This window comes from Dipteris shenzhenensis, chromosome 4, assembly GCF_047967505.1.
Source record: "Dipteris shenzhenensis isolate YYH24624 ecotype China chromosome 4, Dip_SZ_1.0, whole genome shotgun sequence".
NCBI lineage: Eukaryota > Viridiplantae > Streptophyta > Polypodiopsida > Gleicheniales > Dipteridaceae > Dipteris > Dipteris shenzhenensis.
In genome coordinates this window covers 25,590,655-25,662,743 of record NC_141599.1, presented here as the reverse complement: position 1 = coordinate 25,662,743, position 72,089 = coordinate 25,590,655, and the positions used below count along the sequence as shown (strand labels likewise).

The 72,089-nt window shown below is 41.3% G+C and overlaps 3 protein-coding genes across 3 annotated transcripts; 2 read left to right on the top strand and 1 right to left on the bottom strand.

Annotated features, from left to right (window-relative positions):
* Window positions 1–18,856: 18,856 nt before the first annotated feature.
* Window positions 18,857–24,989, bottom strand: LOC147902644 (N-acetyltransferase). Its single transcript, XM_087373628.1, has 14 exons — window positions 24,764–24,989; window positions 24,457–24,555; window positions 24,165–24,233; window positions 23,933–24,012; window positions 23,296–23,393; window positions 23,115–23,166; window positions 22,795–22,887; window positions 22,481–22,591; window positions 21,846–22,386; window positions 21,268–21,689; window positions 19,845–19,954; window positions 19,635–19,693; window positions 19,362–19,549; window positions 18,857–19,277 (listed from the first exon to the last, which is right to left on the bottom strand). The coding sequence occupies exons 1-14, from the start codon at window positions 24,822–24,824 to the stop codon at window positions 19,089–19,091; spliced, it is 2,172 nt and encodes a 723-aa protein (XP_087229754.1). The 5' UTR covers window positions 24,825–24,989; the 3' UTR covers window positions 18,857–19,088.
* An 8,578-nt stretch (window positions 24,990–33,567) lies between these two features.
* ABCI11 (non-intrinsic ABC protein 14) lies at window positions 33,568–48,684 on the top strand. Its single transcript, XM_087373283.1, has 9 exons — window positions 33,568–33,863; window positions 33,972–34,051; window positions 34,290–34,341; window positions 34,422–34,543; window positions 45,123–45,237; window positions 47,131–47,217; window positions 47,411–47,459; window positions 47,589–47,673; window positions 47,916–48,684. Exons 1-9 carry the CDS (start codon window positions 33,696–33,698, stop codon window positions 47,992–47,994), a joined length of 837 nt encoding a protein of 278 aa, XP_087229409.1. The 5' UTR covers window positions 33,568–33,695; the 3' UTR covers window positions 47,995–48,684.
* A 17,433-nt stretch (window positions 48,685–66,117) lies between these two features.
* LOC147902642 (chitinase 2-like) lies at window positions 66,118–67,349 on the top strand. The gene is made up of 2 exons (XM_087373908.1): window positions 66,118–66,214; window positions 66,343–67,349. The coding sequence occupies exons 1-2, from the start codon at window positions 66,118–66,120 to the stop codon at window positions 67,347–67,349; spliced, it is 1,104 nt and encodes a 367-aa protein (XP_087230034.1).
* Window positions 67,350–72,089: the final 4,740 nt, after the last annotated feature.

The window sequence follows — 72,089 nt, the reverse complement described above, 5'->3', positions numbered from 1 at the left end:
TGTCAGCTTCTAGCCATGAAAATGACATCCAAAGGTCATGTGATTGACAAGACATCAAGCCCATCTTTGTGTCTTGGAAAATAGCGAAATTATCATGAAATGGAAAAGGTAATTGCATTAACCAACTTGAACATCCAATCTTGTTCTTTAAAATATTATGCAATTACATTCTTCTTATTATGATCTTCTAATAGGATATTTGAATAGGAGGCTGAAGTGAAGTTTCAACATTCAAGAAAGAAGGTCTCTCATAATGAAAGAACGAAATACTTGAGAACTTTTCCAATGTGGTTGAAACAAAAGGTAAGTAATAATACCCTTGATTTTCATTCACATGTAGATTTGCTGGACTAAAGATAGTTCTAACTTTATTTATGTTCTTCCTATAGGTCACCGACTTAGTTCAAAGTGGAAGCTTTGAAGGTGACGACTATTTTACACTTCTTGATTTGGCAGAAGGGCCTAGTCATAAGGTAGTTTCTCATCAACAAATGTGTGTTAAGGGATACCATCTACGGACAAAAAATGGAGATATTGGGAAAGAAACACAAAATTGTGGAGTAACATATTTCAATATGCTAAGCCAAAATAGTATCAAAGATCAAAATCCAACATGAAGCTTTATTCATTTTTTTGGAAAGATTGAGAAGATATTTGGGTCTTTCGCTACCATCTTATTGTACTGTGATTGGTTCGAATCCGATACATGCAAACGAAAGAATGCTACAACAAAAATAGATAAGTATGGAATCCAACTAGTCAACACAACAAGGAAAATGAGCTCTTCAAATCTTGATGACCAACCCTTTGTCATGGCTGCACATGTACAACAAGTTTTTTATGTGCCTTACCTAAAGGAGCAAAATTGGAGTGTTGTGCTTGATCACATTCCAAGAGCAGGGGCAAATAGTGATTCCATTGTTGATTTCTCTATGTCTAGAGATTTCTCATGCCCATCATCATTTCCACATGATATATTAGATACTTATGATAGACCTAGCGAGGGAGAGGAACCAATTTTAGCTGACTTGGTGCATATTGGAGATGATGGTGGTGATGATGATGTAATCGATGAGGATTAAGCAATCATGTCACTTGGGTGATTTATTTAAAACTTGTTACAATTAGAGAGAGAGAGAGGAAGAAGATTTTGTTCATGGATGATCTTGCCTTGTATTTTGACTAATGTTTGGCTTGAAATGATACTTAAGAATTTAGGAGATTTTTGTATAGACTTGTTGAACATTGAAGATAACGGTGATGATGATAACATAATTGATTAGGATCAATCAATTATGTTAGTTGAGACGGTTCTGAAACTTTTCAAAGTTGCATCATATGGAATTCATCTATATGTGTGTGCATATGCACACACACACACACACACACACGCACAGAGAGAGAGAGAGAGAGAGAGAGAGAGAGAGAGATGTATGCTTAATATATAACTTTTAAATGAATAGATGCTACAGTCATGGATAATGTTGCTAGCCATTTGGCAAATGTTTGGGTTGAAAGGATACCAAAAAATTTAGGAAAATCTTGGAATAAGAGAACTAGAAGAGGATCTAGATTTAATCAAGATAAAGAGACACTTTCTTCTTTGATAGCCCACTCATCATCATCATCATCAGAATATGAAAATGACCAATGACATACCATGGAAGGCTATCATTGTCAACATCAACTTAATAATTCGAAGAATAATAATATATCATGTATTTAACATTCCATACTTTCTTTATTTGTTTTATTATTTGGATTGATTTTGATTGATTTCAATATCATGACATTATCTTTGTGTGACTTATTTTTCTTATTTTTGCTATTACTTTTTTCTAGAAAATTTTCCAAATAATTTTCATGATGAAGAAGTTACATCACTGGTAACCAAAAAAGGAAGATATGATGCAATTATAGAAAGAGAAAGATATCTTAAAAGGGCATCTAGAGAGGCGAAGAAAGCAAAAATTATTGAGCTGGGACATTGTATTAAGGTGGATGTAAATGAGGAACAAGTTCCTTGTGGAATACACAAAGATTCATATGCTCAGACAATAACTCAAGCCGTCCGTAGGCATATGGATCTCTCATTGCAATCAATTAAGTTGCACTGATCATTCAAAAGGAGGTAGTGAGAAGATCTGTTGATGTAAGGCTTTACTTTTTCTTGATATCTTTCAATGGTCTTACTTTTAAATATAATTAGTATTTAAATTTTCTTTTATATCGATGAATACTTTTGTGTATATTTTATTCTATTTGCAGGCTCGATATGAATGTAATACTAGTGGCAAATGCTAGAAAACTAAAGTCTCAAAAGCATTAGAGTGAACAAACATGCTGTATGTGAATTTTTTAAGTATTCTATTAAAAACTTGTTTACTTTAACATTGATTTTGTTGAGTTTTTATTAATGTGTTGTTTCTTATGAGTTGATGCTAGGCTTATCGTGTTTACTTACGGGATGGAGATGATGCACAAAAACCCAGGCGGCTACCAGATGATGTATGGGAAAGAATAAAGACACTGGTAAATTCACAGGAATTCAAGGTACACACACACACATTTTATTGCAATTATCATATGTTCTTTCTTTATTATATCTAACTTAACTACATTCTGACATTGTTTTTCAGAGATCTAGTGAAAGAAATTAGAGAAATAGAAAGGCCCAAGAAAACGTTACAAATTTAGGTCGAAAGGGTTATGTTGGAATGAAACAAGAACTTGTAAGTTTAATAGTTTTCTTTCTTTTCATAATTCATGTCTTTATAGTAGTACTCTTTGATAAATCCACATGTATGACAAATATTTTAAGCATGTAGATCTCTCGACTTCAAAGGTCTCCTTCATATCGAGAGGTGTTTTTAAAAGCTCATACCTTGAAAGGATATGGGATGAAAGGAAGAGGAATACTATCTAACTATGCATTGTCTAAAGAGACCAATGGTGTTGTTTCATTAGAGGTACTTCATGTTCTCTTTGTTTAATGAATATAAATTATTAATAAATGAAATATAATATCAATTTGATATATTTCATGTTTTTTATTCTGCAGGATCCTAATCCAAATGACATTGGGGATAATAACATTTCTGGTCCAAGACTGGTTGTACCTACCAAAAAGACTACTTGTGGCAAAATTTTTTTTGCAATCGGTGATTTAGACCAAGCGATACATGAGAAGACTGCTGAGTTGCAAAGAAAACTTCATGCAAAGGATAAGGCTATGGATTCCTTGCAAGAGTAACTTACTGATTTGAGGAAAAGCATTTCTGCTGTAGCTTTGGTAAATTTCATGCCTACTTCATGATAATTTTCACAAAAAATATGATTCATGCTCACACACACACACACACATGCACATGTGCGTGCGTGTATTGTAGATATTGTTTGGAAAGGTTTATGGATCTTTGAGTAGGGTAGAAAGCATTCACATGAAGCATTATTAAGTATCATATTTACTCTATTTTAAAAAGGTTCATCAATCAACAATTGGAGTAGAAAAGAAAGCAACACAAACAAATGACATACGTGTTTTCCAAGCAAGTTGAATTTATTTATTTTTCTTAATTAGTATGGCAATGACCATAATGTTTTTGGATATTTTTCATAAAGATATTTTAACAAATATTCTACTAATGATCTTGGATGTATCTTTGTAGGTTGATGCTTTTCAAAGGGGACGAGAAAAGATCTTACATTCGGACTCAAAAGACGTAGTTGGAATAGGGATAATAATTAGTTTGGATCCTTTATTTAGAGTTCATACTATACCAATAGGAGTTGGTTATGTAGCAGTACAAGTTGATGATGCAATCATTAAGGATGCTTGTATATTTAAAGCAAATGATGAGATTCAGACATTGGGTCAAGCCATAGGCTTGAATGTTGCTTAAAAAACTCTTAATGTAATGTCTTTATAATTTTATATTTTATTTTGTTATGTAAAAATTGTATTATTTATTTCTCAATCAACTATTGAATAATATTAGTTATCAAGTAAAATGTGTATGTTATAAAAGGTAAAAGTTATTCCTTAGAATTTTAGATGACTTCTTCACACTGTGTATTATGAGTACTAATGCACTTAAGAATTTTGATTAATCTTTCACACTTAGACAATAAATTTCATTTATGGATATCAAATGTAAAATTTTAGTCATTTAAGATTCCAATGTCATGCCCATTTTAAAAGCTAGTAGAAGTTTTAAAAAAAATTGCCCATTTTGAATGCTATTGTTTATAAAATAAGAAATGGCAATTGTGATTCCATTTCTTGCCATTTGTAACATAATAACCGGCATTTTGTATGTCACTTTATTTCCATTTTTAACATGAAATCTTGCAAATTTTAAGTCATCTTTTGCCATTTTGAATATAATAAGTGAATTTTTATGTCACCTTTTGCCATTTCTTTCATAGTTGGTCTCAAATGGAATTTTTGGTTGCCATTTTGATTATGGAAATGGAAAAACTATATGGCACTTTTAGTTGCCATTTCATACCTAAAAATGGCAGAATATATGGCACTTTTGGTTGCCATTTTAGACATCAAAATGGCAAAAATATATGGCACTTTTGGTTTGCATGTGGAAATGGCAATACTATATGGCACTTTTGGTTGCCATTTCATACAAAAAAATGGCAAAATATATGGCACTTTTGGTTGCCATTTAAGACATAAAATGGCAAAAATATATGGCACTTTTGGTTGCCATTTTGCATGTGGAAGTGGCAAAACTATATGACACTTTTAGTTGCCATTTAATACATAAAAATGGCAAAATATATGGCACTTTCGGTTGCCATTTTAGACACAAAAATGGCAGAAATATATGGCACTCTTGGTTGTCATTTTGTATGTGGAAATGGCAAAACTATATGGTACTTTTAGTTGCCATTTCATACGTAAAAATGGCAAAATATATGGCACTTTTGGTTGCCATTATGGACATAGAAATGGCAAAAATATATGGCACTTTTGGTTGCCATTTCCAAAAAATGTCACATGTGGAAATGGCGGCAAGAAAGTGCAATTTAATAATGTAGAAATGACACTTTTGGGCTGCCATTTCTACCTAGTTTTGTAGTAGTATGGGGTAGTGCTACCGGGCACACAAATCGTGCCCTCTTGTTTTAATTCTTGCATTTCATTTGTGAAGTCTCTTCTCAATCGAAGTCTCTTTTGTGGTTCCAGTTTCACTAAATTATACTCTTTCTTTGTTTGTTCAAGGACTTTGATGGTGGATTTTAAGGAGACACAACATCAAAAGCTCGTTTCACAGATGCAGTTTTCTTTCAGGAATGTTTCCCTAGAAATCGAGTCAAAATTGTGACACAAACCTCTCCAATCTGGCACCTTCAATCTTCTAGGAGTGGCTAGAATTTTGTGTGAACAAATAGATTCGTTGGTAGCTTTAATCTTTCAAAGCACCTAGAATTTATGTTATCTGTAAACAAATAGATTCGTTAGCTTTTTTAATACATATATGTGGATTTCTGCTTTATGATTTTGTGACATGCTTTATTTCTCTCTCTGTATGGCTTCGACGTGTTTCTTGTTTTGCTTCTAACCATTGCCCTCGCTCCTAGCTCCCTTCTGGATCAAAAGGTCTTGCAGATGGTAAGTCGATCAATTTCAATGGCCAATTCATCCAAAGTTCAAAAAATGGAGACGTCGATTCTGAGGGCATGCTTGTCTTCATGTCCATACTGAGGACATGCTTGTCTTTGTATCCAAGTGGTCAAGAAGTATAGAGTCATGAAATCTGTGCGTGTCTTGGTAGACTCATATCTTGTTGCCTTTTTCATGCTTGAAGGAGGTGTTATTCACTTGACTAAGAACATTGACAGTGCAATTCAGGCCTTTTACCCCAGCATGGGTCATTTTCCACCTTTCAAAATTGTAGGCTAACAAGGATATTTTCTCTTGACTTGCTCTTGTGTTTCTCACTGCAAAGATCATACCAACCCAATCGTAGTAGCCCTCTAGTATATCTCCAGATAGGACTTCATTCACTGGAATGTGCACTAAGCCAACTACAACCGAACCGACAATGGGAAATTCATCTTTCACATTGATGGTCACATGATTAGCTTCATAAGCGCAAAAGATATGGAAGGACCGGTTCCATTGAGGATTCAACGGGGAATGCTTTATGACCCGTGTTCTTGTGACTCTAGCCATGCCAAAATCTATAGTGAGATAAAGGTTGCTCAATCCTTTTCCTACATGTAAGAAATCTTCAATCTCCTCAATAATTTGCCGATTATGAAAAGGCAGTGCCAGTCGTAAGTAAATGTCATCAAGCCCTGCCTTACGATAAACCTTCTGTTGTCAGAGAGAAGGTTTTCTTCGTCTACATCTAGTTCAATGTTGGAATGCATTGTATTGCACTTCCATCGAGACGAGACCGTAAGTTAGGCTTACCTCGAAGGGAATGGTAGATTTCAATCCATCTATATCTCGTTTCGGGGAATGGTAGATTTCAATCCATCTATATCTCCTTTCGGTGAATGGGTAGCCATGGCTTAAGACCAGGTGTGGGGTTAGGAAGGTGAAGTGGATGAGCTTCACACCAAACCCTTGTTGTTTCCAAAAATGCAAGATGGCCAACCTGGTCCGATGATACTACTATCTTCTTTCACTGGTGGAGCGTCTACAAAATTAGCATTCTTGTTAACATGGAAAAATGAGTACTATCTAGGACAAGTCTGAAAGATAGCATTGAGCTCTGGCTACTTGACGATAGCTTGAGGAATGGGAGTTCCTTGTCCAGGTTATCAAGGGAATGTAGAAATAGATGGCGAGGAAGACAATGCCGCAAATAGTGAGCTATCGAACCAGCCTCTGTGTAAACGGGATAGGAAAGTTGCACCACACTACATCGTCAAGTTTAGGAGAAGGCATCACAATCCAATAGGTGGCATACTCACTGTGCATCCCTGTGCAACACTAGTTACAACAGAGCAACTGTTGAAGAAGACTAGAGCTACTCACTAGTGCATGTTTGCCCATGTGAGCTTCTACTCCTTGAGAGTAGCAGTCAATTTCTCCACTGTAGAAATTGATGGAGTCAAATTTCTTCCTGCGGAGACCAAGAAATCCGATCTTGTCCATGGGACGACTCTTGGATTCACCGAAAATGGACTCTAAGTAGCAGTTCTAGTCAAGAGTCGTCTGAGGGTGTTTGTCCAGTCTAGGTTGGTAGGAATTTCTCGCATCCCCGACTCGTCATTGTATATGTTAGCTTTCTTGATTCAAACGACTTACACAATCTCGATATGATTCATCAAGCGCGGCGGGGAGGAACTACATCAGGGAATAGATTTAAAGCTTGTCCGATGCAGTTGACATTGTTATTGTTGTAATTGCTATTGCTATTGCTAATGCTTCTCTTCTCTATCTCTATCTCTATCTCTATCTCTCTCTTCTCTATCTCTTCTCTATCTCTTATCTCTATCTCTATCTCTATCTCTATATCTCTTCTCTTCTCTTCTCTTCTCTATAATATAGCTTAAGGAGAGGGTGCCACTGTAGGAAGGAGAGAAACTTGCCTCTCACCTCTTAGCCCCTCCACATGGCATAGCCTCCCGTTCCCATTTTCTCCCTTGGTTCTCCAAACCAGTCCTCGCCTATGTGGAGAATAAGAAGATTCTCTCCGTGTCCATGTGGCGCATCCTTCTTCCACAGCATGCGTATGGGAATATTTTTTATTTTTAAAAAAAGCAATAGCCCACCTGAGACCGAAAACCACGCCAACCTTCTGAGCGCCAACCTTCTGAGTTTGAAGATGGCACTTCCTGAAACAAGTTCTGTTTGCAGAGATTGCTTGGCTGTGGACGTACGTTCCCTTCACCCTTCTCTTTCAGTATTATAATCCGTGAATTTGTGGATTTGTCATTCTGTGATCATTGTGTTGTGAATTTCAGATTTTGCATCAGCGCGAGGAGGCCAAGGGACAGATTGTGCAAGGCAGCTTCGCATCAGCGGCTTCCGGTTAGTAAGTTCTTCGAAATGCTTGGTTTACTAGAGAGAGAGAGCGCGCGCGCGCGCGAAACCCATGCTCTACCCCACGTTTTCCTTCTTCAATTCATGCGCTGTCTTTGGATGAAGACGCTCTGCATGATAGCTTCTTCCACTCCTCAGTCAGCTGCACTCTATCACTGTTTACGTCCCCACAACACTACGGATATAGAGACGATGACAAAGCTACAAGAAGACGTGTGGAGAGAGTGGCGTGGCACTGGGCAGAGCTCTACGAAGGGCAGCAGGATGGAGCAAACAGGATGCTAGAAGACGAAAGGATACCAGCAGTGCGAGGAAGAGATCGGATTCAGCAGCAAGGTTGAAAAGAGAGTCACGGGATAGAAGGTGGGATACATGATGGGGTGGTGATTAGATTAGGTTCTCATGTACACGAGCCTACAAACCAAAAAACGGAGGACTTGAGCATAGGCCATGCCGTCAAGTGCTCTAAAACGCACCGAACCCAAAAACGTAGGACTTTTAACACTTAAACTTTTTGAATGTAGTAAAAATTCCATCAGTACATTGATCTCTGTCATCAGTTCGTGAGCAGATGCAAAGAACAACAATATGACTAGTTACATGCCTCAAGGATTGATACTCCCTATGATGAAGAAAAGAGACTCGAGCCGAGGCCATGAATCTTGACGCACAAGCTGAAAAAAAAGGTCCTTGCTATTCATTAATCTGGATTTGGATTCTTAAGTAATTACGGGACTTGGGTCCGGACGAGAACAAGATTCAGCCTCGAAGCTGAGGGGGTGGGGGGTGGGGTGGAGGTGTAAGGGGGCCATGAGATGGAGGGGGAGGGGGTTGGAGGGAGAGCAAGTGGGAGAAGTAGTCCGGGAGCAGGGTGCGAGAACAAGGTGGTGGCGCAAGCGGAGTGGGGTTTCGTCACCAATTCAAACTTGACGGATGGAAAACTTTGACAAAAATTCAAAGGGAGGAGGAGATGGTCACCTACAATGCTCTCCCAAGTCTTTCTCGATGTAACAAGATTGTTGAGGGCGAATGGATGGTGGGTGGATGGCTAGGTTATCGCTGCGAGAAGGGCTCGAAATAACTCGCCAATGAGGATGGGAGTAGGGTGGTGGTCGATAGAGAGGGAGGGGAAGGAGGGCTCGAAATGGGGAAGAGGATGGAGGCTAGATGTGGAAGAAGAAGAATGAGGGGGTGGAGTGGGTTTTTATAGGAATGGTTTAGGATTAGGGTCAAACCCTAAACTCTTCCAAGGCCATAACTTTTCATGGTTAGTCGGATTGCTCTTTTGTAAAAAGGTGAAATGTTTGAAATTGTGAGCTCTACGCATTGGTGTCCATTACATAGCTTGATTTTTTCTTCAAGTGGTTTCTTTTTAAGAAATAAAGAAAATTTGTTAAGGTAGTAACCCAAGGTTGATGCTTGGGGTTGATATGTTTGGCTAGAGTTGGGAAATTTTTTTACTCTCCTTACCCTTAGGTGCTATGTTCGTGAAAGTTCGTAGTAGTTTGTTTTTTACACATACTTACGTATGTTTACTCGTTACTTGAGACGCTAGTCTCTTCGACAACAACGGCGCCAAATGTTGGCTCTTTCCCACGGCTTCCGTAGGAAGAGCAGGGTATTCTCAATATGCAGGGTTACGAGGCTTTTTGTTACCTACATATATATATGTGTCGTTGGTTGTAGTATAAGTGTAGCAAGTGTAGCTTAGAACCTCGGGTCGTATTCCTATGAGAGACATAGGCTTAAGTGTGGTAAGCAAACATAGTGCATGCATGTGTGAAAAGGACGTGCATCATCATGATTGGAGTAATGAAGGCTTTCGCCTTCATCAAGGGTTGAGCAGGGGTTGAAGGGTTTAGGAGGAGTTTGAGGGTTAGAGGGAGGTTCAGGGTTCAAAAGGAGATTCCAAGGTTTAGAAGGAGGTTCCAGGGTTTAGAAGAGGTTCAGAGGAGGATCCAAGGTTCAGGGTAGAGTACAAGGCGGAGAACTCGTCTCCCTCGTAGATCATGGAGGTCAAGGGTTGAGGGACTAAGGGTTTAGGGGGAGCATATGAGTGGGAGAGGAAGAAGGTGTAAGAGCAGAAGGGAGGAGGAGAGGGTGGAGAAGGGAGGAGGAGGAGGGACGAGAAGGAAGGAGGAGAGGGTGGAGAAGGGAGGAGAAGGGAGGAGGAGAGGGAGAGGATGGGTTGCAAGGTTGGAGGAGAGGGGAGGAGGAGTTGCAAGGTTAGGACATGCTTTTGGGCGTGGAGTGCAAGGAAGCATGGACACTTGGAGACAATTGCTTGAAATACCAAAGTAGAACTCAACACAATGCCCCAAAGAGTGTGGGCTTCATTCCATTATGGGGCATTTATACAAGTTGGAGAGCTGCTCTCTCTGCATGTAGGAATTGTAAGACATTCTCTATCTACATGTAGAACTTGCATCTAGGATGCATATATAGAAGTTGCATGTTGCATGTAGGAGTTGCATGTAGAAGTTGCATGTAGAACATGCATGTAGGAGTTGCATGTAGAACATGCATGTAGGAGTTGCATGTAGGAGTTGCATGTACAAACTTCATGTAAGAATCATCTGTAGAACTTGCATCATGTAGAACATGCATTTTGAGGATTCCTAAGAGAGATTATTCCTAGTCTTATGCAAGTACAAGCGGAGCTTTGCTGCTACTCTATACACACATTCTGTGCTACCTAAGTCCATGTTGGCACAGAGACAACATACTCACTAAAGTGGTACAATGGTGAGTGGAGATCACATGGATCTCACATTAAGAGACACATGAGCACAAGGGTCTCATGAGATGGTTCACATGGAGCATGCTCACTTTCTTTATGGAGTTGGATGTAATCAAGTGTGTGGATGTAAGTACAACCAAGTGTGTGGCTAGTACATCATTGGGTGGAACTCTTGGCTCCTATTTAAAGGGCCTAAGAGAGTTGCTAGATAGACTGAAATACAATGGACCTTTGTATAGCTATGGTCTCACTTGTGCCCTCATCTCTTTTATCTCCTCCATTGACTTTAGACATGTGGATTCTCTCTCGTTCCTAGCATCTTGCCTCTACTCTTTCTCTAGCTCTTGATGATCAACACTCTTCCATTGTGTACATCAAGCTATTCTATGACATACTGGAGCATTGAGAGCTAAATGGCACTTTGAACCATGTGATATTGAAAACACAACTTTGAATTGTCTAGAGTTCATTTTCATATAATCTACGATAATTGGCAATATTTGAGTACCTCTTGCACTGGTTGCGTTGCCTTTGTGAGTTTTGCACAACTTCATGATCAAACATATTATGTTTTTCATCAACCCTCTCTATGTGGAAGTGATGTCCATGTGGCCACATTACATTGAATGTTACATACTAAAGAGAAAAGCCAAAATAATAGTTTGGTACTTTAAACATATTCACTTATTGCCAATGAAGGTTAAAAGAATACATATTATTGTCAATCCAACAACAATAAAACACATAGCATGTACATGAAGATCACAACCAAATTGCAACTTCTGATCCGCTTCTTGTGTTGATCCCTCCATTTTAAATGGATTCTATAAGTCATCTTCCGACCATATTATTGTGATTATTTTGATAATGCAATTAGCATGGTTGCTTCTTCAAAAATATAGTTTATCTTCCTCTCATTCACTTTTGGCTTTTCATATCAATCAATCCATTTCTTTGTCCCTCCTATCTCTACAAAGTTACAAAGATGTAATATGTTCACTTCCACTCTAAAGAGGCATTCATACCATGTTTTGGCTCCTTCATGTCCCTAATGATGTCACGTGTGTTTGTAGATAGTGCACTAACTTATGGAGTGCTAAAAAGGAAAGGGGTTAGAAAGCGTAACTACCTAACTAGTATTGTATATGTTCCTTCTCCTCAACCAATCTAGTACACAATCAATCATCTGTAGGCTTTTTAATTGTGCCATCTCTCTCCTTTTGCACTCGAGCCCCTCTCCTACCTCGACCTTTGTGAGAAGTCTTCCTTGTTTGTGCCTTCCACTCTAGCTTCTTCTCTCCTTGATCTTTGAATAGCTCTTTGGATATTATGTATTGTGGATAATGACGTTCAAGGAAAGTTTGGTGGAGTACTGTATGTAAACCCTATATCACGTGCGTTCATGGCCTATTTTTTAAATCCCTTATTTATGAATGTTGTATGATTAAAAGAAACAAATCTCTAACCTTTTTTCAAAAATTTTTTAATGATACCCCTTTGTAAGTATATTCCTATTAAAAACATGATTAAAAAATGTCCTATTGAATGCACATGATAGGTACATTTTTCTATGTGACCCCCTTGAGTTAAAAAGCTCTGGAGCTATGGTGAGGGAGATATGAGGTCTCAAAGCTCATGGGTGATATGTGAGTGAGAGAATAACGTTTTCTATGTGTGTGTGTGCGTGTGTGTGTGCACGCGCATGCGTGTGTATGAGAGAGAGAGAGAGAGAGAGAGAGAGAGAGAGAGAGAGAGAGAGAGAGGTTGAAGGTTTAAGGGTCTCAACTAGTGTAGTACTTGCACGTGCCTTGCAAAGTATTTGATCATTTTCTCTCCCTTGCATTGTGTGTACTTGGATATTTGCTTGTGGTTCTCTCCAAGCTCCATTGTAGCTTTCTTAGTACATAAGACTTGGTATTTGCACCCATCCTCTCCGCAACCATTCAATATGTCCATGCCATGATGTGGAAGATAAAGCCCCCACAAGATTGTGTAATGTGGTGTCTAAACAAGTAACATGTAGGAAGCGCCTACCACGTCAGCAAAAGCGATAGATAATGCACACTTGTCATTGCCACATTGGCATTACCATGTCATACTACCACATTAGTATGGCATATACAACAAGCATATACAATCACACTTGAGTAGTGCTATCTAAGCATCTTGCATCTAACACGGCCACACATGCACACCTCATGTTTTACCCTATGCTTTAATTTTCCATTGCATTTGTAATTATTTGGTGATTAGCCTAGTAGATGGCTAGGCTAGCTAAGTGCTTATATTAGTTTAGTTATTGAAGACCATAAAATACAATTTTAGAAACCAAAATGGGCATCTAGTTATTAAAACCTTGGCTACCCTGGCAAACACATTGCTAGTTGCTAGATGATACCGCAAAAAAACCTCAAAGGTTTGAGGGGGATGCTAGCAAAGGGTTGAAAACTCAATATATGGTGGCCCTTGTTTCTCAATGAGATGGAATGCTGCATAAAAATAAGCATTTTTTGTGATGCTAGGTTCAAGGGGACATGTAGGGAGAGCTACTGATATGGCAAACAATGCTTCCTAGGTTGCATTGGTGTACATAGGGAGGTACTCTAAAGGGCTCATGTCAAATTCATCCAAAATGGCATCGTGTTATTCAAAAGTTTTTTGTTTCTCAACCACTCTTGGGTCATAACCACTATGTCTCTTTTTGATGAATTCTTCCTACATGAGAAGGCCCAAAGCTACCGTAGTTTCCCACATAAAGCTGTGGAGATTTTGCATTCATCATCAAACCTTATTAGTTTATGAACAATAAAAATTTTTGATCCAACCATGCATGATGAGCACCTAATTTGGATGGAGGATGATTTGCCCTAGACTCCATCATAATTGACTCATTTAAGGCCCATATGAATCCACATGTCCACCTCCCTTAGGACTTTCATCTAGAGGGGTAAGTGCCCTTGGAAGGCTAGGTGGGAAAAATCCTTAACCCGTCAGTTACTTGTGCCAGATAGCCAAGCTCCAAGGACTTCCCTTCTTAGAAATCCCTTTGTGAGACCATTCCTGTGTACATCATAGTCATGGGTCAAGCGTGTAGCCATTGTGAGTGTTTGACTTGTACATTCGAGACCAAAAAGAGTTTGCACATTGCTATCAAAGCATGTTCAACATTACAGCTGACATGATGTCAGATCCACACTTGAGTTGTCTCCATTACTTGAATTTTTTTTATGAAGCCTCCATTGTTTGTGACTTTCACCTTTGTTGGCTTAAAATTGAGGAAGAGAAGGTAAGGAAAGGCCTTGATCAGGCCTTGATCAGCAGATCTTGTTAAGTGTTGGGATATCTCAAGGTGTATGCCTCAGGCACACCTTGGTTTCTATGTGTGAGTGCTAGAGGCACAGTTAGGTGCCCATAAGCACAGTTAGGTGGTGGAAGAGCCACATAGGATGATTGAGAGAATCTAGGAGCAGATTGAGGAGATGATTGTGTCATACCCTTGCTGCTACATGCTCTCCCACCCACTCGAGCTTCTAAATGCATCCCCCTTCTCTTCATGGCTAGAACCAAGAAAAAGGCCAAAATGCTCCAATCCCAAGCAAGTAGTAGGTCCTCCAAGTGAGACAAGGACCAATACCACCCCCCTCCACCACATTCAAACAATAGATTCCTTACCAAAAGGGAACACTCACTAAAGAAGACATTCAACAAGAGGAGATTACAAAGAAGAAACATGCACTAAATGAGCATCTACATCGTGAGGAGGAGCAATGAAAGCAGAGAGCAAGTATACCACAAGCACCCCCCCTACACCCTAATCCCCATGCCAACCCCTACCAAGAGTCCTTCCATGGTAGGTTGTAGAGAATAAAGGTCCCCTCCATGCACATCCTAGAGGTCCTCCCCTAGTGAGATGGAGGAGACTTGCCTAGTATGGTGGCTCTTTGAGAGATCTAAAAGTTCCAAAAAGACTATTGACCTCCTCATGCTAAAGGCCATCTTCATAGATATGGTATACAAAGTAATACAAGGTCTCAACAATGGTGGCATGGCTAGGTGGTATAGGAAAGAAGGGATTGTGGAAGCCCCTTGGTGTATAGTTGCAAATGCCTTACTTTCTTTGTAGCAAGCATCACATTCCTATTTATAGTAACCTAGCTAGCTGCCATCCATAGAAATCAAGTCACTACGAGCAAGCTGCAAACACCAAGGATATGCAATTTGTACTATGCCTTAGGTGATCCGAAGATGCTTAAAGTTGGTCAATGTGTAGAAGGATTAGCTGTAAATTTCTTTTTGCTAGCATGGATTGCCAATATTGTATGTCATTTCTTGGAATATAATAACAATTCCTTTTTTTATCATTTGAAATTCATGTCTTTATCTTAGTCATCTTTGCAATCATTGGCGAACTCAAATTTATTAGACATGCACCTTGAGATATGGAAATAATCTTCAATAACAAAGAAAGAAAATATTTCAAAACTATAGTCTTTATTAAACCCTTCATTGTACACCGTTGGAGCATGATCACATTGATCAACCCTTTAGGGAAAACTACTCTAGCCTAGGCTTATTCTGGCTTGGTCCTATACCCTCCTTAGCTCATCTAAGAAGAGAAGGTTGAGTAATATTTAATTGTATGAGGATCCATAACTCTGGCTAGCCTGCGATGGCTAAGAGGCATCAAAGGGGTCTTATAAGAATAGAGCAATGCTATGCTTGACCAAAACTACATGATCGACATTCTAATGGATAAGCTTCATCTTTAACTTCATGATCTCTAGCTTTTCATCTAGATAAAATTGCCAATGGAAGACCAAGAAAAGAGGAACAACTTTACCAAGGTAATGCCTAATAGAAAACCTACCTCCCTAACTAAATGGTCTTCTTCCACCCTTATGCATATAAAAGTCATCTGGCCATAGCACATCTTGGAATCAATCACCACCTCATAGTAAACTCTAGCTTAGAATTTGTCAAATGTACTTGGACATTTAGTCAAATATACAAACCCTAATTTGGATATCGATTAATTTATTTTGTGATTTATTTTCACCAAAGTATGCTCTGAGGTGATTATATGTTGTGAATGAGATTCTAGACTAAAAAGAGGCCTTTAATCCTAAATTTTAAAACCATGTGACTAGAGGATACCTTTTGCAAAAACTACCCTCTAGCATTAGCCAAGAATCTACTATATCACTCCAAGACAAAGCACATTGATGTCAAAGAGCACTTCATCAAAGAACGAGTGTTACTTCGTGACATTAGATTGCAACATTGTGACAACAAGGAGAATGTTGCAAATATCTTTACCAAACCACTGTGGAAAGAGCTTTTCGAGAAACACTGACAAGCTCTTGGCTAAGGAAGGACATTCCTATTAAATAGGTATGATGGAATGTAATCTTCACATTCCCCATAGTCATTATCTTGAGGAAATGCCTACTTCAAGATCTTGATCTCGAGGAAAGGTATCGAGGATTATGATAACGTGCTCTTATTAAGCATAGCACTAACACAAAGAGTACAAGGGTTGGAAACCCTAATCCTAACCCTAAATTGGTATGTATATATTCATTTTTCCAACTAATATAGTGTGCAATTAGTCATTTGAGGTGTACTCTCTAGATATGTTGTCTCATCTCCACTCTTCACCTCTCCCTCTTCATATTTGTTCAAGTTGAACAAAGAAGGATTCTTTGCAAGCAAAGATTCTTTTGACAATAACGACAAGAAAAAGAAAATTTGTTGTTATTGTGGTCAACTTGGACATCTTGCGCAAGATTGCAAGAAGAAGAAGGTGGATCAACAGAAAGAGGAGGAGCCTAAGAAAGAAGAGTCTACATCAACGACATCAAATTTAGTAAGAGGTGAGCTGTTCTTAGTGATTACACCTAATAGCCATGAGACAATGCCATTGATCTAGGTATGACCGACATAGAGAATAACAAAGGATCCAAAGCCTTTTGTGAAGGTGAAGGACAACACCTGTTACTTAGATCTTGATGAGAAGAAGGTTATAGTGGAGTAGGGTCTAACAACATGTGGAGCAATGAAACACTCTAGTAAACGCCCACAAGTCAAAAGGAGGTTGTTTCTATTGTACTTTGAGGAGACACCTAACTTGCTCCAAAGGCAAGAAAAATAAAGGACAAGGTATGGTTTCTCTATGTGCATTAACATGGATTTTGAATGCGATTTTTGGGCGCAATGTTTGTCTAGGTGGGGGTTGAAGGCCTTCCACACATGCAAAGGGAGACCAAGATTTATGCTGTCCAAACTCCAAGTCCATCACAATGCTTCCCCATCGCTAAAAACCATGCAGAGGCCCAACCAACTCAAAATGACACAACTCCAAGGGCTTGAAGAAAACGTCCTCAAACAACATACAAGAAGAAGATTGAGGACAGCCCAAGACACCCTTGCGCATGCTGCAGCACTTTGACATTCAATTCAAAATTAAAGTGGTTACCTTCAACGTGTGCGTCATTACTAGAACAGCACGACATCGTTGTTGCGCAAAACGCATCCATTATGCGTTGCATTCGTTCGCTTTGCTTGAGCCAGCTATGGAAATAAAAAATCCCAAAATTCTACTCAGGGCATGGACGATAAAACAAGACATGAAATAGGGTGGAAGAAAGGCTTGTAGCAATAAGGCTACCCTTCGTACAGATCTGGAAGTTGACATATGAAGGCCAATACGGTTGGCATGGTAGTGTTGTCAACGTGTTCGCAGCAAACACCGACAAAGCACAACGTGTCCTGCCACAATTCTTGCAGGATAACGCAATAGTATTGGTAGCAATCAAAAGAAGGCTACAATACAAACAACGTGTCCTGCCATGATTCTTACAGGATAACGCAATAGTATTGGTAGCAATCAAAAGAAGGCTACAATACAAATAACTACATGAGCGGGCTTGTTCGTCCAACGGCAACAATGTGTGCAATGCAAGAATTGCTTCTAACGCTGCTCTACGAACAAAATAACGTCAAACTAAACCATCTTTGGGTGGAGCACATCACGGGCATGCAAAATGACGAACAGAATGTCGAAAGCAACTCCATTCTCAAAAGACCAACAGAACTACGCCAACGACATTCAAACAGATACTCTGGTGCATGGCATTTACACAAGCAAGCAAGTTGTCGCCTTTCAAGACAAACCAATCATCATCACTCCATCCCAGGGGTTCCCCCCACTGAGCATACTTAAGGACAACCACTACGAGGAAATGGCATTCCCAACATTGTTCTATGGTCACCTACGTGTGCATATAGTATCCATGAACGTACAAGCTACCAAGAGATTGCGAAGTGGGAATTGACAAACAGAGATAGATATAGTATCCATGACCGTACAAGCTACCAAGAGATTGCGAAGTGGGAATTGACAAACAGAGATAGACGTTTTGCGACATGCATAGAGAATAGGGTGTCAAGGACATTCTGGAAAAGGTGAAGTTGTTGCATGCCAAGGCATGGATAGTCGAAAGACAAAGATGCCAAGGCATTGTCCATGATCATTCAGCAAACTCAGTTGTTCCTCAAAGCCAGAATGCAAAGACGCCAAAATCAATTATTCACCATGAGAATGGAGGGGGGCCAAGTAATGACCAGAGGTGGACTATGGTCAATTAGCTATGGTTCTAGGAATGCCTCCAAGGAGTTTCAAATGTTTTGTGACAACCGTGAGAATCGAAGAGTGGACCAAGCCACTTGCATTTGAAGAGCTTGGATCCTTGTTACTGCAAGGGAGAAGCTTGGGCCCTTGCATTTGAAGAGTTTGGGCTGCAGGGGAGCTGTATGAAAGCCAAAGTGACAAGGCCTTTCTGGCATAGTTCACAGTTACCTCTTTCTTTTTCTTCTTCGTCTTTTTTTTTATTTGCATGTTCACTCAGGTCCATCCAATTACTTTTTCTCCTTTTCTTTTTATATGTTCACTCAGACCCATCCCCATTCAAAGGAATTGGATCAAATTCCTCCAAGCTGGCTTAGGAGTGGACCGTCTAGCCTAACATCCTCCCCTAGCATGCAACACAGCCAGATCAAAACCTGAAATCATGTACTTCAAAGTATAATTGGTCCTGAAATACAATATAGATGGCTGCCACTTTACAACTACTACATCATGAAATATGACATCATGTTTGCTCTCATCGGTATTTATCTTATTTGAAATGGTAATCCAATGAATAGTTCCAGATGTAATTCATCTGCTGAAGTACAAAGAGCAGATGTTAGCATTGAACATTTACAAAGTAAATTCGACTGCCTGCAATTGGCCTTAATATAAAAGCCTCATTCTAGCAAAGCGATCCACATTCAGAGCGATTCTGTAAATTGTGTAGTAGTCAGATCCACTTCTTGTCTCATGATACACCACATAAGCCACTCACTTGAGTAAGTTCGCAGCCCTGCTTTTGCTGCTATTAGGGCTTCTGAAATATCATCCTCACAGGCAATTACTATGGTACATGAAGGATCCTTGATTTCCAGTATGCTTGAAATAACCTACACAATATGCCATTTGTAAATCAAGATCAAACATAACACAGAGCAGAACTTTGATCTTGAACAAGGATGTGTTCAACATACCATGCCCCCTGCAGACAAAAGGATGGCTGAAATGGTCTCAAGTGGGGGTTGCACATGCTTTGTGGGATAAACGCATAGCCCTTCAAGTAAGCCATGGGGCCTTTGCTTAGCCCTTTGGATGGCATCACCTATTGGAATTTTGTATTTAAGCTCAAAAGCCTTGTCCTTCAAAACAAAAGGTCCCTCCTCTGGAGAGAAGCAAATTAGCTCTGTGCACTGATGCCTGCAATTGTCTAGAAAAAATAGACTCTAAATGGATCAAAAATCCCTTACCTACAAACTTGTTTTCTTTTACACTTGCTTTCAGCCAAGTAGGTGACATAACCCAAGCTCTGCACAAGGGAAAAACAGAGACCAACCTTACACAAAGACATCGATGAAAGGACATCCAACTTTATGGCATCTGTCTCTAGCCCAAAGAATCATAGCATGTAACCATTCTAAAATGTGCTTGATGCATCAATTTTTTGGAAATGGTCATACCCTGCACTCAAAGAAATGCAAAATTTCAATGTTCGGCGTGCTTCACCCGTCACAACATGCGTGCATTCGTTGCCATCATTTGTGACAGTTCCTCCAAGTCTTTCCACAAGCTGAGTAAATTAAGGGACAAGTTAGAGCCACTAATAAATGGGGACTCGCATTAGCAAACGAGCCAGGAATCCACATTATGAGTGGGCATTTTTCCCACTGATAAGACTTATTAAATAGCATGCCAAGTATTTTTGCACAGTAACTTTAAAAGAGTAAGGTCACTGCATTGTCATTCTCAAATTCTCTTTCCAGCTTGTAAAAGCCACCCAAGAAATGAAACACTCAAGTACAGATGTCAGCTGCAACTGAATTGGTGCCCTGCGTACTTATGTGTGCGTCCATGCATGCATGTGGGTGTGGGTGTGGGTGTGGTTGTGCATGTGCATGCGTGCGTGCGTGCATGCGTGCGTGCGTGCGTGCATGTGTGTGTGTGTGTGTGTGTGTGTGTGTGTGTGTGTGTGTGTGAGAGAGAGAGAGAGTTTTTACATCAGGTACAGACCAGGAGCCAAAGCGCCTCATCAAATGCCAATCAAGGATCGAGCAGACACCCACAACACTCAGTAGAGCCTCAACCACTAAGACTCACCCTGGTTTTACAAAACCTGGTGGGGAAGGATGGCTTATGCGTGAAATAGAGAGTTTTCAGAATACAAACCGGGAGCCAAAATGACTCATCAGACATTGATCAAGGATCAAAAACACACACAACACCACAACCAGAGCCTCAACCACCAAGACCCATGCAGGTTTACAAAACTCGGTGGGGAAGGATGGCTTATACGTGGAGATAAGAGTTTTTACATCATGGTACAAATCAGGAGCCAAACACACACACACACACACACACAGGGGAAAGAGAGGAAGAGAGAGAGAGAGAGAGAGAGAGAGAGCAGGTTGGGGCATGTTGGCAAGAGAAACAAGAAATGCAAGGGGCAAAAAATATCAGATTTGATGTCTTTTCAAAAACCTTTTTTTCTTAGAACGCTTTGAACTTCAAGGTCAAGGGTTCTGCAATCAAAGAATGAGTTACCTCCTTAGGTTACTTTGGCCTTTACAGAGATCTTTGAGAAGCCTTTGCTTTTTGTTTTTGTTCACTCAAACAGAAGGATCCCCCCTCCCTTTGGCCCCTCAAAGGTAAACATTGAGACTATCCAATCAGAAGCTATAAAAGCAAGCACTTTTTGTTTTTGTTCACTCAAACAGAAGGAACCCCCTCCCCCCTTCTCCTCCCTTTGGCCCCTCAAAGGTAAACATTGAGACTCTCCAATCAGAAGCTATAAAAGCAAGCACTCAGTACAGTAACAAGGCCACCTGCAGATAACCAATATAAGAATAATAATAATGGATTCAGGCACAACTCAACCACCCTGACCTTTGTGAGTTGTAGTCGCCTGCTATCATCAGCCATGTTCATAAACATAATCGCATGTCTTCTTTTTACATGCGGGAAATCCTTCATGGCACCAACTTGAAGATTCTGCTTAACTTGAGTGTCCATCTCCGTTAGACGTCGTATTGGGGAAACCTTTGTAGGTGACTCTGCAATTACAGCATCTGCTTCTGGCAGGTCTATTAGGTCTCCAGACCGAGGAACCTTCCCATAGTTTAAGCCTTTACTGCCTCCCTGCTGCTTTTCATGCCTTGCAAGCATACCCGATTGCCCTGTCTGAGATGTACAAGGCCTTCCTCTTTTCCTGCCCCTTTGTACTGATGTATTGCAAAGGTTCTCTTTATCTTGCTCTGATATGCCTAGGGTTGCACAGTCTCTAGCATTAATCTCCTCAGAGGACCGTTCTGCAAATCCAAAGCCTGATCGTCTTCAGAGCAAGAAACCAAACCAGCTAAAAAGCACAAATAATCATTGATTCCCACCTTACTTTCCACATCAACATACAAGCTGTCAAGCAAATCTTTCACATCACAATGGGATTGCTGAGAAGCTTTGCCTACCTGTCCCCGTCTTTGGCTGACATTGTGGAGCAAGAGTCAAGGAGACAACTGGCTCTCCAGGCACGTTCTCATCAACATTCTCATTGGTGACCTTGATACTTCTTTCTGCATTTTCACTGGCCACATGTGAAAGAGCCTCATCTATGTTTAAAGGCATCATGCCTTTTACACCTGAAAGTCTCAAAGTTCCCTTATCTTGTGCTGCAAGTTTTATGGTTTCTTGAATGCTGGGTTTCAATTCCATGCCAGTAGGTGTGGTAATTGCTGCCGCTGGAGAGGACTTCAAGACAAGTGGATTTACTGAGCCAAAAGTTTGTAGGCCAGCAGTCTCACAGAAACCTCTAGCCATACAGGACTGGGCCCTAGGTGGAGTGATGGCAAAGCCATTGTCACAACCTGGCATAGAAACTGACTTACCATACATGTGGGACACCAGAAGTGTGGCATTACCCGGAATGCTCATTGCTCGCCGAATGTCAGGCTTAATAGGTAGCTTGCGAGGCTTTCCATGCCCATCTACTTCTGCAACTTTAACAAAGCCCTAGGACAATGAAGAAATGTCAGATTGTAAAAGTAGAGGCATGTAGGGACAAGTTCACCATGTTAATAAGAAACCGTGTATACAAAATGGGTACCTGCTTTAGCCAGAATGTTTCTGATTCTTGATCACCCCAACAAAATATGGTGAGGACACCAATGTCTTGGAGCCTCCTCTGCAGCTCATTAAATAGGAATGAACCTACCCCCTGAAAGCAGGATAAACAAAAGAAGCATATGAACTGTTAAAAGATCACGTCAATATTGATCTTCTCAGGTAAGACAAGTAATTTCTAACTTCTTGTCTTAAAGGTCACCAGACCTTGACATAAGATTGTATAGAGCAACAGCCTCGGAAATAAGGTTAAAATGAAAAAAAGATTGCCACACAAAACATAGAATTTTCCTGTACCTTGTGCTGATAACACTTGCTGACGGCAGTAAGAGGGATCTCAGCGTAGGAAGTCTCAGGAGGTAAAATCTGATAACTCATTGCAGCTAGCACCTAGATAGGCAAACGAACATAAATGCATGTCATTTTTGCTTGTTTTAATTAGTCGGAGTTTGAAACCCCTTCAGAAAAAAGGGCTGACGTTGCATTTGTGCACGTTAAACAGAGGAAGAGCTGGGGCCAGGTTGTCTGATAAATCAAACAGAATACAAATGGGTGATGCTTTCAACAATGTCTATTCAAATATTCACACCTTATCTAAAAACAAATGAGGCATTTACCCCATAGCTGTCGAAACCCATACTTCGCTTTAAAAGCAATGTGCAATACTTCCTGCATGAAGCAAGGGGGCTTAGACATGAAACATTAAAAACGCAAATAAAACTTTAATCATCTCATTGTGTGCATGAGGGCACAGCAAGGCACGACTTAAAATGGCCTAGTTAAAGACATGATACGAACCCACTCGTGACGCATCTTTCAAGAAAGGGTGATTCTTTCCCAGTATTTGCAGCAAAAGTCATCTCAGGAAGTTCCGTGCTGTATAGCCTTAAGACTTCCTAAAATAGTTCCAATGACGAATAAAAGCAAGTAAAGTTAGTCATCGACTAGAACGTCCAACCAATAAAAGAGATCTAGAATAACTTCATTCATCTGGGTCTGCACGGTGTAGCTCATATTACTTTGCACAACTTAATCGCCAAATCAGGTTTTGCATACACAATCATAGAGTCTCATGATTCTTGCAGCTAGTTTATTATCGAATTGTCAAGGCTGGAACAAAATCTTGCTCATATGTTCTGTAAATGCAGGGTCACCCTGTTATCTCTTGAACTACGTTCCCAAGGTTCCCAATATTAACAGGCTTCCCTTCACATACGTGAAATATTCTAAAACGAGTAGGTTTTCTATGCTTAGAAGGGAATTCATGAAACTGTGGGATGTCTTGCCGTCATGAAATTTGATGGAAAAACACGCACAACATTTTGCTGCTCTACTCCTTTATCAGCCTGCATGGATAGAAGTGTCAGAGCTCAAATGCAACCATTATCTCCCTCGCCCACAGCAGAAAGAACCATCCAGGAAAGAGGAACCTCACCTTTAAGAGCAGGTGCCCTTGAACATCTAGAGATTTGGGATTCAGAAGCTCAATGGACAACCCCTTCAGCAACTTTGGGCCTTCGAGAAAACAAAAGACACGTTGAAATCAGTCAATCTAGACTAAATTGCTACTGTTCTCCTGGATTAAAGAACCTGAAAGCCAAGTCAAGGAACTACTATTCTAAAAATATGCCCTACATAGTAATATTGCTAGTGCAGTGTAGAATTACCCTGACTATCTTGCATGAAAATTTCATTGTTCCTAATACTCCGGGTGATGTACCTCTTCGATTCAGTCCCTGGTCAGAGACAGCATGAGAACTTGATTTAAACCACTTGCATCAATTGTGTAGTGCGATACACAATGCATTGACTGATAAGAAGAAATCCCATTGTCTTATATTTTAAATGCATGATGTTGGTATTATGTATCCGGCAAGCAGTCCATAACTTCCTGATGTAGATTTGTCCAGCAAAAGCTCTTAAAAATTAGAGCAATAATATATGAGATGGATACAAGACCTGCGATTGTCACACAACCATTGTGCGGGATTTTGATTGATATAAAGTCCTTTCCCTGATCATACAAAAGATCCTTCGGGATATCCACCCTACAGTCACCTGAGAGACAGATAATTTTGCAATGAGACACTCGCTACTTGTTCATCTTGGGAAGACGATTTAGATTGCTCTTTTAACTTTCCTATCTGGGCAAGTCGGTCCAACCCGTATCAATGCGAGAGTCAAAAGGAAAAGATTCGACAACAAAACAGTATGAAGGGAATATGCAGCTCATTCTCCGGAGAAGGCATAAGGAGTGGCAACGTACATATGGAAAGGCATGTAGTGGGTGATGGATGAGCATCTACGCGGGTGGTTTTGGGCCGCATGAGTGAGGAAGAAGGGCAATAACCAATCGGGCGTTGCTCTGTTCTTCAAAGTGATGAGGATGCACGGTTACGTTCGCTTCTACGAGCGTTGTTAGCGACTGACGAGTTGTGCAGATTACGGTGAAGATCGGGGCTGCTTGTTGTTGTGAGAGCTTTGGCTTTGGAGATTCTTGAGGGAGACGGCACCAAAGCTATTTGAAATTTTGAACTTTGGCGCTAGTATCGTGGCCTTTCAAGTGCCACTTGGCACATTGCCACTGGTCATTCATTGAGACTATCCACTCGAGACAGGTCTCCAAACCACCCCATCGCTTGCCCACGATTGACCGGCAACCTGTTTTTTTGCTAGCCCCTTCTCCAGAGCAAGCACCCCGCAAGGATTTCCAGAAAACACCAGCCATACATGTACCAAGTTGGACATTCGTAGTTTTGCAAACCAGAGCCTTCAGGTGAACAGGCTCCAAGAGCACATTCCCGTCGTGCAGCAACGAACAAAATGGTTGATTGTTTGCCGTACATTCGAGAACTTTGTGTCGAAAACATCGCTACCTCTTTAGTGCGGTAGCTAATTCCCTCAGTTTCAAGCTCGTTTGCAGTAGCACAATACAAGCAACAAATTGGCTCAATCTCACCAAAATTCAATCCCTCCCTATTTTCACATCTAACTTCACCCGAACCCCCAATGTTAACAAGAGCTTCTCCATAGCCAATGAGGAAGGCGAAGTTCTTGGAAAATGGTAGAATTAGAGTGTACAATTCCCCTACGTGGGAATGTGCTCTAAATGATGGGACTCATTTCCCTTCAATCCATGGAGGAGATCCCCCATCCAATCAGCACTCATTCACCTCGAACCATCATCACATGCCCCCAAAAGTCACTGTTAATGCCCCTGCAAGTCACGATCAATGGCTTTGACGACCTAGAAAGGCCTCAACAAAGCCTTTATCAATGCCTTTCCTTAACTCCTTTCCTTCGGAGTCTAAGGGTAATAGAGGTGAAAGTTTGTCAATTTTTTGCAAGTGGTGGAGACAACTCGAGCATGGATTCAACACCATGTCAGTTTTAGTGCTTTGGAAGCAATGTGCAAATCAATCTCATTTTTTGCTCTAAAATTCTCAAATCCAACTTCACTATGGCTACACATGTGATCCATGACTATGATGTAGAGGGGAAGGGTCCCATTAAGGGATCTCCAAGAAGGAAAGTCTTTGGATCTTCACCATTTAGCGAGCACCAACAAGTCAAGGACTCTTCCACCTAGCCTTGCAAGGTGGTCTACAGAAAGTCATAGGGGAGGTGGACATATGGATTCATATGGGCCTTAGATGAGTCAATCTATAATGGAGACTAGGGCAAAGGATCCTCCAATCCAAATTAGGTGCTCAACTCGAACCGTCATTGCATGCCTCCCACAAGTCACTATACCAATGCCTCAACATCTTGAAGCTCACTTTTCACTTGAGTAGTTGTTTTCTAGTGGCAAGAATTGGCATAATTGTTGCTCAAACTCAGCTAAAACCTCCACCCCATGGCTTTAACAACCTAGAAAGACCTTAATGTTGGGAAGCTGAAAGGAAAGCAAAGAATGGACACAAACTCAGAATACTTGCATTACTTGCTTGTAGAATGAAGAAGAGTGAGGTCCTTAAGTAGGCACCTCATACATGCTCACTGACATCACTGATGACTTCAGAGCTCCACAATCATCTCCTCAATCTGCTCCTAGATTCTCTCAATCATCCTATGTGGCTCTTCCACCACCTAACTGTGCTTATGGGCACCTAACTGTGCCTCTAGCACTCACACATAGAAACCAAGGTGTGCCTGAGGCATACACCTTGAGATATCCCAACAAACCCCCCCTCAAGGGAATGCCTCAGGCTATGTCAAGGATACATCTAGTCTCATAGTTTCTCATGCCATCTCATGGTGGTCAAGGATAAACCTATGGCTAGGTTCTCATGCTAGCAAGGGTTCCCATGGGTGTAAGGTAAACAAAAAAGGGATACAAAAAGACCTTCCAATGGTTATCTCCCCTGCATGTACATGCACACAATGTCTGCAGGAGGTACCATGGAGCAAAACATACACATGGCCTACATCATAAGGTGACCAGAGGTGTTTACAAAACACACAAAACACAATAGTTTATTTTCATTCATTTTGGAGGACTATCTAGGCTGAGTACCTTGACATAAAGAGAGAGATCTGGAGCATACATAGAGATGTTTTAAAATGCATAATCTTCAAAGGATGCCTCATCTTGTGGAGGCTCATTAACTGAAAGTAGATTTGCATTTTCTGTCTTTGCTTTGGCTCTGCAAAACTTCTCATTATGGTTGTTCTTGCCACAGTGCTTGCATGGATTAATTTTGAAGCAGTCCTTTGAAAGGTGATTTGTCTTTCCACAATGATTGCAAGGGGTATACTTGCCCTTCTGGACTTTTACAGCATAAGCAGTGTCATTGCCTTTCCTGAGCTCCATATGCCTTTCTTCTTCTTGGAGGGCAGAGATAATACCTTCAAGATTAGGATTAGGAAGATTTTTCAGAGTGGTAACTATGTGATCATAATCTTCAGGCATACTCTTAAGTAACACTGCCATAGCATCATCTGGAGTAATAGGAGAGTTGATAGAAGCTAATTGAGTCATAAGACTCCGCATATAGTTGACATGAGCTGCTAAAGTAGTACCACTAGCCATCTTCAATTCAAAGAAATAGATTTTAAGTGATAGTTTAGAGATGTGAGAGCTAGCACCAAAAATCATGTCAAGCTTCTGCCAAGCTTCCGAAGGAGACTCCAAGTCAGAGATATGGTGAATATAATCATCTCCTAAAGCAAGAGCAATGATACCGTATGCTTTTTCTTCTCTAGCTGGATCCCTTGCCGGTCGTGTCAGAGTTGAGGATTCTCCAGCATTGGAGGCCGTAGAAGAAGCGGTAGGAGTAGGTTTGACAAGTCCCCATAAGTTCTCCCTCATCAATGCAAATTTCACCTTCATCTGCCATGTGTGGAAGCCCTTTCCATTGAACTTCTCTAGATTAAATAGGGTAGCCATGAGAGGGTCTAACCCAGATATTGGGCAGTGTCTATCTCTCTTACAAGGCAAAAATAACTGAAAGACTTCCAAAATATGAGCACTTGATGTAGCAAAGACTAGTGACCAATATTCAATCAATGATGCTTCTTCTTACATGCTTCATAGAAGTGGGTGAAATAAATACTTTCCAATCAAAACCAGGTCTAGTAATTCAAAACAAAACTGAAGCCACACTTGTACTGAAGTTATTGAAAGATTCAAAAAACCAGAAATGCTAGAGTAGCATTTTATGTAGCATCATCTTCAAAAGCTTGTCAAAACTGTCAAAACCAAAAGACTGAACTTGGAGGGCTTGTAGCTTACTCTTCAGAGCAAAGGAAAAGGGGGTTTCTGAGGCAAAAGAGAGCTGATATACCACAGAAGGTCCTCTGGGAAGTAGAGGCGAAAAAACGTGTCAGGTCGCCATATCTTTCCCCTTCAAAAACGACTGGTTTTTCACTGTTTTCTCCTTGAATATGCAGCCATTGCTGCTCATATTTCAGCACAGGATAGCTCTAGGTATGGACTAACTCCCCCTGAAAGGAATTAGAGAAAGATGAAGTGAGCTAGGAGAAAACGCAGAAGAGACAGTCGACGACTTTCGTGTAATGGCGACGAAACGGGCGCGCCTTTCTTCAATTCCTCTCAGCCAGAAGTTCGCCCTTTTGAGATGGATCTTCAGCAGGAAGGACGTGGGAAATGGCTGAGAACCGGAGGAGAACAAGCTTAAGCAAGAAGAGGGAGAGATGGTGAAGAAGAAGATGATGATGTGGCAGAAATGGGCTCAAGGAGGATCAAAGTGCTCTGATACCATGTTGGGAAACTGAAAGGAAAGCAAAGAATGGACACAAACTCATAATACTTGCATTACTTGCTTGTAGAATGAAGAAGAGTGAGGTCCTTAAGTAGGCACCTCATACATGCTCACTGACATCACTGATGACTTCAGATGACCCAATTGAGACCTTGCCAAGCCTTATCGACGTTGGTTGGTTTCGGAAGTGGGGCCCTAAATGTTTGCTCCCATAGAAAGGCATGCTTTTTTAAAGCTCTTACATATAAGTTGATATGCATGAGTACTTATTCTTGTAGTATAACATACTCCCCATGTTCTTATGCTTGTAGTATCACATACTCCTTGTGCATTAGGTGTATTGAATTGTTCCACAACTTTGTGCATCGACTTAGACATTATCTCTAATTTTATACTTTCGAATTTGGAATGTTGTGTAGTAGATTCTAACTTTTTTTTCATTAACACTTCTCCCATAGCACCAAAGTGTTCAGCATGGACAAATACGAGTTCTAAAATAGTATTAGAAGCTCTTGCTTGATACTTCCAGTACCACTTTTCTTGGATGCAATTTTCTCTTACAATGTCTTGGACCCATCAGGGTATATTTAATAAATTCTTATGTTTTTTTCAACCCTTCAACCTCATAATTCAGAGATGTATTTTGCATCTATAAGTGAACTACATTACAACAGTAATCTCTCAATTGAGTAGCTTTGAATTTTTAGTTGTAATTCTTAATTTTTGTCTCTATGCCAACATTTTGTGTTTTGTACTTGGCTATTTGAACACTTGTAGCTTGTATAGATGATACCAAATGTTGAGTCCAAGCGTGTAACATTATAATTTTTCTATATATTTTGCAAATTAGAGCTTGATATTGTGTGTGAAGGCTACTTGCTCCTTGATCATTTAACCTTTGACAATATCCTACTATAAAGTTGGTCAACCCATGGAATTGTGGAGCTTGACAAGAACATGGATCTACTAGATATGTCTTCCCATCTAACCGCATGTCCATACATGTTTTCCTGTATTTTAGAGGCTTAGTAAATCACTTTTACTTGCTAAATAGGAGTCATTCTTCTTTAGAAACCGTGCATTCTCTACATCAATTTGAAAATGGGTGTCCACCTTTTTCTTATTCCAAGGGACCTCCATGGTTTCATACACTTTCCACCTTATATAATATAACATTCAACATCAACAAACTATAAACAAACATGACATGTTTCACAATAGTATCTAATTAAGCAAAAATTAAAGCCCAATTACATACAAAAATCTATTGATTGAAATTTAAACATTCAAAAACACATATACTTGGCAGCAAATAATTGAAAGTGCCAATATAAATAATATTAAAAGCTCTTGATTGTCCAATGATGGTTAACCAAATCAAACATGCTAAAATAAAATTTAAATATAAAAAACATCAACACATATAACATGGTAAAAGGCAACAAACAAAACTAATATCACATACAAAGGAAACAAATAACAAACAAAATAAAATTGCATATAGGAAATGTAGTAGCACAGTTGAATTAGTAAATTACAAAGAAACACCACATATTACATTTATTATTGAATCTAAAACAACAAAACTAATATGGCATACAAGGACAACACATAAATAACAAGTAAAATGAGCTTGCATTTGGAAAATTTAGTAGTACACTTGTGACATAGTAACTACAATAAAATAACACAAATTATAGCTGAAAACCACAAACATTTTAAACTATTGAATCCAAACAAATCAAAATTTGTGAATAAACCATACCAAATTCTTGGAATAGGGACCTTTGAAGGGAAATGCGATCCAATAACTTGTCCTCCTTGTATTCCAAGATAAACCCATGCTTCCAAGCATCTCAAAATATTTATCAAGTGATCTTTTGTAGAAAACTAAAGATAGCAAGAGTGCAAATGTTTGAAACTATCTCATTGCTTTATAAAAGTTCCAAATGACTATGCTTTTATACTTATACCAATTTCCATAAATTTCCTTGAAGTTTTTTTTTTCCAAACTTCCAAATAAAGTACTGTAAATATATTCGCAAATAATATCACATGCTAAGAAAACACAAAAATACAAAATAAAATAAACGTGTAGTTAGAAAATTTAGTAGCATACTTGACTTGTCAAACTCCTTAAACATTGCCATTCCATTAGTAAATTGTGTCAGACATGTGGAGGTCAACTATTGATGAGGAGATTGTAAACGTGAGATGAAAGAAAATACAGGTCACGTGGAGGTGAATTCCCCTTCTTATTGGATTTCGAGCAAGTTACTTCCATGGTCACTTGCACTAAAGCCTTCATGAGGCAACTAGCCTTTGAACCAAGCGATGACATAGCCAACTATCATAATAGATGGTGGAAGAAGGACACTGCTTGATTGGATAGCATATGATTTTGGCTAGAGATCTTGAATAAGAAAATGTTGGCCAAAACTTGTATACTTGATAAGTTCATAGCTTAGGAAGGCCAACCCCCTCGCCTCACCTCCATTCGGGCGCTCCTACCACCCTCCCCCCTTTTTGCTGGTCATGGTTTTTAAAACGGGGTCTCTAAGGGTGGGTACACAACACTTGGTACTTGCCCATGGGAGAGAAGGGGTGGGCAGTGTGTTCAACTCACTACGTGGACATGTTATCTAGATGGGGTACGGTTCAAAACCCCTTGTCAATGCATTTTATGGATGGGCGGGAGGTTGAGGCAGCTCATGCTCATGGGCATCTGCATTTTTTGCGGATCAAGTCAAAATCACACACTTGGTGGCCACATTAGGCACATCCCTTTTGCCCACGCTTGGGTGGTTAGTTTGTTTGCGGCCTAATCAATGACATTAGGTGATGAGAGTGAGCCATTGATCACCAGAAATGGCGATGTCACCCACGACTTGCACTAGGAGTTCATAGATGTGAACCCGATACGAGGGATTGAGGTTAGAGGCCAGTTATGCAAAGGCTCTTGCTTGGTGAATTTGTGACGTTGTGGAGCTCTTGACATGACATGGAATGTACCAGCTTGAGAACTACTTCGCCTGCACTTTCCCCTCCTCCGAATGGCGCCACCAAGAACTGGGAATTCACTGTGGGGTGACGTTGTGGAGCTTTTGACATGACATGGAATGTACCAGCTTGAGAACTACTTTGCCTGCACCTTCCTCCTCCAAATGGCTCCATTAAGAACTGGGAATTCGTTGTGGGGTCCATCCTGTATCACCGACACTTTTGCAAGAATATGTGGTTTAAATTGGCAGTCGCCCATGTGATTCTAAGTGTGAAGAGCCATTGGCTGGATTTCTACCACATCACCTTCATCTCAATTTTGGTTTGGCTGTGTTTGCATCAGAGAATTCATATGTCATGCAGAAGTGATTTGGAGAAGCACGGGGTTGGCACGAGTGTCCTCTTAGGTGGAGTGCACACGAGACAAGAAATGCACCGTTGGTGGCTGGCTCAAACTTTGAAGTAGACTTGGAGCACCATTGATGCTCAAATTGGCACCTCCATTCTTGAGGGTGCAAATTTGAGCATCTGTGCGCCATTCCAATCTGAACTTGCCATCTGGTTGTGAGCATTGCCGTCAATATTCCTCTAGAAATCGAGAGCTAACAACCTGCTCTGTCTAACCAATGAAAAAATGGCCACCTACACTCTGCAGCGCACACACAAAGCTTCTTGAAAGCTCACACAGGGCTCCGTCAGATCCATGAATGACAGGCTGATTTGGTTCATGCGAAATAATACATCCGGGGCGCGACAGTGGAACGAAGGGCGTTTTAGTGAGACAAGGTGTGCAATTGACTCATAGAAGAAATGAAATTGAATTGGAGTAGGCTCTCCCCCTAGCAACTACCTATTGTTGGCACTATTCAAGTGGAAAGACTAATGCCCACGGTCTCGGATACAAGGTGAAGTTAAACATTTATCGAGTATGTCCCCCCATGCATTGATAAATGTATATATGCATATACATTTATTTTTTTCCATGAAAAAGACTTCTATTAAGTTTGAAAAAACCCGCGTGAGCAAGCTCAAAATAGAAGTACATCATGCTATGCATGAGGAAACCCCCCTGAAATAGGGAACAGAAAACTCAGAATGAGGTGGAAAGAAACCAAGGTTGAGGTTGAAAGTGCCACCTCAACCCTACTGTAGTCTCTAAGAAAAAGGGGGAACCCTTCCATTCCCTAAGGAATATAACCCTCCTGGCTAAGGTTGCTCGGGAAGAACCCTGCATGCTCGCCCAATTGGCCATCAGTGTGTGAACGGTGTCAGCCCAAATACTGGCCAAGGTGTGCGAGGGATGGACTTAAGATCCGTCTAAGGCCTCTGTGCATCTAGCCCTCCAAATATGCCAAGCAATGATGCTAGCCAGTATCTCCCAAGTTGTATCCCCATTAGCATGTATTGGTCTATAGTGGGAGATATGCACATCCTCAAGAGAGCAAGCCTCAACTAGGTGACGTTGAATCGATATGGCCCAAGAAGCATCTTGCCACTCATAGAAGATCTGAGGCCTTGATAGAGAGAGCCAAGCCACTGATCCCCACGCCACGAAGAAATGAGAAGGAGCAAAAGTACTGAGGACCCTGGCAATTCCCATCCAAATGGCTCTCGCATGCCTACAATCCCAAAGGCAATGATGAATCGACTCATGAGCAGCAGACGAGCACCTAGGACAAGTGGGGTCTTAGACCTCCACCTGTTCACTGCAATCCCTGCATGAATAGAAAGCCAGAAAAATAGAGTGAACTTTCTATTTACTCGGGATCTTCAAAGCCTCCGCGAGAAGATCCTTTGCAAAAGAGCAAAACCTGATAACTCTCCCAATGAGGGGCCCTAGAAGGTCTCCAACCTTCGTGGTGGCATGTAAGGAGAAAAAGGAAGGCTCGTCTCTTTATCAATGTATCATGAGGAAAGACTAATACCCACGGTCTCGGATACAAAGTAGAAGCTAAACATCTGTAGAGTCTTGAGATGGATGGTGCCTTGTCGACCTCCCCTTGCTCACCACCTTGCCATCATCTTCCCTTCTCTGTTCCGAGTCCTCTTCCCACCCGGCTCGTCATCCCCAGAAGGCTCCCTCGTCTCATTTGCTGCAGCACCTCCCCCCCAGCATCCGACCTTTCTCCAGAATTTTTGCAGGTTTGACCCAATCATGCCCTCCCCTCCACGTACCTCTTTGATTTTTCTTGGGCTCCTCGAAATTTTGGCTAGCTTTCTCCAGCTTGAATTGGGCCTTCTTTTTTGAAGGTTCGAGGAGTAACTTACCGTCCCCCCGGTACAGACGTGAATCTGCTCGATCGAGTGACTTTGTCTTTACCTGAGAAGAGGTCAGAATATTTAATGTGATTCACGTTTTTTAGACCCATGTTCCACAACTTGAACCTACAAGACCATTTGATTTTCAATCGTCCCGACGTATTCCGGCAGTCTTAGCCTGATTTTTTATTGTCTCTACCTGAGAAGAGGGCAGAATGTTCAACGTGATTTGAGTTTATTAGACCGATGCTTAACAACTTGAACCTACAATGCGATTTGATTTTGAGTCTGCTCAAACTTTTCGGACAGTTTGGGCCTGATTTTTGGACGCAGTGGAAGCGGGAAGACGACCCTTCTGCAGGCAAACTTCTTTGCAGTTAACATGTCGCATTGTGCTGGAGGACATAGGCTTCTCCTTGATCATGCTTATTGCACTGACAGGTTCTCGCGGGCTTAGCAAATCCAACCGAAGGTTCGATAACAACAAAAAAGCAAGCGGGCCTTGGAGCTGAGCAAGGATTATCCCGTGCAAAGACGGGCATTGTGTTTCAATTTCCTGAAAGGTAGATAATTTGATCGAAAGTAGCCGTTTTAAACAGATTCCAATTCGGACGTTGTGTGTGGCATACATTAAAAGTGAGGCTACCTCTACGTCTGATCAAGGATCACATCAACTAACTTTATGCATCTTGAAATTGTGATTGCATTCTCCCGCTCTTCCATTCACAAGGCCTATTGACAACTTGTTTTTTTTTTCAGCTCTCAATTGCTATAGATCGAAGGCTTAAGAGTTACATATTGCTTGTCATTCCTTTTAAGTACATTTTTTTTTGGAATCATGTAAGGGCCATAATATCGATGAGCAAGCTTTGTGTTGGTATTACCCTTTAGTGAAGCATAACGATCTTTGTGGGACGCAAATGCACATAATTCTCTTCCTTGAAAACGAAGTGTCTCCTACGCTCGTCTGTTTAATTCTTCTGCTTTGCTTCGGAATCTTGCATATTTTTTTTAGCCAATTCCAACTCCCGTTCTTGCTGATTTTTCACAACCATGTGTGCAATTGAGGAAGGCATTCCCACTTTGCACCCATACATTAAAGGGCTCATTCAATACAGAGATGCTTAGTGCTGTTGTCAGCAAGTGCAAGCCATTTATCTCATGACCTTTGGATTCATGGTGAAAATGCCTTACGCATTCCTCTACCGATTTGTTCACTCTTTCAGACTGACCATCAATCTCAAGATGGTATGCAGTGTTAGGGGTGAGTAAAGTACCCATTATTGTGAAAATTTCCTTCAAAAAGTGACCCATAAATTTAACATCTTTATCAATGACAATCTCTTGAAGAAATGTATGATGCTTAAATATCTGCACGGAACTGCCAAGCAACCTGTGATGCTGAATATTGGGTCTTGGTATGTATGAAAGGCTTGTTTTTTCAGCCTGTCCACCACACATAGATGCTGTCCCATCCTTTATTGGTAGAAGGAAGCCCCGATCAAGGGCAAGTGCCGAGATGGCCGATGAGGTGCTAGCTCTGTCCTCCTCCTGCTGCCCCTCCATTGCCTCCCCCTTCACTCTTCCCCCTATGTCTCCTCCTTCGCCTCCCCTCTCGCCCTCTGCCTCTCCCCCCTGCACCCCTTCCATCTCCTCTCTCCCACCTCTACGTCTGCATTCCCTTCTCGCTCACCCCTTGGCTGTTCACGTGGCTTGTGGGGCGCCCCCTTGTGGCTATTCGTGCGCCCTCTGGGGTTGCTTATGCAGCTTACAGCTGTGTGTCCCTAGGGGGCTACGTGCGCAGGTCGTGGCTGGGCCTAGGCAACGGCTTGGCAGTCCAACAGTGTGGCCGCCCGCGCAGTCGCTGTGGCTAGCTGGATGCCAAGGGCACCCGGGCTCTTGGGCTTGAGCTTGCCTTCACCAGCCCGAGCTGGTGGGAGGCCTCTCAGACAGGTGGCGGCCTCTTCCAGGATGCCTTCCCCTTGCAAAGGGATTGTGACCCTAACCTTGAGCTGTTCACTTCTCCCAAGGGGTTTCCCGTTCATCACAGGGCTTCTCGGTGTTTGAAGAAGCCTAAGAAGGTGTTTGTTCCTTCCTTTGTGGAGCGGTGAAGGTATTTTCTTTTTTTCCCTCCTCTTCCTCTTTGTAGCAGGTGGTTTTTTGCATTATCTTGGAGCAGAAGTTTCTTGGTGGTGACCTCGGTCTGGCCTGAGGGACTCTCATGGCAACAGTCTCGAATCACACTACCGTCAAGGTGCTTCTCTCTCAGGAAGATAAGCAACAGGTGATCAAAGCGGTTCAGTCATTGTAGGATAAAGCAGTGGTAGGCAGGATCGTAGGCCTTACTCCTGCAAGGCGACAGGTTCGTGAGTGGATCCTTGCGAGCTTAGCATTGGAAGGTGACCATATCCAGAGCATCACCATCAATGGTAGGGGAGTCCTCCTTCAGCTGCGCACTACGGAGTCCACCTTGTCTCTTGTGGAGCAAAGCCTAATCTTCCTCGGCCCACACTTGGTATATCTTTTTCCTTGGTACCATGGTTTTACGATGAAGGACATGGACTACACTTAGATCAGTCCGTAGAGGTCTTCCCCAAAAGGGGGCTCGCATCTTGGATGAGCTTCTATAGGATGAAGAGGTGCAGCAGGCAATTTCAGAGATTTGGCTGCAGCCATAAGGAGGGCTTAGCGAGGGTTGAGCTGCCCGATGCCATGCAGAGGAGCAGCACAGAGCTATAGTCACAGGCCCTTAGGTGGAGACACGCTCTCCATGAGCGGGAGAGAGCCTTATGAGACGGGACTTAGCTTCCATTGAGAGACTCAGAGAGCAAGATCCAGGTTCACGGTGGCTCAACAATCACTATGAGAGTGCGAGGCTAGAGCTATAGGCTGCAGAGGTGCGGTGAGTAGAGTTCTCGTACCATTCCTCTTGTGCCAATTGGTGCAGTAGGGGACATGACGACCAGGCAGTTCTTTCAGACCGTGGGACCCCGATTAATAGGGACCAAGCTCTAGAGATTGCGGGATGAGCATGGTTGGATGTGATCGGACCTCTAGGAGATCCTTGAGATGACTACGAATTTTTACCGACAGCTTTTCCAGTCAGAGGTGGAGACTCCTTTGTCCTCTTAAGCAGGGAGGTAGTTTGGTACCAGGTCCCTTCGGTGGTCCTGTTGATAGTGATTAGACAGCTAGAGATACCGTTCACGGATGAGGAGCTATGGGAGGCCCTCAAGGCCCTCCCTCCCTAGAAGGCCCTTGGGAGGATGGTCTAACTCTAGCCTTCTTTCGGAGTTTTTGGGAGTTTATCGTCATTGTGTTGAGGCAGGTTCGTCAAGAGATCTTTGACTCCGGCTCACTCCCTTAGTCTCCAAGACGGGGCTGGATTTGCTTGATCCCGAAGGGGGGGGACATGTCCGATATCGGCTAGTGGAGGCCGATCACTCTTCTGGATACCGCATACAAGATCCTAGCCAAGGTCTTGAGCTTGTGGTACGTCCCCATCTCATTCACGATACACATGCATGCCTTGTTCAGGAATGCAGCATCCTGGAGAACATTTTCACCTTCTGGGAGGCTATAGACTGGGCCAAGGAGGAGTCACAACCCCTTTCTTCCTTCTCTTGGACTTCGAAAGGCTTATGATAGGGTGGAGTGGTCCTTTCTAGAGGGCACTATGCGCCGTTTGGATTTCTCAGACCGGTAGATTTGGGGGATTTCAGCCCTATATGCAGCGAGCTCTAGCCAAATGCTCATCAGTGGCCACACTGGCGAGGCCTTCTCTCTCTCCCGGTTGGTACAATAGGGCAGCCCCTTGGTTCCCTTCCTTTTGCTCTTTGTAGGCGAGCTGCTTGGCTATTTCCTATTTTCCGAGGTCGCAGGATTGACATGGATGAGACTTCCGATCTGGTAGGAGTAGGAGCTCTTGGAGTTTGCAGATGGCACGGCACTGTATGTGGAGTGGTCAGCATCGAGCCTCAAGTCAGTCACAGGAGCTTGGCCATGGCCTCTGGGGCTTGGATCAACTTGACCAAATTGATCGGTTTCTTCACAGGGATGGAGGAGGTCCAAAAGGTTTGAGATTGGGGTGCCGCCTTTGGTTTTCAGTGGATCCCACAAGGGCGGACAGCGAGATATTTGGGGTGTTAGGTGGGGATTGACATTATAGCAGAGCAGCACATCGCCCCGGTTCTAGAGTGTGCTTGGGCGAAAGCTTTTATATTGGAGCTTGGCTAAACTCTCTCTAGCAAGGAGGTCTCTCGTAGCCAACCAAGTTCGCTTAGCCACGGCTTGGTACATCACTTACTGCTGGTGCTTTCATAGGGGCTGCATGGGACAACTCAGGCACGTGGTGTGCAAATTCTTGTGGGCTGGTTCGGATGGGACAAGGAACACCAGGGCCAGGGTTGCTTGGCAAATTGTCATCATCCGACAGACTTGAGGTGGCTTGGGCTTCATTGATTTGAAGATGCAGAGCAGCAGAGCCCTTTTGAGCAAGCTACTGGTTCGCGGACTTACCCTAGGTACAGAGCCCTGGAAGCTCCTACTACAGAGGGGGCTTCTCAAGAATTTCCCACGCACAGGAGGTCAGTGGCAACAGTCACATCGGTGGCTCTTTTCGGAGGCCCCTCTCACTGGGAGAGGATCTCCATTGATGCGGAGCCTTCTTAGTGTTTGGCAGAGACTGGCAAGGGACTCATATGGGCCCCAGCTAGGTGCAGAGAGGAGTTTGAGCGCTGGCCCCTGATTTGGCATGTGAAGGTACTTAGGCCCCAAGCCTCTTCATAATCTTCTTCACCCCTCTCTTCTCCCTTTTCCATCCATCCCCTTCTCTACCTTCTTTCCCATCCATTCTCTCTTCCAGCTTGACTCTCTTCTCACTTCGACATGTCTACTCTGGCTGAGATGGCGAAGAGCAAGGCAAAAATTCCGGTTTTTCCCACCTTCTTGATCGACCGTCAATTGGATGGCCTCAACTATGGTGTTTGGCAGGTCATGATGGAGTTCGTGCTACAGTCGTATGATTTGGTAGATTTCATCTTGGTGGGAGTTGACATGCTTGATCCCCTTGCATCCAACCTAGGGATCCTGCGGCAGCAGCATGAGGCTGAGACCTTGTCTCAGCAATGGAGTTGTGACAATGCGAGGGTAAGGTCGTTCATATTTTAAACTGTACACCTTAGGTGATTAATCATGTGAAGCATATGACGGCGGCCAAAAGTATAGGGGAGCATTTGGTGTCCTTGTACAATCGAACCTCTCCCATGAAGAGGGTCGCTTTGGAAGTCCAGACGAGATTGTTGGATCCCAAGAAGTCTTCATCAATGCATGAGCACATCAACAAGTTTCATGAACTTCAACGGACATCTTTCGAGGATGCAACTATCCCAACTATCTTCTCAGGGGACATATCTTCTGAGGACATGGCCATAACATTGCTATCCCAACTATCTTCTCAGTACGCTGCATCCTATTTGTCCTTGGTAACCAGGGGAAGGATGAATACGTTGACTTGGGAGGACGTGGTCTCGATGGTGCTCGACCAGGAGGAGAGATTGTAGATCGTACCCATGACAGTCATTCTAAAGCTTTGTCAGCTGAGCAGAAAGAAAGATCACTATTGCTGCAGTGTCCTTAGAGGATCAGTGAGGGCTTGTGAGCAATTGGATGCCCATTGAATCTGGAGCACATAGATTCATCGATCTGGGAGGAGTATAGCAGTTTGGACCTCAGAGGGGGCTGAGATACAGGTGCCCATGCAGGGAAGCAGACCTTGCATTGATGGCAGTATCAATTATTTCAAGAGGGGATTCTTTTGTTTTTCTTAGAGCTTAGACCTTCTCAATCTACCGTAGGATTCGAGGTTGATATATACGATAAACATGAACAACCTGAATATAGCGGTTTACACATTATAAAAATGCCTCGCATTGACTCAAACATTTCTGATTTGGCAAAATATGGAGTCATTTCTTCCCAATTCCATAGATTTTCCCGCCTTTGTACAACTAAGGAGCCTTTTATCACTCAATGTAGTAACTTACTAATTCACAAGAGGTATAATCCAAGAAAAATGATGAAAAAAGTACGCACAATCTTAGATATGAAGTCTTTTATCTATGGTGTATCGGCCTTAGGTGTGTCTAGAATGATTGAACATAAGCTGAAACAAAAAAGCAGGGAGCTGAATAGCCCGTTTTTCTTTTAGTTTCAATTGATTGACTATGCATGCGCTTTCTAAGTTAGGAATGTAATTTTGCATCTTTGTAGGAAGCGGTACATAAGTGTAAAAGGTCCATTTAGTTTTTTATGTTTTAAAAGAGAGAGAGAGAGAGAGAGAGATCTTATTCCTGTTTTTTGGAAGATTTTGTTTCTTGATTTGCTTGTTTATTTTTCCTTAGTGATCTTCTTCCTTCTTTATTGCTTGTTTTCTCTCTTTTGTTTATTTGACGTATTTTAGTAAGCACTCGACCGTCTTTAGAAACCGAGTATAGCTGCTTATGCTTGGGCATTGATGACGACATAAGTGTTGCTTTGCTTGCTAAGTATGTCTTCCTTTTGTTTTTCAAAAAAGTTTTTGTTACCTCTTTTTTCTTCTCTTTCGTTTCCTCTTTTATTTTCTGTGTAGATTTTTGGACTTAAGTGCCCTCCTTGGTCTGATATAATTTCATATATATATATATATATATATATATATAGAGAGAGAGAGAGAGAGAGAGAGAGAGAGAGAGAGTCTAGTAACGTCCACTGGAGACCAAAAGGTCTATGGGACAGCAAGAAACCCTCTAGTACATCTGCTTTAGGGAGGGCACATGGCAGCTCCCAAGGAGTGCAAAAAGCAACCCATATTATTTAGAGTACCTACATGATAATCTGGAAGATGTCATAGTTGCTAGTCCCTGCTATGCATGATGGAGTTTATGGTTTTCAACCTTGTGAGTGACTATCATGAGATTGAAACTCCACTATGTTGTGTTTTTAGAGGATGAGTTTGGGAATTTTCTTGGATTCATCTAGGTATGTGCTTCTGCCGTATTAGCGGACATGCAAATTTCACCTTGTGAAGTTTTCATCCAAGTTGCGGCCTACTGGTATTGTGATAATTCTTTCTATCTCAAATGGTGCGTTGCCCTATCAGCTAGATTTAGATTTAGATGCTTGTTGGGGAGAGACTAAAATGAAAACGTTTGGACTTCACAAGTAGTTGTAGCTTGAATGAAGAGATTTTGGACTACCTTTTGATTAGCCTTCTCCTTTAGTGCTAGCCTTCATCATGGCTGAGTCTGCCCTTCACCTCCGGAGTTCCGACAGAAACTTAGTACGAAGACTTTGTATAAATGGATGCTCAAGTATGTGTGGGTGTGTGGATTTGTATGTGTGAGAGCATATTTTTATACTATGGTCTACACCCACTGTTGGGTGCTGATGACGTAAGTGGGGATGTCATAGTAGCTAGTCCCTGCTATGCATGATGGAGTTTATGGTTTTCAACCTTGTGAGTGACTATCATGAGATTGAAACTGCACTATGTTGTGTTTATAGAGGATGAGTTTGGGAATGTTCTTGGATTCATCTAGGTATATGATAATCTGGAAGAGTAAACAGCCATACATCAGTTTAAGACCAAGAGTCTTTTGTTTTTGATTTAAACTCTCTGATTAATGTTACGCCTTCACGGTAAACTGCCCATTTTCCATCCTTTTTGGCAGCCCTGACTTAAGCTAATTCAGTTGCCTTAATCTTGAGTTGTGAGCTTGTGTAAGCTCCTCTGCTATCCATACTTTGGTGTCCTTCAACTTGTAAGATTGTTGAAGAAGCTTGATTTGCATATCTTGACTTCAGAGTAAGGATTGCATGCCCTCTATAGTGCAAAATAGAAGCTGGCCTGGAGTCGTCATCATCCTGCTCATCATCATTCACCCATTCAATGTTGGGCAAGCTTGCTTTGATCTTTGTCAATATTTCACTACTATATATATATATATAGAGAGAGAGAGAGAGAGAGAGAGAGAGAAAGAAAGAGCGAAATTTTATTGAAGACTTCGGAAGACTGATGGGTCTATGAGACTGAAAGAAAACCTGATACAAATCACAGTAAGGGTGAAGCTACTGAAATGAGCATCGTCACCCGTGCTGAATCCTAAGTCTGATCATACATAATTAAATACATCTGGATGTAACAATAAAAAGAAAAGGACTGGAGCGGAGCGGAATCCTCCGTATGTCATGTCGCCCTGGCTGGTGCATAGCCGATGATGGGAAGTTGGCACCCGTCAAGGGGTGCCGTGCGTCTCGGTCTCTTGGACGAGGCTCGACGCAAGACCAAAGCCACAGTGACTCCCGTGGGACGTATCTCGGGTCTAAACGATGACGGGAGATCCCCCAGAGTCATGTCCCCTCGATGTCTCGTGTGTCGTGTTGTGGTCGTTGGGTCGGGGTCTTTGTCACGTCTGCGGCTAGAGACTGGATGATCAATGTCACTTGATGGGAAGAACTCTGTGATCCTGCTCTGAGAGGTGTTTGATGATGTGGCCAAGCCCCATCGCCTGAGTAAGTACTCTCTGTGTCGGACCCCCTTGTGAATGAAGGCCGCGAGGCATCTTTGATTTAGGTAGGCGAGGAATTTGGAAAGGAGCCCGGAGCTGTCTCTGAAGAGGTAGTGGTAGTGACCACGAGGGGCCAAAAATGACCCATGGGACCATCTCAATACAATGTAAAGAAAGTCTTCTGAAAAAGAGGGGTCAGGAATCTATGAGTTCCTGACGACATGTAAAAAGACGGGTGACAAAAGATTCCAACACTGCTGGAGAGGCAGTGGAGAGAACTGATGTCAACTGAGCGGAGTCTTCCAGTATCTGTTGGTAGTCCTCCCTGATATGTGCATATCAGGGGCACTGTAAAGCTACATGTGCCTCCGTCTCAACTAACTGCAAGTCGCACAGAGTACAAACTCTGGTGTGTTTGGGCTGATGCATCCAAGCTCCCTTCTCTATAACAAGCGTATGAGATCTGGTGCGAAACTTGGCTATATTCCTGCAATAGAGAAGGGGAATAGGTGTGCTAATGTAGGGCTGAGCAGAGGGCTCCATGGACATGTATGTAGACCAACATGAAGGGTTTATGTTGTCTTGATAATACTCCATCTTTGTCCTCTTTTCATTTGTCAACTAGTGGGTCTGCAAAGTGCTCAGAAGGGACATTTGAATTTCTTGCATGGTGACCTTTCCAGGCGGCATGGTCAAGTATGCATCTACTTTCCATCAGCTGAACCATTTTCCTTATGTTTGTTGCCCACCCTGTACAAATGATCTTACTTTTGTGATTCTTTTGAAGCTTTGTGCTGGCAGTCCATGCTCTATAAGGTAGTCTATCTGGTGGCATTTGCTGCACCTCTAGCAAATATTGCATAACTCTGATCAATGCATGAAATTCGATCGGCCTCCTACCTGTTTCCAATAGAAGCACTGAGTATGGGGTAGTGGGTTTGACACCAAGGTGCCTGCATAGAAATGCTTTCTGCATTTTTTTCAATCTCATTCCATGTAGATGCTGAAATACTGCCTCCCCATACTTCCACTCCATATAACACTGTCTGCACTACATATGCATCAAACAATACATTTCGAAATTTCCAATTCCTGGTGTCAGTGTGCTTGCAGTCATTCTCAAACTGGTAGTGTTTCCCTCAACCAGTATCCATTCTTCTGTGTATGCATTGCCACCATCTGTGATCCGCTGGGATGTCAATCGCCAAATACTTGGAGGCACTGACATATTCAATAATCTGTCCATCAAAAGTGATTGAGAGAGAGAGAGAGAGAGAGAGAGAGAGAGAGAAGGGAACTACACAAATGTGCTATTGCTATTTGAGAGTAGGATGCATGATTGGAAAGAACAATTATTGTTTGACTTCATCCCACTGGTGTGACTACGTTCATCAGGGCGTCCCGGAAAGCCGCTGAAGCTCTCTTCCCTTGCGTACTAGTCGGAACAATCCCAAGGAAAGAAGCTAACTCTGGAGAAATGATGTTATCAGTGGAACCTGGATCAAAAAGAAATAGGAAAGGTTTGTCACCAACCCAACCCCACGCCTTCAGGAGCTGTTTTTGGGGTCCCTCATCACCTTCAATCTCTTCCAAAACAGCCTTTACTTTTGCTGGCCTTTTACCTTCTGTAGGTTGTCCCGGTTTCTGGTCTTTTCCCTTACGTAAGGGGCATTCTAAGAATTTATGAGCGCCATCACATCTGATACACAAGCCCTCTTTCTTGTATTTGTCAATAGTCTCCCGATCTAGCTGCTTCTTGCTGGACTGATTTCATCCAAACTTCTTCTTGCCGGAATAGAATCCTGGTTGGCCTTATCTATAAGATTATGCAAGGATTGAATCAACAGTTCTTGTTCATGCATTGTGTTTTGTGAAATAAAAATGTGTTGGCAAACTTGGGCATTTATGCCTCTGTGCTCTGCACTTTTACGTAACGACACCAATCAGTGGCAATAAAACTGAAATGATATTGTTATAACTGGTCTTTTGCTTAATGAAATGGGCTATGCGAATTTGATGATAAGGTCACTGTAAGTTTGGGGGACTCAGCAGGCGAATGCATTTCCAGCACTGATGCATTGATTGAATTGGATGGAATGCTTACATGGAGTAAAGATAGTTGAAGTATCTCAAGGGTCCTTTTTGTGATTTGATCTATTTTTTAAAAATATCTCTAGTTCATTAGCCGAGGTGCTCTAAAGATGTGAATCATGTTAATCTGGCAGTAGCATGAAGTAACTTAATTTTTGGAGGGCTGGAGAGCCTTTTAGTTTTTTTTTTGGGGTTCTCAGATCCAGTTTATGTTAAGATGAGGAATGCTTAATGATATAGTGTCTTCTTCTTTTAATATTATTGTGACATCTGTTCTGTGCTAATTGTGATTCAGTAAGTTTCAAGTGATTGGATTTCCAGATGCTGTTGACTGACAACTTTTTCTTTATCAGATTTCTGTCTGAATACATTCTGCTTGCACTCAGAGTCAAATAAATTTGAGGGGAGATACTTGAATGCCTTGTGAGAAACCATTCTTGTCACATTCATATATTGCTTTGGTTTGCCTTTTTTTTTTTTGGGGGGGGGGGGGTTGTTTTTGTAGGTATTTTTTAGCTGATACAGTTTTGGAGGAGTTGACCTTTGGATGGCCCACCCGGTCTCAAGATCCTTACATAGCACAGCAGCTTTTTCTCCGTCTCCATCAGGTGTCGTCTGCGGTATGATGATCCCTCAACCTTTTGTGTATTGGAGATAGCCTTGTGTTAAAAAAATGCCTATTCCTAATCACGGTGATCAAGGTTATGTATGTATTTACATTCACTATTATTATAACCTGGAGAGCATTTGTACACTAGGAGGAGGAGGTTATAGGTGGCATTTCAGTTGCTGAGTAGAGCGTGCTATAGCACAGGTAGACCCTCCATGGGAGAGCACCTGCACTTCGGCAGTATCTGGCTTCCATTGAGGGGGTCAGGGAGTAGAAGCCTTACTTACAGTGGTTAGCAGATAGATAGACTTGACTTAGATGCGATGGATATTAAACAAGCAGAATTCTCGTCTCACTCCTCTTGAGCCCCCTTGGCTGTAGTAGTGGTGACAGGATGACATGGTAGTTTTTGCAGACTACAGCCCTCAGGTCAGCAGGGACTCAGCTCTAGTGTTTGACAGATGATGGGGGCCAGCTCCAGTTAGACCTGAAGGAGATCTTGGATAGGACTACTACCAGTGGGCTGTTCTATAGGGCTCTGGGTCTCCCTGATTTGGCTGACCAGATCAGCAACCCCGAGTCCAATTCAGCTGACTATTTCTGCTGCCAGCAGACCAGGTCTGGTCCTCTGTCGACCTGATAGACCCTATCTTCTGCCTATCTATGCACCTGCTGTATCCTACTGCTTTGTGCAGTCTGCTGCTGGTCCTGGCCCATTCTGCGATGTGGCATGCATCCATTGGCCCATCTCCCTTGCAGATCTGCTGCCCCAGCATCTGTACTGCCAACCAGATGCAGACCTTAACTTCTCCCGACCAGTACTGGTCCTTTGCAGCCCTCACCAGTCTCTGCCGAACACTACTAAGTCCCATTGCTAGCTCCAACCCAGGCCCATTCAGAGCTGTCCTGCTCCAGCCCAATAGACACTTGGCTGGGCTATATTCAGGCCCATAATCAGCCCAGACTAAGGGCTCACTATTAGCCATATCTGTTGACCAGGGTGGCCTCATTGGCTGCCCTAAACCAAACTCAAGAAGGACTATCTGTTGCTGCCCAGTGGCAGCATGTCTGCTGCCCAAGTGGCAGTCTCCACTACTACTCTTCATGTGCCCACATATTACTACAGGTATCAAGCCCCATTGCACTCGGCATATGGGGGCTAACAGGTTGTTATTGAACCCTATTCATCCAACGAATTCCTGAGAGAGGCCTCTATGAATATAGCTCTATCATCCGCAAGCTCATTCTCAAGAAATTCCTTGTTATTCCTGATGTGAAGATGGCAGTAATCTGTGTTTGCAAGTGGAGGAAGTGACTCATTGCCTCAGCTACGAGGAGATAAAGAAAGCCGGAAGCCCTGACCGATGGATCTAAAAATATGAAATTTATCTCCTCTGCTGCCCTGAGTGAGAACATGGCTTTGAGCTAGGGTGTCTGTTTGAAGAAAAAATTAGCATTGTCATTTGTCATATCTGTGACAATTAACTCCTGGTCTTAGTCTTGATTGCTGCACCTTGATGTTCATACTACATGTTTATTTTAGTAGATATGTTGCATCTGCCACAGGGACTCTTGTTTGTCCTTGTATTCGCCTTTTCAAACTTGACAATGAATTCTGTCAGTGTATTTTCAAACTTGACAATGAATTCTGTCAGTGTGTGTGCTGCAGTATGGACTCTACAGAATCTTTACTAATATTTTTCAAGTTGTGCCACTGCACGAGAGAGTTTGCATGGAAATCATTCGCAATGTTGTTTCTTTTATATTGCCCTGTTTTGCTATGGAAGAGGGAAGTTGCGTGTTTTCAGACCATAGTCAATTATAGCATTCTTCACCATAAGATAAGGCTGCTGGGAAGTCATTCTTATTGTTAGTTTTCTGTTCATGTCGGTGCATGTGAAAGGTTGGTCTTACTGGAATTGCATGGAATGCAAATCCTCGTTCTCTCAGTGATGGCTACAAGCGGCGCCTTGCATTGGCTGCACAGCTAGTAAGTGTTGCTGAATCAGTAAGCCACACGACTTTCATTTGTCTTCTTTTTCTTGTGTATTCGCGTCTCGGAGTTGCTCGTTGAATCTTCAAAGATTGTCATTGTAAGATTTTTCCCACCATGATGAAAGCCACTTGTGTGAGAGGAGATGAATTGAATGTAGTGGGTGCCTTTATTAACCAGAATTGTACAGGTGCGCAAGCCAGATCTTTTGCTACTAGATGAGCCTCTTGCTGGGTTAGGTAACTTGTCTTTTAAAAGCAGACTTCAATGTTGGCCTCATAATCTTTTATTTTATGATTGTTATTGCAAGGGTGTACTTTCCATTTCTTTTTTGGTTTTGAGTGTTTGATAGTCATTACTATTGGCAGACTGGAGAGCAAGATTAGATGTTGTGAAGATACTTGCCAGCCTAAAGCAAGAGATAACCTTGGTGGTTGTCAGTCATGATCTAAAGTATGAAAGTCTGCTTTTATGTCCATTATAAATTTCACATGCAGTTTTTAAAAGTCTTGAGCAGTTTCTTTTCCTTGAATCAAATTTTTTATCTACAACAACTGCTGTATGTATGTATTTAGTCATGATCCCTGCTGTTTTGTTTCAGAAAATGATCAGTGTGCCTAGCTCCACCTTAGCTTCTTGGGCATCATCTTGTCTATACAAAACTTCAAGGCTGATCTGGGAACTAATTTTTGCAGGGAATTGGCGCCACTGGTGGATAGGGCTTGGCGTATGGACCCTGGTGGTCGCTTGACTGAGGAATCCATCATGTCATAACAGCTGCCTTGTGAAGGAGAGGAATGCAACATGATTACAAAACTGGTAAACATCATGCTGGTTGAACAATAAATCAAGGAAAATTAAAAACCTCATTTCCAAGAGCTGGGAGGGAGGTAACCTCACTGGACTGGAGTTTGAATAGATTAAATTTTGTATATTAGTCATTACTGTGTATAAAATTTGTAGAAGTTAAAGGACAAATTGAGACTTCTAGTCTACATGTACAGTCTGTTTAACTTTCTTTGCTGCAGTGAAGACATGAAAATGTGTAATACAAAAGTGATCAGTCTATGGTAGCTGCCCCATAGGCTCTACCCACAAGGACATGTCAGCCGTTGTCTGAGGAAAAAGCCATGCTGTAATCTCTAGCTACATATTCCATACTTTTTTGGCCTGTCGACAACAAATCGCTGAGATATTGGATAGGAGTGGTTGTCATAATGGCCTTAAAAAGTAAATATTGAGGTTTTGTACCTTTTGTGCAAGGGAAGGACGACTCATTGAAGCAGAACTGCTGGAGACAAGGCCATAGATCCTTTGGGCTATAATATGTGATGCTTGCTTAACTGACAAAGCCTTGGCAAGGAAGAACCAATTGAAGTGCTTAGAAATTTAAATAGCCTCTTACCTTTAGGAGTGAATCCCATGGTTGAATAATGATCTCTAAAATTGAGCATTCAAGTTTCACATCTTTTTCCAAGGAAGATTTGTTTGTTGAAGTTGGGTAGCCTAAAAAGTAGAGCAGCTACTTGTACTATTAGACTTGTTAGGATCCTTTGATTTTTCTCTGTTAATTATTGATGAAAGGGGGGATCTATTAGAGATGTGCTATTGCAGAAGCGCATTTCAAGATATTTTAATTCCAACAATAATTATTTTAAACTTCACGCAGACCAGACAAGGTTTAGATAGAGAAATGATAACATTGGATGTGTGATCACCCCTTCTAAGATAAACTTTGGAATATTCAATGAAACTTGGTTATATTACGATGTTAATCCCAAAAAATTCGGTCTCAACAAATAAATTTAGAATCTCCTACACGTTAATATCTTTTGCCACCGATTCCTTCAGTGATAGGGTGAGTGAAGGTAAGTATCCAAAACAACGTAGAACAGCTCCAAAACATTCTTGGTAATTCAAGATGTGTGATCACCCCTTCTAAGATAAACTTTGGAATATTCAATGAAACTTGGTTATATTACGATGTTAATCCCAAAAAATTTGGTCTCAACAAGTAAATTTAGAATCTCCTACACATGTTAATATCTTTTGCAACCGATTACTTGAGCAATAGGGTGAGTGAAGGTAGTATCCAAAACAAGGTAGAACAGCTCCAAAACATTCTTGGTAATTCAATAGTAAATATCTCCTTCAACCACACCACCTAGTGAAATTTTTGTCTAACTACTTGAAATATAGAACTTTTTCACAATCACTTGGCTTGGTACAATAGCATCAATCAAAGCATTGGAAAGGTTGCATTGTCGGGTTTTTGAAGACAAAAAGGTTCTCAAGGTGAGGGTTCAACACGTGTATATGGCTTGAGACATGAACTAGAATCTTGAGAATCAAGCTTGCTTTCCTTCACATTGTATGTATATTTATGCATCATAACAATTGTTTTTTACTTTTACATTAAGTAGGCAACGTAGTGCCATCAATTGAAAATTCAAGTTCTTCTTTAGCCACATGTTGCTCTTTTTAGAGCTTGATGGCTATTTTTTTCGTTTGCTTATTATACACACCTACCTAGCTATGTCGTCTTCCATAGCCTTAGATTCATTATTTTAGGCACGTAGCTTGTTACGGACTGCGACAGCCCAAGACTCCAATGAATAAACATTCTTAAAGAAACACTTTTGCTCCTTAGAAATTGTTCGAAAAGAACTGTGACACTTTGTTTTTATTCCAAGAGGGTCATTTCATTCCATGTTACACAAACGAGATGGGAGCATCAATCATATCACACTTTGACTTTCAGTCTGGGCAAAGTTACTCGAGCAGTTTACTTTCTATGGATTGATTGGCCAACCTCTTCCAACTTACAATTGAAGACGTCCTCACTCGAAGGAGAATGGATCGAGTGAATAGAATGCTTATGCATGACCAATAGGAGCTAATGTAATGGATCATTCTAAGTTAGGCTTTCCCAACAGCGCAGTACAATAGAGTTTGGGAGATCGAGAGCTCCAACCATTGGAAAACACATGATGCATTGGTGGATTCCTTGCAAATTAAACTTGTTCCATTTTGCTGGTGCGTCTACTAACCAAGTACATGGGCAGAGTACTTCTAAGTGCAATGATCTTTGCAAATCTTTGGCAGCAATGGAAGACATTCTATTTTTGCTATGGATCATTTAACTTAGTGAATGAAGCCATCCTTGTCCCCAGAAACAATGCGTCTTCCATTTTGTCAAAGCATGCTCCTCACGCATGATTCAGCGCACATGTAAGCAAGATTCTACTTTCAAATCACGCATGACTTGATTTCAGATTCCACCATCACAGTCTTGTTGTGGTCCATCACAATATCAAGCCATTGCTCAATTGGACGGAAATACATACATCTAGCCTTTTAGGATGGGGTCTGCTTTCCAAAAAAGAAAAAATCACCTATGATTTGTTTGTAGTGATAACAACACACCTAATTCAGCTGCAAATCGTCTTCCTCTTTATCATTCATCTCCTATAGCCATAGCTTGCGAGCTCATTGGAGCTACCAAGTGGAACACATTCGAGATCCCTTTGTCGCATGCCAACTTAGGCTTGCAGAATATTGATCTTGGGCTTGTGCGACGAACAAACCGGACGGCTTTGCTTGCTCAAGGAACCCACAAACGAGCTTACCAAGAACAGACATCATGGAGGCACAATAAGATGGAAAGAATTTCATACATACAAACTCTGGCGTCCCAATCGTTTGCCAATTCTTGTCCAAAATACGAACAAACATTTATACTCACATGTTCCCAAAACTAAGAGCAATTTCCTCACATTGACGCTTCATTTTATGTTGTTCAAGTAGTTGTGTTGTAATAATAACTAGGTTTATGCCTTTGCTTTGTTATGTAGTTCATTTGATGATGTGGACTGAATACTTAGAGTATGCAGAGTTCTTTTTTACAGTTGTTCTAATGTAATTAGGGGTGTGTGGGGTACTCGTTTTGATAAAAATCTCTCTCTCTCTCTCTCTCTCTCTCTCTCTCTCTCTCTCTCTCATTGTTTCATCTTTAAGTTTCTAAATGTATCGGACTTTACCAGCCCATATTTTATTTTCCATAAATGTACTTTAGTCTTGCAAATACAAGTTCGTTCTTCCTTCATCCGAATTGCGAGTTTCATCCAAGGCTGAAAGGAATTCATTCTTATTGTTAGTTTTTTGTTCATGTCATTGCATGTGAAAGGTTGGTCTTACTGGAATTGCATGGAATGCAAATCCTTGTTCTCTTAGTGATGGCTACAAGCGCCACCTTACATTGGTTACATAGCTAGTAAGTGTTGCTAAATCAATAAGCCACACGACTTTCATTTGTCTTCTTTTTCTTGCATATTCGTGTCTTGGAGTTGCTCGTTGAATCTTCAAAGATTGTCATTGTAGATTTTTTTCCACCATGATGAAAGCCACTTGTGTGAGAGGAGATGAATTGAATGTAGTGGGTACCTTTCTTAACCAAGAATTGTGGGTTTCAAGAATTAAATCTTCAGTAGAGGGTCCCATTACGGGGCAAATCATGAGCCTTAATTCAAAATTTGTTTGGTGCTTCTCTTTCTACACATGATTTCTTGCTCGCCAAAATTTTATGTGTATAGTATATCAATAAAACGGGAAAGCCTCTCCTGTATCTCGTTTTGGAATACCTTCAGTACCGAGTACATTGATTCATCTTGACTTCTATTTTGTCTAAAATGACATAATTTTATGTACCTATGCAAGTGCCAACTCTCCCCTAATCAAATGTGGTTATATGATATATCCAAAGTGCCATGTGCAAAATGCAAATTTGTATGTGTTATGCATATACTATGAATGCAAATTATTTTGTGTTTGAGTGCAACATGCTATAAAACCAAGGAAGGGCACGTTCTTTGGTCTTATCACTTTTGGAGAGAAAGCATGCCAACTTTCCCCCCGAACAAATATGTGGTTGTTTATGTGCTATGTGTCGAGTGAAAAATACTTTCCAATTATCTAGCACATCTACTGTCATTTTTAATATTGAATTTCAAGATGACTTTTGCAAAGTGCTATGTGTGGAATGCAAATTGCTATGTGCGCAAGGAAGGGCATGCTCTTTGGTCTTAGAATGCAATCTTCTTTCTCAATCCAGCTGCGTGCCCAAATCTAGTTTTTGCTTTTGGCACATCATGTGTCCATTGTAGTAAATTTGAGAGGGGTGTGTGCGCGCGTGTATATTTGTGTGTGTGTGTGAGAGAGAGAGAGAGAGAGAGAGAGAGAGAGAGAGAGAGAGTCCTAGTATCTTGTTGCTCTCTAAGTTTCCAGTCAAGACAGAGGGTCCACATACCAAATAAATAAGGTGGGGGGAAAGAGTTCTCCATGAGATGCTTGGTGGGTGTGTAAGTGCCTCACATAGCAAAGCTGGCTCTCAAAAAAGAGAGAGAGAGAGAGAGAGAGAGAGAGAGAGAGAGAGAGAGAGAGAGAGAGAGAGAGGTGGTCATACTGACATGTGTGGGGGATAGAGTGAGAGAGTAGGAGGGGTGTATGAGAAAAAAAATAAAATTATGTATATATATATATATATATAGATAGATAGATAGATAGATAGATAGATAGAGAGAGGGAGAGAGAGAGAGAGAGAGAGAGAGAGAGAGAGAGAGAGAGAGAGAGAGAGAGAGAGAGAGAGAGAGAGAGAGAGAGAGAGAGAGAGAGAGAGAGAGAGAGAGAGATTGGCACATTGACATCTTTTGGATCCTTGTTGGGTACTATGGAGACATTTTCTTCCATTAAAGTTGGAAGCCAATCCTTGGAGGGTCTCATAGAAACTTTTCAAGATTTCTAGTCAGACATTGAGTAGTATTGTTTTCAATGTGGAGTCTTGTCTCCTTCACAAAGTCTAGGATTCTTGTCTCCTTCACAACTTCTCAGATTTATGATTATGATACATGCTACCAAGTACTTGAGAAAGAAGGTAAACCTTCCTCCAAGTCCTGTTTCTAACTTTGATAGTCTAGAATGTGGTCCCTTCCCGATCCTTTCATTATGGATTCGTTTAGGATGAAGATGAGGTTAGATATTCAATTACCATAGAAATTAGTTTCGTTGCAAAATATGTGGATGTGAGTTGGTTCATGCCCTTCATTACACTTGTCCATTTCACAAAACAAAGACCATGTGAGTCTTTGTGAGCACATTCGTCGTTATGGAGGATAGAGGAGTTTCGTGATAATCTTCTACATTAACATGTGATGTCAGAGAGGGTTTTCAAAAGGAAGATCATTTTAGATGTGCAGTTAGTAAATAAGAAGGTATGAAGTTGTGCATGGAATTTGTTATATGAGATACGCTTATAGACATTGAAAATATAATCATGGCACATGGATTCCTATGAATTGTGATGTAGTGGACACAATACAGATAGAGATACATATGCCAAAATATGAAAATACAATGGCTTGAGGTTACAAATAATTGTAGCTTGAAGCATATTTTGAGAATATGTTGCTATCACCTTTAACAAGAATTATTCTTTATATTGAATGAAAACGAAGTAAAAAGGCGACTTGAAGCAACATCAATGCTCGATAAATGGAAGCCTCCTTGTATCTTGGCTATTCATATTTGATTGAAAAAATCAAATATATTTTCAAGTGTGACATGAACAGTGAATGCATAACTTAACAATTTCTAGATTTATTGCCTTGAGTTATTATTATTTTTTTGTATGTTGAAATGTAAATTACTCTTGGAAAAGTTTGTCATGCCAAAAGATAGAAAATATATTCTCAAGCTTTTTAGTTTCTAATCATGGTGGTAATTTTGAATTTTTGGTCCTTCAATTTGTGATGGATAACTAAAACATTTGTCGACCAACTTTTTTTTAATAATTGTATTTAGAGAGATTTAATTTTGTAAAGTACACTCAAACTATTACTAAAAACTAAAATATCTATTGACTATTTTAGAGACCAGTGAAACTTTTAAATGAGTCTAGAGTATATACATGATGGGTTGAGGGCTTAGCGTAGACCTTATTGCATTCTTTACCCACACAACACCTTCCTCATTCTTCATTTCATTTCATCTTTTGTCGACATCTTTGATGGGCACCTCTCATGAAGCATACCACAAATTTATTTTCACGAGTTGATGGATGGCTAAGTCATGCGGCTGCTTCTTGATGGCTTCTTCTTGGCCATTTGTGTGTTGTACCACTACACACAAACTTTGTACCAAGAACTCCGGCACCACTACTTGGAGACCGGAATGGTGTTGTGGTGACCTTGAATGTAGTGTGGTAAGCCCAAAGTTCTATGTGCAACTTTTGATCCCAACCATTTTGGTTGCCCTTGAATTTCTTATGTAGGATTGTTTTGAGAGTTTTATTGGTTGCTTCAGCTTGACCATTCACCTTGGGGTAATAGCCCATTGCCTTCGTGTGCTGGATGAGGAAATCCTTCATCATTATGGTGATAACTAAATTAATGAGGTGCCCTCCTTGGTCTGATATAATTTCACACACACACACACACACACACACACACACACACACACACACACACATATATATATATATAGAGAGAGAGAGAGAGAGAGAAGGGAACTACACAAATGTGCTATTGGTATTTGAGAGTAGGATGCATGATTGGAAAGAACAATTATTATTGGACTTTATTAACTAATAAGTTGATGAACCATAATGAAGCTAAGGAGACTCTTATATTGTCTGAAAATTATAATGTCAAAGTGCTCAACTTACATTATAATGTCAACATGTCTCAACTTACATTCTAAATATTTCATGTGGTCTTTCTTAATGGTACATGCATTAATGGTACACACCTGATAGAAGCTCTTTGTGTGGCTGAAAGTATTCTCGTCCTCTAGCCCTTAAAAAGCATGGAGCTTCACCTGAATCCTTGGTGGCGACATCATCTTTACTTGGCTCTCTTGGATAAAGATGTGGAGCTCAAGTCTTCCAAGATATGGAAACTCGCCTTATCAAAATGAATACCATATGCATGGTGAGATTGATTCATTTCAAGTAGAAGTTGAGCTCAACAAGGCTCAGTGAGCATACTAGATTGCCAAGCAGAAGGAATTATGTTGCACCCATTTCCTTAACGATCAAGAGGATGAGCAAAAAGTAAAGCAAATGCTGAGCATTGTGGTACACCAACTAGGAGTTGACTTGATCATCGAGCCATTATAGAAGTTGAATCTTATAGAAGAGGAAGGCCCTTGCACAGGTAAGATAACCAAGCACTAGCATGAGTTTAGGAGTGGTAAAAATGTCTATTCACATGTTGCTAATAACAAAGTGTGCTTGTGTGGTAGTGTGTGCGTAGGTGGCATTGATGATGTGGCATATTCACATGGCTTGATGACATGGAATTAATGATGTGGCATGTGATGATGTGTTAATGATAGCATGGCATCGTGAATGGACTTGATGCTATAACGCTACTATGTCCCATGATGACTTGGCAAGTGGCATGGAGCTGATTGCACTGCTAATTAGGCATTGGTGATGACATTGAAGACATGTGGCCTACTGATGTGGCATGGTTTCATGTGTCACAATCTTAGCCTAGCCTACCATATCTTTACCTTACCTATTTGCCATGTGCCTAGGTTCTATGTAGTGTCCTTGCTATGTAGATTATTTGTTTGATTGAGGTAGACTTGCTGCTACGTTTTGTGCTACTTTGTGTGTAGCTCATTGTGGTTGTCCTATGGTTGCTTTTATTTCTTGCTTCGTCATTGTGTTGACTATGTCTTTGCATGTGCACTGTGCCATTGTCTTGTTGTAGCTTGTTGTTGGCCTATTGTCTAGGAATAGCTTGCATTGACCTTGCAGGTAGGTTGGATATTGTGTAGGTCAATATCTATTAGTCTACCTGCTTTACATGTAGTCATTTGATCTAGTTTGCTTGCTATGTAAATGCCTTGTTCCCTGAGTAGAGGCTTCCCTCTATGCTACACTTGAAGCTTGTTGTAGAGCATCATGCTATTTGTAGGAGCTATTGTCTATGGCCCTGTGTCATGCTTTGCTTGTATGCTATAGCTTCTATGAAATTTGACATCAAAGTTGGTGGTGAGTGTGTCACAGTTGATCTTGAGTCTTTTTAGGTGTGTGTATCATAGCTATCATTGTGCATAGCTAGGCACTGATGTGAGATTGTCCTTCATTGTGTGGTGCTGTGTGCCTAGCAAAGATGCTCCTTTTCCTACAACCTTCATTTTGTCCTATGAGATTTTTAAAAGTCATGGAACCCTTTAAACAAATGACAATATTGCAAGTTAAAGAACCAAGGATTGTCTCTCAATATTATTCATCACAAGGGCTACGAATGAACAGGCAAAAGGCAACAAGAAATGGAGATAAGTGGTGCATCTTTTTCACAAAAGAAAAGCCCTCTGTCTCAAGAAATCACTCAAGGAAACCTCATTGAAAACATAATCACTCAAACTAATAAGAGAAGATCCAACTAATAGAATCAAAAGATTTCTAAATTAAAATGAGATGATATAAAGCTCTAGAGGTAGACCAAATCATATGGACATGTGAAAGCTTGGGGTTTGACACCTTCATGCCATTGCCAGATGTAGAACCTATTGTAGACAAGGAGGATGCATAGACATCTGCAATATTTGAAGGTCATTACGATCTATTAAGAAATGCTTTACATGTGGGCAACACTTTTGCCATGAATACTGAGACCAATAATGCAAAGGGTGTAGAGTTTTACCTGATTAGATGCACTGTAGTAAAGATGCCTCATGAAGGAGGGCTTGTGCCTTGACTAAAGCAAAGGGCTTATGCCTTCATGAAACAAGGTCTCGTGCCTTGATACTAGATAGAGCAAGGACTTGCACTCTCATAATGATAGAGCCATTTCTTAATTTGGAATGGACCTACCCACACATGATGGAGGCTTTTCTTCATCACTCCAAGTGGGGCAGTGTACAACAACATGAGCATCACATATTTGAATTTTTCGTTCTTGATGTGGGGGTCATGCCACACCAAGAAGAGAAAGGTGTGATCATGCCACACTTTTCTCCTCTACTAGGTTACGCTTTGTATCCAAGATGCTCTTAGAATCAATCCAACACAATTCATTTAGTTGCTTCTTGAGGGCTTCTTCTTGGCCATTCATATGTTGGATGACCTCTCTCAGGCTTGGTACAAGGAATTCCACTAGTATGCCTACCTCAAGCCAAATGCCAATCGGATTGCAGTGTGTTTGGTTGTGACCTTGAATGCCATTCCGTAGGCCTAGTGCTAGTTAGAAGTTATTCTCCCAAGTGTTTCAATGCTCATTTTCTTGAGCACGTTGTTTGTTGACTTGGACTAGCCATTTGCACAAAAATAGTACATTGTCTATGTTTTGTCTTGAATCAATAGTTCCTTTGTCATGATGTCAATGACCAAATTGATGAAGTGGACCCCTTTGTCAGACATGATTTTAATGGGACACTCAAATGTGCAGATGATATCCTTATACAAGAATCTTTCTATGGGAGCAAAACATTAAGGCCCTACTTCCAAACCAAACGATGTTAATAGGGATTGGCATGCTCTCGATTTGGGCATACTTAATTTAATTGTGAGCCTCAACATGTACATAGTACACTAAATATAAAAGGGAAGGTTGGAGAGTGCATAAAACTTAAAATCATAGTCAAAACAACTTTTTGATGGAATCTTAAAGAGTTTTGTAGGCATGGTCAAGTTTTATGATTTCTCTATGGTAGGAATGCAATGGTCAACTAAAGATTATCCTACAACTTCATCCAAGTGAGGTGGTCAATGATCAAAATGCAATCCGAACAAGAGATTTGGTGGCTAGATGCATTTGAGTTAACATGGATATTTGAATTTGGATTTGGTAATAAAAAATGATTAGAATATTTCAAAATAAAAAATGAGTTAGTTTGGAGGTGTCCAAAGAGTCACATTTATTTTTGGAGTTGTTCCTTTAACAAACAATACCCCAATTGTGATCAGTGGTCATAACTATAGTGTGTAGCTTGAAATCGAGGGCCATAGATCTAACCATATCGAGTGGCATCTAGCTGATCTCAAGACCATTAAATGTATGTATATGTATAATGTATCACATGCAATAGAAACAAGCCATTCTCATCCATCATTGCATGAAAAAGAGAGTTTCACAAAGGTGGTCTTGCAAATCTATAGAGATCGATCAAACTAAGGTGGAAATCATGATATTCTAGGGGGGGAAAGATCTAGCTTGGAGTCTAATTCCTGAAAATATGCTTGAGAGAGTACACATTTGTGCTCTTCACACAATGTCATAATAATTGCAAAGATGGTGCACTTGTACATCATTGATGCATGAAGATTACAAAAGATGAGGAAAAATCTAAGAAAATAAGCAACATGCCATGTAAACCAAGCATTGGTGTTGTTAAGCCTATTAGATTTCTTTTTTTAAGAAAAAATAGGACGTGATCAATCTTGGTGATGAGGTTGATGTATGGCAAAAGTTACACAATGCCTATTGTGAATGAGGGAGAAGGGGAAAAAAGGATTAGAAAAGTCTTGAGTCTGTGAGCTCGTGATAGCTTGGCACCTTTGCTACAAAGGAAAAGGTTTAGAGAAGTGATGCAAAGGGTTTCATCAATGCTATGAACAACTTTTGCATCAATATGGAGATCACTTGCCAAAATAAGCATTTCAGATAGTACATGGTAAATCTATAACATTATTGCAACATCCTACAATGTTATGATGCTATGTACGTCGCACTTTCCCTATTGCAACGTGACACTACATTAAAATTATTGCAACATCTCTTCTAAGCACAATTTGTCAATTGGATTTTGATGATTTTCTCGATTTTGAGTTTTTGTGTAGGATTTGAGAGCTTCTAGGAGTCCTATTCTACCTATTGGAAATAAAAAATAACAAAAAACACATTCGAGAAAAAAAAGAAACTTTTCTATGATGCGACAATTTTGGCCTTCGTAAGAACTCGAGAATCACCCAAAAACATCATTTCATAGTAGTTTTCTTGGATAACCACCTTAGCAATCCTCTAAGCTAGCTTCTACTATGATTTGACAACACAAAACACCAAAAAACAACTCACATTCACCTCAAATGCTTCCAAAACAAAGAAAATACCAACCACTTCCTATTCTCCAAAACCAACACCCCTAATTAAGCTAGAAAGCATTAGGCAAGGCAATGGGTAGATAATGGAAGAAGGAAAAACGCAATGCAAAAGCGTACCAAGCTATCCTACGGTAGTGGCACCAAAAATGTGTGGCCTTGACGGTTACTCACGTGTCAAGGGGATGTTGTCGATACATCGGTGAACTCTACTCCACTCTACTCTGGGTTGGGAGCAATGCAAGTGCTTGTCAGCTCAATAGTGTCACTCTAACAATTGCAATATGATTCCACAAGAGGGGAAGGAATGGGAAGGAAGGGAGAGAGAGGGGGGGAGGAGGGGGATGAGAGGAAGAGGGAGTGGCAATCACAAAGGCAGTACAAGGAAATAAGAAAACACTCCAAGAACTCCTAGAGAAAGAGAGAGCTTAAATTTCCAAAGGTGCAAACAATAAGTGAAGACTAAAGTCAAACTTTTGGTCTTATATATATCTCACCTTTTGAAGGGAGGGCCAACCCTTTTCTCATCCTTCCACTCTCTTTCTTCTCTCTATTTACAATTCACTTGGGACTGTTTGGGTCTAAGGCATACTCTCCTATAAAAGCTACTCCACGATCTTTATGAAATTTGCAAAAATGTACCGATGTCAAACTGGCGCCATTGTAACCAATGCAATTAACAATATGTTTTCAACAATAGGTGTCAAATGCAAGTCCCAGTGCGAGACTTTGAGATGTGGTCCCCCAAAAAAGGTAGGAGTGGAGAGGTTTGCATTTTTGTCTCATAAGAGGTGCCTAAAAAATTATATGATCAAGGTGTTCTTATCAGAGAGGGAAATATGGATGGATTTATGGCTATGTGACTCCAGTATAGGTATCTTGAATGTGTTTGCCCTTGCTTGTAGACAGTAATGCCCTAGATTTTAGAGGAGGGTGACTGAGAGCCTCCCCAATGTGGACTCTTGGATTCTTGAGGTGACTTCAACAATCTAAAGTTTGAAGAGTACAAATAGGGCAGATCCTCTATTTTAGATAAGAGCACATGGGAGTAGATTATTTTGGTGATCTAAAGCAGGACTTTAAGTGAGAGGTAGAGTCTAGTAGCCTTTGTTTCTCCTTTGGATAATAGCAACATGATAAAATTCAAGAGAGGCTAGACATGTTCTATGTGGATCATTGGGCGATGCATAGGGGGATCCACTAGCATTTTGGCCGGTACCACAATGTTTAACGATCCTCCATCTTGCTACACCTCTTGCTACACCTAGAGAAGCGGCATGATGCCTTGCTCCAAGAGGAGGTACATCAGGCTATTGTAGAGATTTGGCAATGGCTCGAGACTCCATCAGAGGAGGATGGGCCTTGTGGGTAGTGGAAGCAGTTCAAAGGAGCAACAAGGAGCTTCAATCTTAGGTCCTTTGCCGATGGCACCTCCTACAGGAGTGCAAGATAGCATTGAGATGGGACCTAGCTTACATAGGGATTTTCAAGCAATGGGACTCAAGTTCTCAGTGGCTGGGTATAAGTGCACACAACTTGACCTCTTAGACATGGAGATTCATGATGTAGGATTCTCTGATCACTCTTCACAAGCACAATGGGTATAATAGGGTGACTAGATAGTTTTTTTGGACCACTAGGCCTTGATCAACAGGGACATAGTTTGCAGAGATTGAGAGAGGAGAGTGGATAGATGCACTTTGACCCCCAAGAGATCCTACCACATGCCTTAATTTGTTTTAGAATTTTGAGGAATATCCCTAGGTTCATGTAGCCCATGAAGATGCTTGGGCCTGCATCTCGACAATGGTCTCTTCGAGTATGAGTAGGTAGGTGTGTAAAAAGTGTGAGTGCAAAGAAGAAAATAGCACAATGGTGGAAACTCAAAAGACAAAAGATATCCAAAACATGGGAGAGAGAGAGATATTATAATCACTCAAAAATGTGGAGCCTTTCAATAGTAGCAAACTCCATAGATATTAAAGGATAGCTACAATGAGATACAATAAGATAAGAAGCTCCTTTTGACAAACTAGTGAGAACCTCAGATAACCAAAAAGGAAAGCAACATAGAAAGGAACAATCGCTACTCAAAAAATTTTCAGGCCATCCTTCACCCTAGCAAAATATTTAGCCCTTCCATGATAGAAAACCACCTTGAAAAAATACAATAGCAACAAAAGAGCTCCTTCTCAACAAGTGGCTATTTTAGATACTACGATGAATCAAGAACTATGGCCCTTCTTTAACCTTCAATGGTCTTGAGAAGAGGTGGGAATAGATGCCAATAGAGTCTTCAATGAACCAGGTCAACTTTTGAAGATTATTGAATGACACTGTGTCTAGTACAATCTTCAAAGGACTAGGGTGACATCTCAAAGTGTAGCACTACAAAAAAAAAAAGCCTTTTTTGGGTTTCTATGCCAACCTTGACAACAAGCCTTGACAAAAACATAAGCCAGTAGTACTATACAACCATTGACTTGAAAATAAAACTCTCAGGCTAGATTAGAAGTTCCTAATGGAAAAGAAGAAGACAAAAAGAAAGAGAGTTCCCATGGGCTTTAATACCATTGTAGAAACTATGAGTGCAAAGAAGAAAAGAGCATAATGGTGGAAACTCTCATTAAACAAAAGCTAACCAAAACATGGGAGAGAGAGATTATCACTATCCAAGTGTTTGGACTTCATTCCACACCACACACTTCAAATGTGTACTTATACAAAAATAAGGATTAGGGTCCTCATCCCTAAATTCTCAAGCTTGCATCTCATTGGGATGGCCAACACCCACTCACCCATGCACTTTCTTGCTAACATTTGAAAGGGATTTCGAATAAGGTGGAGGAGCCTTTCACCAATGAAGAGCTCTAGGAGTTCCCCAAGGCCCTTCCTCCACAAAATTTCCCTAGAGAGAATGGACAAACACCATACTTCTTTAGGTACTTGTGGGAGCACACCCACAACCCCCTTTGTTTAGCCTTTTAGGAGATTTCTGTATTTTGGGTTCTCTTCTATAGTCTTTGAGTCATGGTTGGATTTGCTTGATCCTGATGGAGGGAATAGGTTTGACTTTTTTCAATGGAGAATGATTACCCTTCTAGATAGTACATACAAGATCTTAGCCAAGGTCTTGAGTTTACGATTGCGTCCCCATCTAGTGGATATCATTCATGACATGCAGATAGGTTTTCTTTAGGAACACAACGTCTTGGACAACATCTTCGCCTTTTGGGAGGCACACTAGATTGGGTTAGGGAAGAGTCTTAGCATCTTGCAATCCTTCTCTTGGACTTTGAGAAGTCTTATGAAAGGGTGGACTAGTCTATCTTGGAGGGCACTTAGGCTTCTTAGACAAATGGATTAGAGGAACCTCGAGCTTGTATGTAGGTAGTTCTAGTGAGATGCTTATTGGTGGCCACACAAGCAAAGCCTTCTCTGTCTCTTGCTTGGTTTGGTATGGTTGCCACCTTGCCCCTTTCTTTTTTTTTTCATGGCTGAGGCATTGGGTTTATTTTTGCAATCTCACAGATTGCAAGCCTCACAAAGATGAGGTTTCCAATTTGGCAAGAGGATGAGATTTTTGATTCATAGTTTGTGAATTACATGGCTCTTTATGTGAAAGGCTCAGTATTGAGGGAGACAAAAAGATGGATGGGAGTCTAGATTCACTTCAATGGATGATCAAAGTAGTGGGTTTGGTTGGGCAAGGAGTGGTCCATTGACCCATCATTCATTTTGAACCAAGATGCACCTCCGTGGCACCTTTGGCTTTGGGAGGGCCATCCCCTTCATAAGGTCTAGTGGGATTTGGGAGAGTGGTTTTGTCCTTCTAGAGTAGGCTACTCCAAGTACATGGAGGAGGATGCCTTTTTCTTTTACATGACATGTATTGGACAGTGTCGGCATCCGGAGGTGATGGCATGAACCCCAACAAGAGAGAGACATTAAGCTGAGCAACCAGTGCCTCAAGAGGATAGATCTAAATTTTGGGTGTAGCTATGGTTGAGCCGGTGGGTTCTACCCATCAGCCCATGCCTTAACTAGGTCCATGTGGATGGAAGGTTCCACCAATTCGTTGATGTAGTTTTTGAGTCGGCCCCTTATTGCTTATGGAGCTATCCTAGAGCACATAGGATCTAGCTAATGAGATCTCTTTAATTAGTGGCTTGGGTACAGAGGATCAAGAGGGATTTCACTTGGGGCATTGCGGCATGGTTACCAGAGGGGGATCATGCCTTCCCAATTGATGAGGTTTCCCCAACTTACAAGATACAAAGTCAGAGCATCCTCAAGATTGAGTTACATGAGACCACCCCACTTGCTTGATACCACCCCTCCCCTCTCTAGAGAGACAGTGTGGCTAATATTACACTGTGGAACATCTAGGTAGCAACATGCTGCATGGTGATCGGTGAGCATTTTGTTCCACTAGTGGCCACACTTGTTGCCATTTAGGAAGATATCATTAATACCCTACATGCCACAAGGGAGCATGGGACATAAGGATTTACTATGATCGTCAAAAGGCAAGAACATTTCCGTAAGGCTTGCCCTGCAGATCCATTCTATATTTTCATGCCACGAGGGATTCACTAGTTGTGTAGTTCTCCTACTTGACTATTAGCCCTTGTTTTAGAGATTCCCTAGGCAGTGAGCTAGGTTCTCTTGAAATAGGCAAGTCCCTCTTTGGCCAATTTTCTTTGTTATGTTTCCCACAATCTACTCCTCAAGGATTCCTAATTTGTAGGGCTATTTTTTCTAGCATTAATGGAGAGTTCTTTTCTTCAAAAAAGAAAAACAATACTCTCTCTCTCTCTCTCTCTCTCTCTCTCTCTCTCTCTCTGTCTCTCTCTTGCAAGGAAAAAGATGGTTTTCTTTATTGATACAAACAGGACTTCTTGCATGTTCCTAAGAGATATGAGCTGAAAGGACATATTACAAGCCAAAACTGGCTGAGAACAAACCTAAAAATAAGGTAACTCTTCAAAACAAACTTGACCTAAAAAAGGAAAGTTGCTCCACACTCAAACATGCTAATAAACTAGATAATCTAGATGCATCAACATTCTTCTTCCTCTCTTTCATTTTCCCTCTTGGGCTAACATTTAATGCAATCAAAGTTTGGACTACTACATTTCAGAGTCTACTTCTCAAAGTAATATCATATGTGGCCTTACCCTCTTTGTAGTAGGTTGATGAAGGAGTCTTGTCCCCCATCCCAGCCTCATCTTGTGTAGGCATATCCCCTCCTCAATTCAACTTTTTCTCTCTTAAACATTTTTTCAACTTGTGCATTCAATTCAGCCTTAAGTCTCTTATACAATTTGGAATTGTCTACTCCAAGAATATCTGTAGTTGTATTTGTTATTGGCTATAGGAAATCCTTATTCCCTTGATCTTGTAGTATAGTAGGTATCAATTCCTGCTCCCCTTAATTTTATTTTTTAGACAAAGACAACAAAAAATGATAGCCTATGGAGGCCTTTTGTCCTTCTCACTAGTATCCCCTACAAATACAACCTCTTTAGGTGGGATGGTAGTGTTGACTAGATTTTTCCCCTTCCTCCAATCCTAATAGGAAAATGGTTGTAGGTTAGTCTAAGCTTGACCTTTAGCAATTTTTCAAAGTGGATAGTCCTACCCTTTCTTGAGATTGGAATTGTTTAGCTTCCTAAGTTATGAAACTATTTGGGCACGCTGAAAATGTGTTCGTTGTGAGAATTCAAATAGCTCCTCCTCAAAGCTTGGAAGCTTGTCTCACATTTGGCAATGCATGGGACTTGCAATGTTTAAACGAAACATTTTTCTTAACAAATACCAAAGCCCTACCAAAGCCTTCAACTTGAAAATCTTAAATATTGTTACTGAAATAGAATGTAGGTTTCAAAAGCTTCTATTTTCAAATTCAAATGTAATTTCCAAATTTTGCCATTCACCTGACGTGTTTTTTGTTTCCACACATGCATCCACTCACACACCTGTGGCCAACTATGAGGGGCCAATAGCCCATGGCCTAAGCCTTGAAAGAAGAGGCAAGAACACTCGTGGGCACACACCCATGGTCGACCTACGAGGGCCAACTGTTCATGGGCTATGCCTGAAGATAGAGGAGCATCCTAGCAAGAATTGAATGCGGGGCCAGCCAACTGAGGCAGGCATACTACCATTCATTTGACATTAAACCGTGAATTGAACGCGGGCAGCCAGCTCAGGCGAGCATACTCACAAACCATCTTACCTATCATTCATCTCGTGGCCTATGCCTTGAAGGTAGAGAAACATCCCAGCAAGAATTGAACGCGGGGGCAGCCAGCTGACGCGGCCATACTACCATTCATCTGACATTAAACTGTGGAGACATACTGACTTGAGCATGGTAGCAAGAATTGAACGCGGGCAGCCAGCTCAGGCGGGCATTCTCACAAACGGTCTTACTTACCATTCACCTGGCATTAAACCGTGGAGACTCTAGCTGCATGCTTCTCTATATATATCCCATATTCAAAACCGTGGGCTGCTGGCGGAGAGCACCAAGAGATCGGCGATAGAATTAGTATCTACAACTAGAGCTTGATAGGAAACGGCCATGGCCGGCAAGAGCGACGACGATGTAGAGATACCTGAGAGCTAATTTGAAGAAGTGTGGGATCCTACTTCTGATCGAAGTGGTTTGGCTATGGTGACGCTGATCATCTGCTCCTTCTGATCGAAGTGGTTTGGCGATGGTGACGCTGATCATCTGCTAGAGCTTCACTCTCACAAATTACTTGCAAGTGCAATTCTCACGCACCATGCAAGGAACGCCAAGTATTTGGAAACATCGTCCTTTGAGCTTCTTGATGTTTCTCCTTCCTCTCTTCATAGTTACTGGTCCTCAGATCGTTGCAGGTATTGCCCCCTCTCTCTATTTCACTGATCTCAATCTAATCCATTTCGAGCGTTTTGAGATGAAATTGAACCTGCGCTTAGTTTCGTTCCTTTGGTCTGAATGTTAAACTTCCTGTTTTGAGGTACAGCAAGTCTGGATCATAGCACCTGCGGTAGATTATACATCGCAAAGCAAGGGGATACTTGCTCATCCCTGGCCTCTGCTGCAAATGATTTTCTTCGTATCAATCCTGTCCTTAACTGCAGCTCGATTCAAGTGGGCGAACTGATTTGCCTGGCGCCCTGCAGCTCGCATGTCGCACGGAACAGGAAGGCCGGGCTCCTTGCGGATTACATAGGGGGTATCAGGAAGCCAATCAATCTTTCCGATGTGCCAATTAACAATGATATGTACCAATTCCTCATTCTCGCATTCGCAATCGATGTAAACGCGAGTGGAGTGCCACAAAATGGCACGTTTAGCCCGTATTGGGTATCGCCCATAACTCCCGAATCCGTGGCAGCGATGAAATCTGCGCATCCTAACTTGAAAGTGCTCATGAGTCTAGCCGGGTACAGTTTTTATGTTGCCGCCACAGGTGCAACGCAATTGGTAAATTGGTATGATCCAGAGGATCCAAAGGCGTGGTTGAAAAACGCACTCGAATCTGTCGGTTCTCTAGTCAAACAATACCATCTAGACGGGATCGATATAGATTACGAGACCTTTCCGGAGTCAAAAACGTTCACCAAATTGATCGGCACGCTGATCAAGACACTAAAGAAGCAGAAACGGATCAGCATCGCAACGATGGCTCCATTCGAAAGCGTTGTCCCCTATTATCGCAAGCTCTACCGCCGTTATCACGAACAATTTGACTACGTCAATTACCAGTTCTACGCGAACAATTTCTCGACATCTGCGGAGTACACGCGAGGCTACAATGAAGTGTCGAAGATCTTTCCAAGAAGCAAGCTGCTTGCCAGCCTTGAAGTGGGCGGAAGGGGGCTTAAGGCGGATGTCTTTTTCGAATCCTTCAAAGAGCTGGAGGAGGAGGCGGGATCAGTGCCAGGCTTGTTCCTGTGGGCTGCGGATCATTCAAAGCTGGAGGGATTTTTGGTGGAGAAGGTTGCGGAATGCATTCTGCAGAAGTGATGATTCAAACCTTTGAGAGCTGGATTCATTCTTGTAGAAGAGAACTCGTACTGTTTCTTGTAGAAATGGGCAGAAACGATACTTTCTTCGTCGTCAGTGGACACTGCGCTGAAGCATCCATCCCCGCTCGGCCGATAATCTTCCTCTTTCTCTTCTCTTCTCTTCTATGATAATGATCAATGCATTCTATACAAACTTCCATCATTAATGCATTCTATACAAACTTCCAAGGAACTGCATATCTGGTTCTGGTTCTCAATCAATCGAAATAAGTCATCTCGTCTCGCTCACCCATTTCACAAAGAAGATAATCTCTCTCTCTCTTCTTGGATGTGTTGAGTTCAATCCCAGGATTGACATCTCATGACCCCCAGTTCGATCCCTAGATCGACATCTCATGACCTCGTAAGGGCCTTGCCTTGTGGAGTGAAGTTAAAAAATTCTTCTCTCTCTCTCTCTCTCTCTCTCTCTCTCTCGGGAATCTGCTTAAATGCTGAGTTTCCGTATTGAATTGTCAGTTGTCACCTCGTTCTCTCCATGAAAGGTTGGGGTCGGCGGAATCAAAATCTAAACCATTGGATCAAATTTTCTTCAGAATGCTACTCTTGTAGCTCGAATTATAATCTTACACTTGACCCCCTCCCCAAGCATTTGACAGTTGGGACACGTGGGGTAACACCTCTTTTTTCCCTCTCAAAAAATGGCTCATGCACTCCCGCCCACTCTCCATTTTCTTAGCGAGAAAGGGGAGCTCCCTCGCTTTCCCTATTTTTTACAGGCCCCTATGTACATCATGAAGGCTTGCATTGACATCTCTATAAGTAATGAGGGCCTTTCTGTTTGGTTTAATCATTTCTCAAAAGATTTTCCCTTAAATTCTAGAGCACGTCCCATGGAGTCTATCTATGTTACACTCAAGAGAAGGTTTTCAAAACGAGAAAAAAAGATGTCAAGGCTCAAGTTGGAAAGGAAGATGGGGATGGTTCCAGGAGGCTTGAATGTGGTGCTTGCCTTGGTGCTCAATACGACAAGTGGCTTTGGGGTGTCCACCTAGCATTCATGCCACACTTCAGGTTGACGGGGGTGAAGCCACATGGAGATGGCCATGTGCAATGACACTCAAAGACCTCTCACCTAGAGGTCAAACAAATTCAATAAAAAATATATGGATGCATTAAGACACCCATGTTCACCTACCGCCACTTAATTGCCCCCAAGCCCCCCTCTTGTGAACTAACTTGGTGGTCCATTCACTCCCATTGGCACATACTGGGGCCTCATGCAAATATGCCCTAATAGGTCTACAAGCTCACATAGTAGATATGATGGAGGGAAGGAGTCTCTTACGAATGTCTAATGAAGATCAACAGAAGGACTAATAACATGCCATAAGAGAAATAGGCATTAAAGGAAATCATTATTTCCCACTTATTCTCCAAATGACATAAGCCCTTAAGTATATGACATAAACCTTAAGAATACTATCACGAATAGCTTAGGTGCTGAGGCGAGGTGGCTGTCACTATCCATGGCCACCTATAAATGAAAAATAGCTACAAGTGCAACACTCCTTTGAGCTACCTATTTCCAAGCACACGTTTAGCATGTGAACATGAAATCACTTGTTTTACTCTCTATTTCGACTAGTGGCTCTATATGCAGGTGCCTTTTGGGAAGCAGATCTTCAAGAGGATGAGTGAACTAGATTTGTGAGACTATAAGCTATGATGATATCAAGATGTTGTCATGCACAAGTCAGGGGAAGAGGTGTAGTCCACATGACATTATTCTACAAAGCTCAAGGGAAGAGGCCCTACTCCACATGACATTATTTAATAGAGTTTATAGCAAGACATATCCACATAAATATCTCATAATTTCTAGATCATTGCTTATTTGGATTGAGTCATATAGCTTTGCTAGAAAGATGCATGTTAGCAATGACTACCGTGGAAGACCCTCTCATCATGTATGCACATCAGTAGTGACTACTATGGAAAACCCTCTCATTATCTATGCGACTCTCAGCTAAGAAAGATAATCCTCTAATTGCATCAATAGAACACATGCAATTGAGTAGCAAGTACAACTAGCCCAGTAAGGAGATTATTAAGAAGATATTGGATGGAAATCTAGCACCCAAAAATGAGGCAAAAGATATTGATGACCAAAAGGAGGAACTTATGGAATTCCTCAAGATCTTCAATATTTTGAAGAAAGGAGCCAACTAATTAAAAATGCAAGACTATTCTTGTGAACTCCGATATAAATGGCAACAGATCCCTCCTTATGATGCAATAAATAATACAAAAGTAGATGCCTAGAGTATGGTGATAGATAAGAACAAAGGGGCACAATTTGGGTGCCCGACATCACTGCCCCATTACCTATGTTCTATAATGTGTCGTGGAAGCGTGGAAGGAAATTTATTAGAGTTTGTTGACAAAGGAGGTCTACTAATGAGATCCCGCCCGTTTCAAATCCCTATAAACAAGTCTTTTTGTGATATTCTACCCTACCTCTAATCGCCCTTCCATTGCAAGTCACCATATGTAGGAAAAAGGAATGAAGAGTTTTTCTTTTGGAAGGGTTTCCTTGAGAATATCTACCTCTAATTGCCATTCCATTGCTCTTCCTACATGTTTCCGCCACATGTAGGAGAAAGGAATGAAGAAAACGTTACAAAAGAAGAGTTTTTTTTGGAAGCATTTCCTTGTCACCAGATGTAGGAGGAAGGTTTCCTTAAAAAGAGAGATTCCTTGGATCCCCCAATAACCTAGGGAATGAAGAAAATATTACAAAAGAAAAGTTTTTAGGAAGGTTTCCTAAAAAAGAAGAGAAAGGGATTCCTTGGATATCCCCCAATAACCTAGGGAATGAAGAAAATATTACAAAAGAAGAGTTTTTTTTGGAAGGTTTCTTACAAAAGGGAATGAAGAAAGAAAACATTACAAAAGAATTTTTTTTTTTGAAGGTTTCCTACAAAAGAAGAGAAAGGGATTCTAGCTTGGCTCCTTTGGGTAGTTTTGCATGGTATTGATGTTCATTTAAAAGCTCCATTGGGGTAGTTTTGCATGGTATTTACTCTCTAATCCTAAAATTTTCTATTCACTTGAACTTAACATAATATTTAATGGTTTTTGGGTCCTAATTCCAAAGGATATTCTTCTCACCGAAACCTACTATTTATTCCAATCATTGTGCTTTATTACCATTGATCCCAATTGTTAAACATATGCAATCCTCTCCACACCAATGTTGTACTTTGTAAACACATATCGGTGTAATTCTCTAGACGTATCTTGTGGGTGAATGTTGCCTTAATCCTGCTACAACCAATTAATAAACAAATCTACTTGTATTTATTCAAGTATTCATCACACTAACACCGGTCTCAATATAATAGCAACGAGATTAGAGATAGGGTATACAATGTAATGGCACCTACCCTTCTGATGGGTACATACATCCGAATGATTGTAAATGTGGTGGGCATGCCCACTATGAATGTTAGAGAGAGTCATGTATATAAATTCCTAGAGTCATCTTATTGCTAGAGCAATGTTTGTGTGTAGAGTCTAGCCTAAGTGTCATTTGTATCTTGACTACTGCCATTGGGCTCAATAATAGAAGAAAAATAATTATAATTCATTGTGCACCTAATGGTCTTTCCCTCTTGGAATTCACTTTCTAAGTTGTGCACTTTCCCCTTGGGGCCCCATGTGACTTAATACACTGCATATCCCTTTGCACTAGTTCGTTACAAATATGAACCATTCATTACAAAAAATTGAGACAGAAAAAGGGGCCCTCAAGAAATTACTAAAATATTAGAGGGCTGGATAAGGGAATATGGAATCCATCAAAGAGATTATGCCATGTGGACATCTCTACAATAGAGCCCCCTCCAAACTATCCCTAACTAGAACTATGCTCATGTTTTCCTTTGAATTCAAGCATCTGGCTCAGAACTTTGACTTTCAAACCAAATCCCTAAGTTTCTGTCTCTTCCTTTTCTACACACTCGGAAATGTAATTTCTTTTGAGTCGCAAGAATTTGGTTTAGGATGTGTAAGTATAGGAGCATCATGCAAGGGACCTGGAAGATCTGTGTGTACCCACTTTGGCATACCACCATCACTGCACACCCCTTTTACATCATCCAACACTTTACAATTAAAACTGACAAGGTACGACAACTTGTCAAACCTGTATGCTTAACTGTCATGAGCTGAAGGTCCGTCTGATATGTACATGGCTAAACATCCATCAGCATAGGATGTAGTATTTGTCATAGGCTTGTCAAGAAGAGCTGATAGTATAAAGGCCTAGAAGCCTGAAATACGACTGCCTGAAATACGACTGAAAAATTATAAGATATCCTTGAGGCATATGAGGTGCCGAATGCTAATGTCGGGGATAGATGTGTAATCCTGGATCCAACCACTAATCTACATGTTGAAACACTAAGGTTCTCTAGGTTACACTATGGCTGAACCTGATGATACCCACTACATCTGCTGATCAAAAGACATGGTGACCAAGGGCGGTGCAATGTGGCATGACAAAGTCGATGCTGGAATGTCTAGAACTCATCTGTTGATCTGAACTTTGATCTGAACTGCGGAAACCATGTCCATGGATGTGATAGGCTCCATCTCATAGGTGAAAGCATCAATGATGGATGCTAGAATAGAATCACATGAAGAGCTGAATGCACTATGGCATGTATCTCCACAT

Coding starts and splice junctions, on each gene's coding strand:
- LOC147902644 (XM_087373628.1), bottom strand. CDS start 24,824: ATGCGGCCCAAAACCACCCGCGTAGATGCTCATCCATCACCCACTACA. Junction 22,888..23,114: donor TGGGTTTCGACAGCTATGGG/GTAAATGCCTCA, acceptor TTGCCTATCTAG/GTGCTAGCTGCAATGAGTTA. Junction 19,694..19,844: donor TGCATTTCTTTGAGTGCAGG/GTATGACCATTT, acceptor TCCCTTGTGCAG/AGCTTGGGTTATGTCACCTA.
- ABCI11 (XM_087373283.1), top strand. CDS start 33,696: ATGGATGGTGCCTTGTCGACCTCCCCTTGCTCACCACCTTGCCATCAT. Junction 45,238..47,130: donor TCCATCAGGTGTCGTCTGCG/GTATGATGATCC, acceptor TGCATGTGAAAG/GTTGGTCTTACTGGAATTGC. Junction 47,218..47,410: donor TTGCATTGGCTGCACAGCTA/GTAAGTGTTGCT, acceptor AGAATTGTACAG/GTGCGCAAGCCAGATCTTTT.
- LOC147902642 (XM_087373908.1), top strand. CDS start 66,118: ATGCAAGGAACGCCAAGTATTTGGAAACATCGTCCTTTGAGCTTCTTG. Junction 66,215..66,342: donor TGGTCCTCAGATCGTTGCAG/GTATTGCCCCCT, acceptor TTTGAGGTACAG/CAAGTCTGGATCATAGCACC.